Source organism: Bactrocera neohumeralis, chromosome 3 (assembly GCF_024586455.1).
Source record: "Bactrocera neohumeralis isolate Rockhampton chromosome 3, APGP_CSIRO_Bneo_wtdbg2-racon-allhic-juicebox.fasta_v2, whole genome shotgun sequence".
NCBI classification, from domain to species: domain Eukaryota; kingdom Metazoa; phylum Arthropoda; class Insecta; order Diptera; family Tephritidae; genus Bactrocera; species Bactrocera neohumeralis.
The window spans coordinates 36,072,111-36,144,199 of NC_065920.1; the positions used below are offsets into that span (position 1 = coordinate 36,072,111).

Below are 72,089 nucleotides of genomic sequence, written 5' to 3' on the forward strand. Positions count from 1 at the left end.
CAGACGACATAACCTTCCGGATCTCTCCACTAATTTCTTGTTCTCAGCACGGTTTTCGAAAGGGAAATCTACCGTAACTAATTTGCTTGAATTTGTATCACATGTATCAACGGGCTTTAGGGAGAATAAGAATACTGATGTTATATACACAGATTTTAGTAAAGCTTTTGATAAAGTAAACCATTCAATTCTTTGGAATAAACTTGATCTTCTTGGTTTTCAACCAATATTTCTAAAATGGGTTGTTTCTTATCTTAGTAATAGAATTCAACAAGCCATATTTAAAGATACTTTTTCTGATAATCAATGTTCCTTCAGGCGTTCCTCAAGGTGGCCATCTTGGTCCAATTCTGTTCTTGTTATTTATTAACGACATATCATCTGTTGTTAAGTCTTCAAAAGTTTTATTATATGCTGACGATGTAAAACTTTTTAAAACGTATACTTCAAACAGCGAAAGATGTCAGTTGCAAACAGACTTAAACAACCTAGTTTCTTGGTGTGATAGAAATGACATGCCATTGAACCTTAAAAAATGTAAAACGATGTGCTTTTCACGTAGAGCTGTAGACCCTACCTCATACGCAATACAAAACTTTAGGTTGGAGCAAGTATGCAGTTTTGTTGATCTGGGAGTAACTATGAACCCCAAACTCAATTTTAATCTTCACGTAACTTCCACGGTTTTTAAAGCTAAAGGCGCTCTTAGTTTTGTTAAACGTTGGTCTAAAGAATTTAGAGATCCGCTTACCACAAAAATTCTTTTTACATCTCTGGTGAGGCCTATATTGGAGTATGCTTCTGTGGTTTGGAACCCTAGTTACCAAGTCCATTCTGATAAGTTAGAGTCCGTTCAAAAACAATTTTTACTTTTTGCCTTAAATCATTTGCATTGGGATTCCAGTTTAAATCTTCCCCCTTACATTAACCGTTTAAAACTTATAAATCTCCCGACACTCGCTAGTCGTAGGAATATGCTTGGTATAATATTTCTTGTAAAACTCATGAATGGGTCAGTCTGTAGCCCATCTCTCTTATCTGATATTAATTTTAACGTTCCCGCTCGCCCTACCAGGCAGTTTAGACCCTTACTTTTAAAATTTTCTAGAACAAATTTTGAGTTAAATGAACCGTTCCGCCGTATATGTCATGATTTCAATTTTCATTCCAGCACATTTGATCTAACAGACTCACTCTTTACCATTAAAAAAATTATTTTATCTGCTCTTAACAAGTAACTTTTAAAAATTATATACTTTAATCTAATTCTTAATTTCGGCTGTTGAAATTCTTGTTTCTGTAGCTGAGCAGCTTAAGATCGCAACGTTTAAAACTCTCTTGCCTTTTATGACTCGGCTAATTCCGCTCGTTCGCGGATTGCGCCCCTCGCGCCGGTTGGGTGGGAAGAGGGTAATCGTTGGGAATTATTATTATTAAATGACGATCCATTCGTGCCACATATTGTGAAATAAACTCCGAATGATATAAATCTATAATCACTTACTCTTCTTCCACACAGGGCAATATGGATGCTGATATGCCGGTTGCACCAACGCCAACTATACGTTCGGCTGTCACTGTGCCACGCACTGGGGCTGCCCCCGTAGCTGCGCCCGAACAACCACTGAAACCACTGCGCCAACCGTTGCACGAAGTGCCGCCCGACAAACACCGACCGCGGCTTCGCAGCCGCCCCGAACCCGATGACCGCTTTGTTGCTCCCCACACCGCTTACAGCACTGTCCTATCTTTAAGGGGATGACTCCCAATCAGCGTCAGCACTTGGCTCAGGCACAAGGACACTGCCTGAATTGTCTGGCTCAAATGCATATCACGCAGGAGTGCGTGTCTGACACCATGTGCCAGCACTGTGAGCGGGCACATCATACGTGTACTACACCAGCATACAACCCTCCATAGATGCGCAACACCGACACACCGCATTTATCATTTCACCACACACGTTCCGCATCACTTCCCCACACAACATCCACAATTTCACAGCTACAGCAGATCTAGCAGCTGACCGACACCCCACACCAAACGCTAAAACAGGAATAACGGGTAGCGGGCCGGCTTCTTTTCCGACCTCACGCTCTAGGAAGTAACAACGCGCGTTCGACCTCCCTTTTTTCATCTTTAACGATATTTTTAAGAATTAATTGGTTTCATTAAAATTGTGCTTTTCTTTAAAAGAAAGTTGTTTAAAGTGGCAATTTTTCCTCGTCTTAATAAACAATTATTGTAATTTCTTCATCGGAAACAAAAAAGGGTGGTTTATTGTGCAAGTTGGGGATATTTTCAATATAGTCAACAAAGCGAAAAGTTTGGAGGCTTAAAGTAGCCATACACGACACACAAGTGTGATCGATCTCTATGAAATCGTTTCACCATACACGACATACAAACCCATTTTGCGTTCGTTCTTCAAACAGTGAATATGGACGACAAGCAAGCGGAAGATTGTTCGTCCGCGATCTTTCCTATTCGGTGGTACGAGAAAAATGAGATTTTTTGTGCATACAGCGCCATACACGTGTACGATAGTAAAAAATCAAGCATTTTCGCTAAAATGGATTGGTATGCGTATGCCCATACACGAGAAAATCGGAATCGCACACACATATATTTATGCCGTGTATAGCCACTTTTAATGTTACGAAGCGTACAAAGGTAGGAATAGGGTTACCAGATCGCTCCAGCGAAAAATCAGTACGTCTCCATCAAAAAAGCAAAAAAAAAAGTAAAAATAAAAAGAGCAGGGTACAGATAGATCACAAATTCCAGCGTGTCAAATAGGTAGAATTTAATTATCTTCCAGCATCGTACAATTTACATTTCCTTTGGTCATATTTTTTGGCACTGCCGATTGCTTTTAGCATATCAACATTTTCAGTTTTCATTGTATACTTATGGAAATCGTTGCATGACATGTTTTTATAATTATATTTAGTGACAATCATGTTGCGAACATTTTCAACAAGGAGACGATTGCGTTCATCACTCCATTGGATATTGATGAGAGAGAAAATTCTTTCACAATTAGCATTATGTCCGGGAATAGAAAAAAAGTACTGCGCAATTTTCAAAATTTCAGAAAAGGAATCAATGTTTGAATTCGCTTTAAAAAATGCACAAATCTGGTCATTTGAAGTTTGTGAAAAAAGGCGTTTGCACCGAAAATCAGTACACTTCATTGAAAAATGAGTATATCAGTACGGGGGTCTAAAAATCAGTACGAGTACCGATAAAATCAGTACATCTGGTAACCCAAGGTTGGAAGATGGGCAAGATAAAAATTGTAATTCAAATGTGTTATTAAAATTCAATTTACTTTTAAAATTACTCCAAGGAGTTCTTACTTATAGATAGATTTTACAGCTAATAGCCGTCATTTCTTATTCTGGTTCGAAACTAACCAAGATACCTTCATTGGGTAAAGTTTACTAGAGCACAATTGATAAACAGTTGCTAACTTCTTCTTCTTCTTTACTGGAGTAGACACCGCTTACGCCAGTCGTTTCTTCTTTTCGCTACGTGGCGCCAATTGGATATTCCAGCTCCTTCTCCACTTGGTCCTTCCAACGGAGTGGAGGTCTTCCTCTTCCTCTGCTTCTCCCGGCGGGTACTGCGTCAAATACTTTCAGAGCTGGAGTGTTTTCGTCCATTTGGACAACATAAACTATACAGCGTAGGCGCTGTCGTTTAATTCGCTGAACTATGTCAATGTGGTCATATATATCATACAGCTCATCGTTCCATCGAATGTGATATTCGCCGTGGCCAACGCGCAAAGGACCATAAATCTTTCGCAGAACTTTTCTTTCGAAAACTCGCAACGTCGACTCATCAGTTGTTGTCATCGTCCAAGCCTCTGCACTATATAGCAGGACGGGAATTATGAGTGACTTATAGAGTTTGGTTTTTGTTCGTCGAGAGAGGACTTTGCTTCTCAATTGCCTACTCAGTCCGAAGTAGCAACTGATGGCAAGAGTTATCCTGCGTTGGATTTCCAGGCTGACATTGTTGGTGGTGTTTACGCTGGTTCCAAGATAGACGAAATTATCTACGACTTCAAAGTTATGACTATCAACAGTGACGTGAGAGCCAAGTCGCGAGTGCGACGACTATTTGTTTGCCGACAGGAGATTTTTCGTCTTGCCCTCGTTCACTGCCACACCCATTTGTTTTGCTTCCTTGTCCAGTCCGGAAACATACGCCAGCAGCTGTACACTCTTATAAAAGATTGTGCCTGCTCGATTAAATTTTGCAGCTCGAATTATTTTCTCCAGAAGCAGGTTGAAAAAGTCGAACGTAGGGAGTCGCCTTGTCTGAAACCTCCTTTGGTTTCGAACGGCTCAAAGAGGTCCTTTCCGATCCTGACGGAGCCTTTGGTGTTGCCCAACGTCATACACAGCCGTATTAGTTTTGCGGGGATACCAAATTCAGACATCGCGGCATAAAGGCAGGTCCTTTTCGTGCAGTTGAAAGCAGCTTTGAAATCGACGAAGAGGTAGTGTGTGCCGATTGTCCTTTCACGAGTGGTCTATAGCGACACTGATAAGGTCCAATCAGTTTGTTGACGGTGGACTTTAATCTTTTACATAATACGTTCGATAGAACCTTATATGCAATGTTGAGGAGGCTTATCCCATGGTAGTTGGCGCAGATTGTGGGGTCTCCTTTTTTATGGATTGGGCAGAGCACACTTAAATTCCAATCGTTGGGCATGCTTTCGTCCGACCATATTTTGCAACGAAGCTGATGCTTGCTCCTCATTAGTTCTTCGCCGCCGTGTTTGAACAGCTCGGCCGGGAATCCATCGGCCCCCGACGCTTTGTTGTTCTTCAGGCGGGTAATTGCTATTCGAACTTCTTCATGGTCGAGCAATGGAACGTCTGCTCCATCGTCATCGATTGGGGAATCGGGTTCGCCTTCTACTGGCGTTATGCGTTCATTGCCACTCAGCAGGTTGGAGAAGTGTTCCCTCCATAATTTAAGTATAGTATTTAATTTAAGGCATCGGTCATTAGATCACCTTTGGGGTTCTACAAGAGTAGAACCGGTTTTGAAACCTTCAGTTATCCTCCGCATTTTTTCATAGAATTTTCGGGCATTACCCCTATCCGCCAGCTTATCTCACTCTTTATGCTCACTCATTTCGGCCCTTTTTTTCTGTCTGCAAATGCGTTTGGCTTCCCTCTTCAACTTTCGGTATCTATCCCATCCCGCACGTGTTGTGGTCGATCGTAACGTTGCGAGGTAGGCAGCCTGTTTTCTCTCCGCTGCGACACGACACTCCTCATCGTACCAGCTGTTCTTTTGCACTTTCCGAAAACCAATGGTTTCGGTTGCAGCTGTACGTAAGGAGTTTGAAATGCCGTCCACAGTTCCCTTATACCGAGTTGTTGACGAGTGATCTCAGAGAGCAGGAGTGCAAGCCGAGTAGAAAATGGTTCGACGTCGAACCTTCCTTGTGTTTGTTGACGTGCGCTCTTTGCTGCACAGATGCGGGTGAGAATCTTGGCTGCAAAAAGATAGTGGTCCGAGTCAATGTTAGGACCTCGGAGCGCACGCACATCTAAAATACTGGAGACGTGCCTTCCATCTATCACAATATGATCGATCTGGTTGGTAGTTTTTCGATCCGGAGACAGCCAGGTAGCTTGATGAATCTTCTTATGCTGGAATCTAGTACTACAGATAACCATATTTCGTGCCCCGGCGAAGTCGATCAGCCTTTGGGGCTGTTTCGTCGTGAAGGCTGAATTTACCGACCGTAGTGCCAAAGATTCCTTCTTTGCCCACCCTGGCGTTAAAGTCGCCAAGCACGTTTTTGACATCGTAGCGGGGGCAGCTCTCATAGGCGCGCTCCAAGCGCTCATAGAAGGCATCTTTGGTCACATCGTCCTTCTTTTCCGTAGGGGCGTTGGCGCAGCGATATGTTGAAGAACTTCGCTTTGATGCGGATTGTGGCTAGACGTTCATTTACCAGAGTGAATGATAGTGCTCGGCGACAGAGTCTCTCTCCCACCACGAATCCCACACCAAACTTGCGCTCCTTTATATGGCCACTGTAGTAAATGTCACAAGGACCTACTCGTCTCTGTCCTTGTCCCGTCCATCGCATTTCTTGGACGGCGGTGATGTCAGCCTTTAGTTTCGCAAGGACATCAACCAGCTGGGCAGCGGCACCTTCCCAATTAAGAGACCGGACATTCCAGGTGCATGCCCCAAAATCGTAGTTTGCCATATTCGTCATCAAAAGGGGGTCTCTCATTTCATTGGTATAATTTTTTACGTGGCGGGTCCCAAACCCAGCGCACAACCCTATGCAGGGTATGTTTCGCCTTTTCACTTTAGCTCGCCTTCAAAAGGATGTTCTTAGGCTATCCAGAGGATACTTAGTCAAAGACCGGAAGTCGTGAGCTGCTTGAGTCATATGTAAAAGAATCGTTTCTGGCCACTCCCAAGTGAACGGCGACCAGAGAACTTTCCTCACTTGCGTGAACTTCTACACATGACTCCATCCTCCAACTATTGAAAAAAATAGTTGTTCTACATATAAGCTTAGGATACAGCTCTCAAGAAATGTAAAAACTTCATATAAAAAAGTAATTCATTATTTCTTGAGCTGTGGTCAAGTCATTTTGACAGCTTTTGTGAATAATCCACATTAGAAGAGCAAGAGCAAATAAACAAAGAAAATAAACTTATGTGTATAAGTATATAAATATTTTCATTGCGATTTAAGGAATGATGATTGGTAAGTTTTATACAAAATTTCAAAATCAACTATATATCGTTATAATGATTTTAACTAATTGTAGGATGAATTTAATGATTACTTTGAATTTCCCTCAAGAAACAATTGTTGATTTTATGTTTCTTCGCAAAACCAGTATTGCCATATTCGCATTTTATTGAAAAAAATTTATTAAAAATTACTACTAGATTTCTTCAGAGCTGCATAGCACAAGAAAATTTACCGTAGAAAATGTCAACAGAGCTAATTCTGCCGCTACAACAAAAACCACAACTGTACTTATATTGAATAAACGTCCCTAAGTAGTATAAGTAATACTATTAATAAATTTATATTTACTAATTTATGCTATTATATTTAATAAATGATATATTTTATTATTTTTACTAACTAATTCTCTGATTTCCAAGGAAATTATAATTTCTTTAGTTTTCTCTTTCTGTTAGTTTCCAATTATTTTTGTTTTCGTGTAGTGTTTGCTGCAGATCATGTTGATTCCCGAATTCATGTCTGTAATCACATTTAAGAGTATCGAAATTTTACCTTTATCACCTAGAAAAATATCAAGGTTACACTTTCATCTGTCAGATTTTTCAGGTTTCTACCGTTTGGCATACAGGCTATGTGTTGAAGTACTCATGGAAAACACGAGTGTGTTACGTTTGGCAGATTCACATTTAACTTTTTTGAATTATTTCATATGAGTTCGCTCACTTTGAGGCGAAGCAAGGAAATGCTAAATGCTGATGTACCCTCTGCCCTATTCGCTGCGTTGGTAAAGTATGAATTGTCAAGCATAGCAAAGAAAGTGGTATGTGAATCAACCATTGCGTACCGAACAAAGACACAAGAATGGGTAGATGCCACTTGATCGATTGATTTAAATTTAGCGAAACGGTATCACCATCAATAGAAAAAGTCAACAGGGTATGTTTAATGTATTCCATATTTGTTTAGACGTTGAAAATTTTTTTGAAGTCCACACTCTTTTCTTTGACACTTGGGAAATTATTTCGCTACTTAATTTTAGCCAAAGGTTATTTACATCAAATTGTTTTAGTTTTCTAACAATTTTATGGAGCAAATCATAACTTTAAATTGAATGTGATTGTTAAATAACTTTTGGAATATTACTTTTGTTTTAATATAGGCGACTGAAATCATTTGTAGCCCAAGGCAAAAATTGATTGCGAAACGACTAACTGAAGCCCTCATATTCACATCTAAACTTGCATAATGAAGATATGGACATCGGAGCACACTTTCAACCACCCATGGGAAACGGTTACACAGGCAGCATGGCGAAAATATCCCAATCCGATGACACCATCTATAATTGGGACAGATGTTGTAGAGCGTAGAGTGGTAGACGGAGTGTTGCACACACACCGCCTGGTTCAGTCGAAGTGGTATTTCCCAAAATGGACAAATTCACTAATTGGTACTGCCAAAACATGTTTTGCAAGTGAACGCTCTACTGTGGACCCACAACGTAAACAAATGGTTCTTAAAACCATTAACTTAACTTTCTGTCGGCACATTTCGGTTGATGAAGTCCTCTATTACGAACCACATCCAACAGATTCAAGTAAAACTTTACTTAAACAGGAAGCATCCGTCAGTGTGCAAGGCGTTCCATTGTGTCACTATATGGAAGATATGCTAACATCCACCATAAGCATGAATGCGGGCAAAGGTCGTCAAGGTCTTGAATGGGTAATTGGACGTATAAACGCAGAAGTCAAAGGTATTGCCGAGTCTGCCGATGATTTCTTAATGAAAACAAAACACTCATTAGATGATATGACTGAAAGTGCTCGTAAAAGCATGGATGAAATCAGTGTGCAAGCTGCCAAAGCAGCAAAACATATTCACATATAATAGATGTGATTAAAAACAAGAATTTCGTGAATATTGTATTTGGGGGTATCCCAACAAAACCGCTACTGTCACAAAATCGAGTACTTGGATTGAGACTACTATCGTACAAAACGAATTAACCAATAAAAAAAGTTATTTATAAAACACTGAGTTCTAAAAGAAAATTTACAACTTTATTAAAATCATAATTTTTAGGACTTGTTATATTTTGAAAAAGAACAAGCTTTTATTTTACATATTGATCCATACAATGACGTTCCATCATATACAAACAGGTGTTTTGATTAAAGCATGCGTTCAATGTATTAAATATTCATAGATTAAAGCAACATAAAATTAGGCGAACTAAATCACCGCGTTTGACTTCAATTTTTTTTTTTATAAGTATTCCTTATGCACATATGTTTAAAATATCTTCATGATATATTTAGTTCAGCCATGATTTAATTAGATACTTTCAATTAAAATGAGTGAAGCAATAATAGGAAGCAATCAGCTGTCAGATTGAACGTCGCTTTTCATTATCAAACAGAATTGTATATGTTCATCATCGTAAAGATGTTCATATTACCACCTAGGGAAAAAATTCGTATATAAAATATTGTGAAGTCGGATTGACATTTAATAAAAATCGGTTTATTCGTTTTTATAAGATTAGGTCGTATCAGATTTTTCAAACCCTTATTCATCTGTGTTACGAAACCAAAACATGGGATCAAACACTGATTTTATTCCGTCTTGTACACGAATGTATAATTCATAATACTAATAAGAGCGCTATTACACGAGGCAACTTCTGTTGCGGCAACTCTTGGTTTATAGGCGAGGGCGCGACGAGGAGAGGAGAATCGCGCCGAGTTTCCAGTGTTCAGCAACTCGCTTTGTGTTCTTATTCGTACCAGTTCGCTGCGACGTTTTTCGGCAGCCGTGTTCTTTCTTTCGTAGTACATAGTTGCATTTGCGTATCTTTTTTTGAAATTAATATTTTGGATATATTTAAAAAATTTAATTTCATCTTTTGGTAAGTAATTTGCAAATATGTATACAAATATACATAATATAATATAAATATTTTAGAAAATGGAGTATGACGAAAAAATCTAATTAATTAAAGATATTGTGAAATGTATGGAGGAAGCCATACAAATTGATTCAGACGATATATCTTTGTTTTAATAAATAAAATGTATTTCTTAATTGACAGAGCTGATTAATATATGTGATAGAGTGGCGCAAATACCTATAAGGAAAAAGAAACCACAATGGGTTAAAGTAAAGAGTAGACAATGGGTTAAAGTAAAGTGAAAGGGAATGAGAAAAACACCCGAACAGAATTGCGCAACACAAGTTGCCCGTGTGAAGGTAATGGGCGACAACAAAAGAGAATCGCCCGAGAATTAGCAACAAAAGTTGCCTCATGTAAACGCGCTCTAATAGTTTATGAATATAGATTTCTTTCATTCTTGCTTTATTCACCGCGTTAGTTTGCGATTACATGAAGCAACTTTAGTTGCTAATTCTCGGGCGATTCTCTTTTGCTGTCGCCCATTACCTTCACACGAGCAACTTGTGTTGCGCAACTCTGCTCGAGTTTTTTTTTTCTCTTTCACTTTCTAACCCATTGTCTACTCTTTACTTTAACCCATTGTCGTTTCTTTTTCCTTATAGGTATTTGGGCCACTCTATCACATATATTAATCAGCTCTGTCAATTAAGAAATACATTTTATTTATTAAAACAAAGATATATCACCCTTTTTACTATCGTCTGAATCAATTTGTATGGCTTCCTCCATACATTTCACAATATCTTTAATTAATTCGATTTTTTCGTCATACTCCATTTTCTAAAATATTTATATTATATTATGTATATTTGTATACATATTTGCAAATTACTTACCAAAAGATGAAATTAAATTTTTTAAATATATTCAAAATATTAATTTCAAAAAAATATACGCAAATGCAACTATGTACTACGAAAGAAAGAACACGAATGCCGAAAAACGTCGCAGCGAACTGCTACGAATAAGAACACAAAGCGAGTTGCTGAACACTGGAAACTCGGCGCGATTCCCCTCTCCTCGTCGCCCCCTCGCCTATAAACCAAGAGTTGCCGCAACAAAAGTTGCTTCGTGTGATAAGACTCTTAGCTACCAAAAATCAAGAATGATAGAACTCTTCTTCTTGTTACCAGCTGAATATTCATTAACCAGTATATAATGTAGATTCTGCTTATTTATGTCATAATCCTGAATTTAATTTATTTTGTATGCAATTGCCAAGTTATAATGAAAATATTTTCATTAATTTGTTATCAGCATTGATCTTTTAAATTAAATCGTATCATAAGCGAAATATGAAAATAAGGTATTGATAATCGCTGGACTGACATACAATTTTAGTCCTCTGTATTTGTTTTGCTTATTGCTGATAACCTCTGAAGAAAAATATTACAACCTAACCATACCATATGTGTATGTATATATGTATATACATATGTATAATAACATAGTTTAATATTGCGAAGTGCAGACCACGGTAGAGGAGGTGCAGACATAAATTTATATTTAATTGCCAGTTGCTGTTAAACAACGCTGCATAAGGGTATCGTTCTATTCACTTAAGTTACCGCTTGATTCGTTTATTCCACACGTGTCATTAAGAAAAATATTGACTGGGTGATTATCGCCATGCCGATTTTACGCTATTTCTCCTCGAACACATGGAGCGACTCGCATAAGTCGAGATTACTGAAACAACTGCAACAAGTAAGTATAATAAGACAATTGTAATGATATTACATTTTTTCATGTTAATTAATTAAGGGGGTATTTCCTCAGTTGAAGTTGGGCTGGGATTTCGGAATTAAAATGGGTATGTACGGATAGAGGAAGTCCTCCCGATCTAGAAAATATATAGTACATACATACATTTGTGCTCATATAATAAAGTCACGCCACTATTATATGAAAGTATCTCCCAAGCAACTTTTTTAGTACAGAAATTAAACTTGTTTTTACAAAAAATATAAGAAATTTTAATTAAGTTCTAATCAGAATACATATATGTATATATGTACATACATATGTATGTACATACATATTTAACGGGTAAAATTTAGAATAGCATCCCCGGATTTCGGGGATAAAATGGGTATCACTTGAAAGGTGACGTTCTCCAGATCACGAATATATATATATATATATATAGTTGCCGCTGACTTATAGTTTTAAAGATATTTGCATTTAAATTTGAAAAATTGATAACTTTTACATTGATAATTTGTATATTGTGAATAACTTTTTCACTTATATTATGCACTTTTCACTTACTAACACTTCACTATAACGTTTCTGTATATTAATTTTTTTTTAATATTGGTTGTAAATAAAGCTTTATTTTAATTATTTTATTTTAGTTACAATTCTCTGCATTTGCACAATAAGAAACGGGTTGCCATGGTTATTTCTTTTGAAGCACGGCGCGGAAAAAACTACTATATATATATATTTTCGTGATCTGGAGAACGTCACCCTTCCAGTGATACCCATTTTATCCCCGAAATCCGGGGATGCTATTCTAAATCTTAGCCTATTTAACTTTTAGCATAAAAAGCAGAGATAAAGAGATGTCCAACTCCTCTCTCACTGGAAGTGAGAGAACAATTGCTAAACGTCAAAACCACCTAAACTTTGACAGTTGACTGGATTGGGGGAGGTTTTGACGTTTAGCAATTATAAACGAGCGATGGCCAGATTGAAATCTTACCAAAAAAATATGTAAACGGAGGGATTTGTTGCATCGTTCAAGACCATTATAAAAAATGTAAAACAATGAAAATTAAATACATTTGTGAAATTTAAAGATATTTGATGAAACGTTTTGTAATTTGAAGCATCATAGTTTTATTTTCAATGGAAAATTATTAAAAACATTTAATGATTGAGAGCTAACAAGCTTAAATCCTATTATTGGGCATTGAAAGGACAAAAGTCAGTTGTTATAATATTCTTTAAAAAGATTTAAATAGTTTCTCCATATAATAAATAACCACTATATAGTAATTTTTATTCATACTAAATGTTGGGTGTTTTAATTTAAATGCCCAAAAATTGTAATTTTGTTCAATCTGGCCATAATGGAAAATGTTATAAAAAACGCTAATTTTGAGGCGCTCTCACACTGGAATAAGTTTAACAACCCTTTATTCCTGGTACGGATAGAGGAGGTCCTCCAGATCAATCATGTATACATATTTACATATATGTCAGTGGCGAACGCAGGAAAAAAATTTGGGGGGGGTTTTATGTAAAAAGGCAATGTTTCATTATTTTATTCACAAATTGAAGTCTAATCTTCCTTTATTTTGGGCCATAACATTTAAAATCATCTCTTCCTCAGTCACGTCTATATCTCTATGGATATTCAAGAGAGCCATTCCGTTCAGGCGTGCTTCTCCAGTTTTATTTCTTAAATGTGTTTTAAGCCTGCGAAGTGAGGAAAACGAGCGTTCACTTGAAGCGACAGATATAGGGATTGTTGCTCCAATCTTTAAAAAACGATGCACTAAAAAGTTTTGGATCTCTTTGTTTGATTTAACCAGTTCCTGAAAATATATTCAAAATTTTAGTTAGAAAATATAATCTGAAGAAAAGATTTTTAACCTTTTCTACATTCTAAATTCAGCAAATGAAAAACAAATAATAAGTAAAGTTGTGTATCTAATTCAGACCAGTTTTTTCTAGTTGTTTTTATTAAAAATATAGACATTTTAATTAAGACACTCAAGTATTTTTTTGCAAATAGCATAATTTTTTTAAATTTAAATTTATTTCACAACAGTTTGCTCATGGAACGAAAACTGAAAGTCATAATAAATGAGTTTTTATTTTTCCTGTATTATGATTAACAATAAACTGTAAAAAAATAATAGAAACCTTATTGGTGACTTTTCAGTTCAGAACTAGTTTTCAAAAGAAGTCAATTTTCGACTCACAATTCCCCTTAAATCTAAAAAAATCCAGTTCAGCAGCCACAGAGTTATAAGGCAAGCTCATTACTTTGAAGCAAATTAAAAAAAAAATGTCTCTGTCCAGTTTATATTTTTCTGGGTTTTTTAATTGGCCTACATTCCTACAACTTTTTAATACTATCCAGATACAATAGGTTTGTTTTTAGTTTAACATTTTCATAGTTTCAAAAAATTAAATTCTATCAGCAGAAAAGTATCAAAATAGGCCGTTTGTGAACAAAAAAGTATCAAATCACAAAATTTAGAAAAAAAAAGTATCAAAAAAGATACAATTGTATCAAAACGGCAACGCTGTTAGTGACTAATGTATTCATTTATTTTACATATTCATACATCGTCGGCAGAAATATTGCTTTGAAAACAACAAATTACAATTTTTCAAATGACTATGTAGAATTAAATTCTATTATTTAAAAATTCTATTATTTAAAAATTCAATTACTTTGGGGGGGTTTTAACACAACACAACAAAACAAAAAATAACCCTGGCCGAGCGAATACCCGTGGTGACTGAAGTACTTTCGGTAGTACTCCTTTAATTGGCGGCCTTCGGCCGCGCTCTAAAAATAACCCTGGCCGAGCGAATAACTGAAGTACTTTCGCGTAGTAATATTTTCAATTAAAAAAATAACCCTGGCCGAGCGAATACCCGGGGTGACTGAAGTACTTTCGCGTAGTACTCCTTTATGCATTGGCGGCCTTCGGCCGCGCTTTAAAAAAAATAACCCTGGTCGAGCGAATACCCGGGGTGACGTGAAGTACTTTCGCGTAGTACTGCTTTCTGCGTTAAAATAAAAAATATATTGTGTTTCGTTAAAAAGTGGTTATAGTTTTTGGTTATCTTGCACTGATTTTGAAACAAAATTTGAGTTTTGGTTATAAAATGGTCAGCGCTTACCATTTATTTTTAATAATACGTTGTTTTGTATATTAGGTGACAATAATAATATTATTAATATTATTATATAATATTACTTATTTGTTTATTAAATTAAATAAAGAACATATCCACATGAATGGATAGAGGAATTTTTGGGAAAAATGACATTTCAGCGAATTTCCTTATTATCACATGGCAGCGCTCCATTTCGTCGTAATTTTTAGCACACACTTGGTGTTCACTACGAGTGTAAAATGTAATTTTTAAAATAAAGATTTCTTCGGTAAAAAAACTGTTAAAAGTGTAAAATATGGATTTATTTAATAGTTTATAGTTTAATTTAATTAATTTGAAGTGAAACATGTGAGTAAAGTGTGTTTAATGTGGTAAATTAGCTTGTTGAAATGTTCGAGTTTTGGGAATTTTTGAACTTTAAGGTCGAATATCTCGTAAACGTTTGCGGTACCTATAACCCTGTATTTTTTTTAATCAGGAGGACTTCCTCTTTCCAACGATACCTTCAAATCGCGGCGCCAAAGAAATCGGAATTGTGCCGAACTGAGCACTACCAGGTGTTTGTCCGACAGTTAGTTATTAGTTAGAATGCAACCCTTTTTGTTATTTTGAACAAAAATAATTGAACGGCACTATATAATATAAAAAAAGAAACAAATTAGTGAAGTGTTAGTGGATATAAAAGTTAAAAATTTAAGTGCAAAAGTCATTATAAATCGGAGAAACACTCGTTTTAAATAGTTGAATTTTTGAACTTTAAATGCAAATATCTCAAAAACCATAAGTCAGCGACAACTATATATGTATATATAAATCCTTGATCTGGAGGACCTCCTCTATCCGTACATACCAATTTTAACCCCAAAATCGGGGGATGATGTTCTAAAATTTACCGGAAAAAAGTTAGTTATTCGAAATATACGAAATTTTTTTGAAATTCTACCTTACCAAAAGCTAATATTTAGTTGCATATGCTTTATTTTGTAGAACTTCAGTACATCGCTTCGACATTGTTTGGACTAAAGTAGCACAATGGGCGAGACTTATTTTGTTCCACTCTCCCTGTGTTATTTGTCATAAAGAGTATTGTTGCGAGGTTTTCCCCAGATATTTTCTATGGGGTTTAGGTCCGGCCTTTGAGCTGGCCAATCCAGAATCTTAATATTTTTAATACCTAATCAAGTTTTAACGACCCATGAGCAGTGCTTGGGGTCGTTGTCGTATTAGAAAATCCAAGCCTTGTTCATTTCTCCGGTAATTTTCCCGTACATTTAAACAATCGGACCAACGTCTGAAGACGTGAAGCAACACACATCACCACCCCCCATGTTTCACATGATTTTTTATTGTACTTGGTGTTAAGTTCTTGCAAAGGTGGTCGTCTTACATATGGTTTTCCATCATTGCCGAATACGTTGCATTTGGATTTGTCACACCAAACTATCAAATTCAAGCATTTAGAGTCCTTTCAAAGATGGTCTTTAGCAAACGCTTTTCGGTTTTCAATATTTTTTTTCGAAACTTTAGGTTTTCGTCTTGTTAAGCGACAATTCAATGAATTTTCTTACAGTCGTCTTCGTACAGTTTTCGCCGATATTTGTACGTCATAGTGCTCCTCTAATTGAGCCCTTATTTCTGCGGAAATTAAAAATGGATCCGATTTACTTAGTCTAACCAGGGTCTTGTCGTCAGAACGGGTGGTATTTTTTGGTTTTCTACCCGGCAAATTATTTTATAAAATTTAATACCGCTAAATAATTTGTTGGAAGGCAACCCTGTCAACTCACATATTCATGCAGCCCTGCGTTTTTTCATTTTTACTTTGAATGTACTTTTTCTAACTTCACTTGCGTTTTGACTTTGAACCAATAAACTTCATTTTGAACTTTAATAGAAAAGCAATAATATAGAACCGTTTTATTTGCACCGGGAATATTCCACAAGGTACGACCTTCCAACAGGTTATGGGCCCAGGTGCAAATTCCTGGGAGCCGAGTAAAATGAGTGCGTCATTTTTTAATATTGAGAAATTAGATGAATCTAATTACGATTCGTGGAGTCTACAGCTGCAAAGTGTTCTAGTGCATCAAGAATTATGGTCCGTTACGTGCGGAGAGACTTCTTGTCCAGTCGAGGGTGCAGATGAGAAAAGCGTGTTACTTTGGAAAGCAAAGGATGAAAAAGCAAAGGCCACAATTATCCTTAGCATAACACCTATGCAAATAAGCCATATTAAAACCTGCAACACAGCGAATGATGCATGGAAGCGATTAAAAGAGGTGCACATACCAGAAGGTCCGGTAAGAAAAGTGACATTGTTTAAGCAGCTAATTGCTACTCGAATGGCTGATGAAGAGTGTATTCAGCAATATGTTTGCAAGTTTACAACACTCGCAGAAAAGCTAAAAGAAATTGAAGTTGACCTGAAAGAGGAATTGATTGTTATTATGCTACTGGCAAGTCTTCCAAAAAGCTTTGAAAATCTGGTGGTTGCTTTGGAATCGCGTGATACGCTACCATCCCTTAATGCAGTTAAAATCAAGCTGATAGAAGAAGGCGAACGAAGAAAAATAAGCAATTCTGTATATACCGAAAGTAGGGCGCAGGCGTTCATGGCACAAGAAAGCACATACGCTGAAAAAAGGTGTTTGGTTAACGCAAAGTCAAATGACACAGCAAGTTCAAATAGCAAAAGCAATGGCAAAAGCACACGATCGAACCTCAAATGCTATTTCTGTGGAAAAAAAGGCCATTTCGCGGCACAATGCAAAGAGAAACAACGAGAACATTCTATGCAACAAAATGTAAAGAAAAATGGTCTGTTCATCGCAAGCAATGACCGATTTTTACATAGCGATGCTTGGTGCGTCGACAGCGGCGCTTCGTCACACTTATGTTGCAACCGCAACATGTTCGATAAGTTTGAGACACGTGAAGAATCAATCATGCTGGCGGGCGACAATAAGATGATAGCAACAGGCAAAGGGGTTGTTAGATTAAAAACAAGGAAGTTTGACGTCACACTTGTTGATGTTCTCTTCGTACCCGGTTTGCAGTGCAACTTCATATCAGTTTCGAAAGCAGTAAGCAGCGGCTACATTGTGGAGTTCAGGCAAAATACAGCGAAAATTATGGACAAGCACGGGGCAATTATATTGAGTGCTAGCAAGGTCAGTGATTTGTATTTACTTGAAACAAATAAAAACAAATTGTATTTTTCGAGGAAAACTATCGATGATGCGATGAAGTGGCATAAGCGTTTAGGTCACTTAAATTTTGAAAGTCTACGGGAGCTGAATAACAAGAACATGGTGCTTGGTTTAAAACTAAAATTATCAGCAGATGTGAAATGTACTTTGTGTATGTCTAGCAAATGCAGTCAACGGCCGTATCGAAGTGCACAAAATTCAGCAGCAGAAGTGCTGGGAGTGGTACATACCGATGTGTGCGGCCCTATCAACAAAACGTCTATTGGCGGTGCGAGATATTTTTTGACATTCACCGACGATAAAACTCGCTACATTTTTGTTTATTTTTTGCGACACAAAGACGAGGTGTTTGAGAAATTCAAAGAGTTTAAGGCGATGGCAGAGTGTCAAACAGGCAAAAAATTAAAAGTATTAAGAAGCGACAACGGAAAAGAGTTTGTCAACAACGCTTTTGATGAGTTTTTGAAATCAAATGGGATATTACGTCAGCTGACGGTCCCCTATACACCACAACAAAATGGGTTAGCGGAGAGGCTAAACCGTACGCTTATCGAAATGGCAAGATGTATGATGCTCGACGCTGGCGTTGAAGAATCATTATGGGCCGAGGCAGTGCATACGGCAGCATACTTGAGGAACCGATCACCAACTAAAGCGTTAGGCACGGTGACGCCATACGAAGCATGGCATGGTCGCAAACCGACAGTGGCGCATTTACGGGCATTTGGGTCATATGCGGTGGCTCTTGATAAACGTCAACATGATAAATTCAAACCAAAGGGGAAGGAATATACAATGGTTGGCTACGCAGATACAGCGAAGGCATACAGATTGTATGATCGAAAATCAAAATGCCTAATTGTAAGCAGAGATGTATACTTTATAGAAAGGGCAGAACGTACGCAACATTCAGACACAGCATTGATTGAGGGTATTGTTACAAATGCTGATGCAAGAGCGAATGATATCAGTGTTGAGATTTATGATACGCAGTCAAATAAAAATGTTGACCTTGTTGAAGTGGGTTCCGATGATTCACAATCAGAAGGAAGTAACGATGATTTTGAATCAGCACAAGAAGAGTTAGTTGCAGCGAAAAGGTTGCCAGGCAGGCCAAAGTTTATTCGTACTGGAAAATGTGGTAGGCCAAGAAAGGTATACAATTATTTAAGTTTAATGACTACAGACGAAATTAAGATACCAAACACAGTCGATGAAGCGTTATCTAGTGAACATTCAGAACAGTGGTTTAACGCGATGAAAGACGAATATGATGCGATGCTCAAGAATAAAACATGGGAGCTCATAGAACTGCCTAAAGGGCAAAAGGTTGTGAGAAATAAATGGGTATTCTCTATTAAGAGGGATAAAGAAGGCAATATTCAGCGTTTTAAAGCTAGGCTGGTAGCGAAAGGGTGTTCGCAAATTTATGGCGTTAATTATACAGAAACATTCTCTCCTGTTGTTCGCTATAGTACCATTAGGTTGATATTTGCTATTGCAGCAGAATACGGATTACATTTACACCAAATGGATGTCTCTACTGCTTATCTAAATAGCGAATTGAGTGATGAAATTTTCATGTATCAACCAGAAATGTTTGTAGACCAGCGTTACCCAAACCATTGTTTAAAGCTAAAGAAAGCTATTTACGGGCTTAAACAGTCAGGTCGGCAGTGGAATATAAAATTAAATTCCATATTAAAAGAAATTGGCTTCAAGCAATGTGAAAGTGAGCCATGTGTATACATTAACCATCATAAAGACCAGATTAACATAATCGCAGTATATGTGGATGATCTGTTAATTGCCTGTTCCGATATCAGTTACATGCAGCATATTAAGCGTTTGATTGCGGAAAAGGTGAAAGTAGTAGACAAGGGCCAAGTTCAACATTTTTTAAGCATGGAGATCGAAAGAGATGGCGAAACTGGGGCAATAACTATATGCCAAAAGGGGCACATTAAAAGATTACTACGCGAACAAGGCATGGAAGATTGTAGATCTACATCCATCCCATTAGACCCTGGACATAAGGTTAGTTGCGAGGACAAAACGTGCAAAATGGCTGACCAGTCACAATACCAATCAATTATCGGTTCGCTTATGTATATAGCTGTGTGCACGAGACCGGATATCTTGCACTCAGTGTGTAAGCTTGCACAGCGTAATACAAAGCCACATGCGGAGCATTTAGCAGCGGCGAAGCGTATATTAAGGTATTTATGTTCAACGCAAGACAAAAAACTGAAATACTCTAGGACCGGTAAACCAATCGAATGTTTTGTGGACGCAGATTGGGGCGGCGACGTAGGTGATCGCAAGTCGTATACAGGATATGCCATCATCATGGCAGGTGGAGTTTTTTCGTATGAATCTAAAAAGCAGTCAACAGTAGCCCTCAGTAGCACCGAGGCCGAGTATATGGCTTTGACATGTGTTGTTAAAGAAGCCGTTAATTTAAAGCAGTTACTTCGAGAATTATATATACCGTATTCTGAAGCGATGATCGTGAATTGTGACAACTTGAGTGCGATGAATTTGGTAAAGAATCCCGTCTATCATTCACGCAGCAAACACATCGATATCAGATATCACTATATCAGAGACATCTATAGAGCAGGCGAAATTGAACTAAAATATTGTAGCAGCAGTAATATGATTGCTGATATTCTTACTAAGAATTTAGCAAGACCAACCCATGAGAAACTTACTGAATTATTGGGGTTGAAATAAATATCACAGATTAATGTTGCACGAATATGCTCATTGAGGAGGCGTGTTGGAAGGCAACCCTGTCAACTCACATATTCATGCAGCCCTGCGTTTTTTCATTTTTACTTTGAATGTACTTTTTCTAACTTCACTTGCGTTTTGACTTTGAACCAATAAACTTCATTTTGAACTTTAATAGAAAAGCAATAATATAGAACCGTTTTATTTGCACCGGGAATATTCCACAAGGTACGACCTTCCAACATAATTATTTGAGCACACTTTTCTTTTTCTTCCTAATTGGCGTAGACACCGCTTACGCGATTATAGCCGAGTTAACAACAGCGCGCCAGTCGTTTCTTCTTTTCGCTACGTGGCGCCAATTGGATATTCCAAGCAAAGCCAGGTCCTTCTCCACTTGGTCCTTCCAACGGAGTGGAGGTCTTCCTCTTCCTCTGCTTCCCCCGGCGGGTACTGCATCGAATACTTTCAGGACTGGAGTGTTTTCGTCCATCCGAACAACATGACCTAGCCAGGGTAGCCGCTGTGTTGTTGTTGTTTTAACGGAAATCCAATCCCCGCTGTCTTTTAATTCGCTGACCTATGTCAATGTGGTCGTATATCTCATACAGCTCATCGTTCTATCGAATGCGATATTCGCCGTGGCCAATGCGCAAAGGACCATACGTGGCGAGTCCCAAACCCAGCGCACAACCCTATGTAAGGGATGTTTCGCCTTCGAACGGATGTTCTTAGGCAACACAGAGGATACTAGGTCAAAGACCGGAAGTTGTGAGCTGCTTGAGCCATGTGTAAAAGAATCGTTTCTGGCCACTCCCAAGTGAATGGCGATCAGAGCACTTTCCTCACTTGCGTGAACTCCTACACATGACTCCATCCTCCAAAACGCACAGCACAGTTTTACTGGAAGAAATGTAAAATTGATAAAAACTCTCCGAAATGAAAATACTTAAGTGAGATGTAAATCGCCATCATTTCCACGATAACGGAACTTTTTCCTCATGCGATATACATACATACATATAAAGGTTATAGCATACAAAAAATATAATTGTTTTTAAATATTGTAAAAAAGTACTGAATGACTATATGCAAGTGTATATAGTTGCCGTTGACTTTTGGTCTTTGAGGTATATAATTTTTAATGAATTTTACACTTGTATTTTTAACTTTTTTTTATATTAAATAGTGCATAAATAACTTTAATTCCATATTTAACTTTCGTTGAAATCCATTTCTTCATACAATAGGAAAATGGTTGCAAGCAACCAAAAAATTAGTGTTATAATATTTTGTAATCGAATAGAAATAAGTAAAAAAGGAAGATTATGCCACCAATACAAATTCATTATCGTGTGATGAGTAATGTAAAATGTTTCAGAGTTTTTATTATCCGAAGGCCGCCAACCCAGAAAGGAGTTCAAAGCGAAAGTACTGAATACGCCCGTCCAAGCTTTTTTTTTTGAAGCGCAGACGAAGGCCGCCAATTCAGAAAGGGTATTATTTGTTTTCTTTATTTCTTTTGGTTCTTTTGTAAAATATGTACATATGTACATAAGGTAACACTGAATACAACCCTTTTGTTATTGCATGAATAAAAAGAATTGTACAAAAGTTGCATATTGAATGAAAGTTATTTTTGCACTATTTAATATAAAACAAATTGGTGGAAACGAATTAGTGAAGTGTTAGTGGATATAAAAGCTAAAAATATAAGTGTAAAATACATTATAAATCGGAGAAACACGCATTTTAAATAATCAAATTTTTGAATTTTGAATGCAAATATCTCAAAAACCATAAGTCAGCGGCAACTATATATATATATTTTCTTGGTCTGAACCCAAAATCGGGGGTTGCTATTACAAATAGTTGTTGTATGGGTGATCATATCACACTTGTATGTACATATACAGTGGAACTTCCTTATAGTGAATTCGCAGGGGACCTGAAAATCGCTTCACTATATGGAGACTTCATTATATAGAAATTCATTTTTTTCTTTTGTAATTTTATTTAAAATAATCAGTAAGTTTGGTTTGAATTACATTCTTCCATTTTTCATTTTCAACAAAAGTTTCCAAATCAGTTAATGGAAGAAGAAACTTGTCCTAATGTAGGTAATGCCTCATCAGTATCTGCCATTTCTTCTTCAGTGTCCAAATCGTCTTCATCGATATCTAAAAAGGAAAAAAAAAGAAATTATGTTTATTACATAAATATTTGTTTGGTTACAACAAAAATAAATATTCACCAGGTATAGCTGGAACTCCGCGACTTTCTAGAACGCTGCTGAGGATATCTTCCTCGGACGGGTTTTCCGAGGTCGGCACATCAATATCAACATTGACATAGTCCTCAAATGATACCTCGATAATTGTCACTTTTTTAAATGAAGACTCCAAATCCGCCATTGAAAGGTCTTCTTCATCCCACTGCTCAGATGGATTCTGCATGGCATCTTTTGAAAATCCTGCCTTTCTAAAACAGTTGTCAATTGTTTCTGGTTTAACATAGACATCCCATACAGTGCTTAAATTTCGAATAGCGTGGAGTAAGTCTATGGTAAAAACAGAAGTTCCCCCATCCAGCTGAGCCAATATATTCGTTAAATTACGTTTCCTGTAATGTTGTTTCATGTTGTAGATAATGCCTTGGTCCATTGGTTGCAGTAACGAAGTCATGTTGGGAGGAAAATAAGCAAGTTGAATGTTTTTTAGTTCGTCTTTTACATCACTAGGGTGCGCAGTGCAGTTATCAACAAAAAGTAAGACCTTCCTGTGTTGTTTACCAAATTTTTTGTCCAGATTCTAATCCATTTGGTAAAAATCTCACTGGTCATCCATGCTTTTTTGTTAAACTCATAATCGACATCTAACGATTTTACTCCCTTAGAGCACCTCGGATTCTTCGCCTTTCCACAATTTAAGTTTTTCCGATCCAGTCATATTGCTTCCCACCATGACAGTTATTCTCTCCTTGCTTTGTTTTCCCCCAAAGCATTGCTCATTTTTGAATGTCAGTGTTTTATTTGGCAGGCATTTGAAAAACAATCGAGTCTCATCGGCATTAAAGATGTCGTTTGCGTTTGTAATTTTCAATCAATCTTGGTAAAACGTTCATTACCCATTCTTCGCGATTTTGTAGGTTGGCGTCAGCACTTTCTCCACATAAAGTTTTTTGAACAATATCATGGCGTCTTTTGAACTTATTTAACCAACCTGTACTTGCCTCAAATTCATGTTGTCCTAGTGCTTCAGCAAAATCTTTGTCCTTTTGCTTCAATATTGTTCCAGATAAAGGAAGATTCTTACCACGTGCAACGACTATCCATTTCAGCACTGCTTCATCAATATCCTCAAACTGGCAAGTTCGAAGCCTTTTGCGTTGTACGCTAATTGCCGCATCTTCCACATTTTTCAAAATCATTTCCTTATTTTTTAGAATATTTGATAAAGTGCTGGGAAGTATTTCAAACTGATTAGCAATATCTTTTTTTCGTACCTTTCCTTCTTTAACTTTGTTAATAATTAATAACTTTTTTTCAAGTGAAATGCTGCTTCGATGCGTCATTTTTACTTCAATTTCTTAACACAACTGAACTCCTACTACAATGTACATACATATGTATGTATTTTCATTTTGGGATTCCCCGTATTACATTTCGTTTATTTCTGAGAATACGCAGTTACAAATAATTGAGTGTAACCGAAAACATATTTGAAAAAATTAACTATACGGAGACAAAAATGCACCGAAAGTAGAACTAAAAAGCTGTGTATTCAAAATGACTTCATTATAGGGAGAGCTTCATTGTAGGGAAGTTCACTATAAAGAAGTTCCACTGTATATATAAAAGAAAGTTGTGTTAGTTACACCATTTATAACTGAAGAACGGCTGAACCGATTTGGCTGAAAATTGGTGGGGAGGTAGCATAGAACCAGGGTAAAGACATATATCTTTATGTCAAAATTTAATCAAATCATAAGCATTTGTTCATAACTCATTCATCATTTGAATATATGAATTTTAAATAGATTCTTCCTCAAAAATAATACAATTGCTAAGTATTTGGAATAGTAGAAAAGAACTGCAACCAAATACGCAGTGAAATAGATTATAACTGGCCCAGTAATCAGTTGGTGAGTATGTATTACACCACGTCCATCCCAAAGGACTGATGTCATAACCTTTCCAGCCGACTTTTTCGCCTTTCCACACCTGAGAACCGGTTCATCATGTGCGGTCCACTAGAATGACTGTGGATTGGACCCCAGTGGGAAATGATGGAGCTATGTTTCTATTGTCACACACCGACGCAAACATTCGGTTTTATTATAGTTAAAGAGCACTCGAAACACTTTTAAGAATCAGTTATTCGTTGCTTTTGTTGGATTATGAACTTGCGAGGCACTTTGCACAGAGCTTTCGCCTCTTTAGAGCATCATTGTCCTCGGTGCTCATTTCGCCTGTTTCCAGCTTAGCAAATATCTTTTAAACGGTGGATTTCCCTGAGCCCAAATTCAACAGTATTTTCCCCAAAAGAAAAATGCTTTTTAACACACGAAATGCTTAATGATCCATTTTTTTGTAAAGTAACACAAGTTACTTCACAAAAATGCTATATCTCATTAACTAATAGTATTATCTATTTATCAGCCGCAGTGAAGCGTGGACGGGTCCTCTAGTGGTATATAAAATAGTTGCAAAAAAGGTTGAAAATACTGTCAAAAAGTCATTTATTCCGATAGTTTCACACACCAGAGTTGTACAAATGCTCACCACATACCATAAGAAATTTCTGACTCTTTTTAAGAAACCCAATAGGTTTGAGCTCTAAAAGAGACGACTTTGTCTCTTCTGCCGGAAAATTATTTGACATCGCTGCTTGTAAATGCATTTATTTTTCTTCTTGCACTTGTCCAAAGAAAAGGAAAATTCCTATCAATGAACAACCATTTCTCTTTGACCAAAGAACCAGAAGAATTGGTCGCATTGGAAGTGTTGATCTACCTGAAACAAAAAAGATTACAAAGAAAAATGAACGTAAAGAAAAGCTTTCAAAACGTCATTCAACATCAACACTTACCAGAAAAGTATCAGCTAGAATACGTGACCATTCAGATCAGCCAGACTCTCATACAGACGACAACAATGTAGGTGCGTCGCACATGGATTCTTCCAAAAACGATGCTGATGATGAATTTTCTCTTCCATCCTCTAAAACCAAACAAAACACACTAGTATTAGAACACACTGCTTTAGCTGCCAAAAGATTTGGAGTAAGTGATAGAGCAGCGGCCTTGATTGTTTCATCTGCTTTTCTGGATGCCAAAAAAACAGGTTTGATAACAGAGGATCAGGCTAGCTTTGTCACTGACAAATGCAAGATTAGTCGGGCAAAATAAAGTGTTGGAGTTAAGCTCCAAAACACCGAAAGTATTGACTCTGTATATGGGCTGTATTTTGACGGCCGCAAACACAATACACTTACATAAGTCAGCGAAGGTAAAAAGTACTACCGCGACACTGTCAAAGAGGAACATATTTCTCTTATAGCGGAACCTGGATGTACTTACTTTGGCCACGTCACCTCTCCTTCCGGGTCAGCTGAGGATAAGACGCAAGCTATTTGGCAACATTTACAAGACAATTCAGTTGATGTGGAACATCTAGAAGTTGTCGGTGCTGATGGCACCAACACGAACACAGGTTGGAAAGATGGAATCATTCGGAAACTAGAAGAAAGAATAGGTAGGCCATTACAGTGGGTTGTTTGTCTTCTACATTTCAACGAACTTCCATTTCGGGCTCTTTTCGAACAAATAGATGGTGTCTCAAAGAGTCCAAATACGTTCTCTGGCGACATAGGTAAACTGCTCCCTGATTGTGAGAAGTTGCCTGTTGTCAAATTTGAAAGTTTTCCATCCTGCCAATTACCTTCTGAGATTATTAATCCGACCCAACTTAGCACAGACCAATCTTATCTCTATAAAATATCAGAAGCTGTTATTTCCGGTCAATGTTCCTCAGATTTAGCGTCGATGCATCCAGGTAACACGTGCAAATCTCGCTGGCTCATCTGTGCAAATAGAATTCTGAGATTATACATTTCTACTGACAAACCAACAAAGGAAATAAAGATTTTTGTCAAGTACATACTTACAGTTTACTCACCTTTGTGGTCTTTGTGGTTCTCAATAAGATTCAACAGTTCAATCAAAGATGGCTTGCGCCATCTCTATGCTGCTATTCAAAGGTCGAGATACTTACCTGCTAAACTGCGCAAGGTTGTCGATTCATCCATTCAACAGAATGCTTTCTTTGCTCTTCCAGAAAACATTCTCCTTAGTATGATGACTGACGAACGGATAGAAGTCAGAAAGTTGGCCCTTGACCGTCTTCTGGCAGCCAGAGAAGCAGAGTCTGACACTGTAAATGGAAGGGTTAGATGTAATAAAGTGCCAGAGCTGAATTTCAAAGCTAATAATTATTACGATATGATGAACTGGAAGACTATTACCTTGACTGTTCCACCAGTTCTTTGTTCAGTTTCTAACGAAGAACCCATAAAAGGGCTGTCGGGAGACACTGCAGAGGAATGGAAATTTAGTGAATTCCCCTCTCACACCGTGGCAGTCGAGAGAACCGTCAAACTGGTGACAGAGGCATCTTCTAAAGTTATTGGCCCCCAATCTCGTGATCGTTTTATACGCTCTACACTGAAATCTAGGCAACAAGTGCCAAAGTCCAAATAATGTTGATCAATCCAAACCCTAGCTTCAACAGTATTTTTCCCCCAAAAAGCAATACTTTATAAACACACGAAATTACTTTTGATCTCTTTGTTGTAAACTAACACAAGTTGCTTCACTCAAATTCCTATACTCATAAACTAATAGTTCGATAGCTGTCCAATTTGTACACGTATCTTCTAAAGGTAGGGGCTGACTAAAAATCATTTGATTCATTATTAGTTGTACCATCTATGTATTTATCAGCCTACAAAATTTTCAGCCTAATTATGCAATACGAAATAAGAAAGATTTATTATACCATGAACAGGGGCTTGGTATTAAGAGTATCAGGAATTTTGAATAATTAGGAAGGAAATGTCGGAGATCCATGTCCGTTCGTCTGTTTGAGTATACGCGAACTAGTTCTTTTTCTAACCGTCATTTTCTATCTTTTTTTATGTATATTTAAAACCATTAGCTACAGCGTCTTTATAAAAGTTAAGGTTATTGCATCATATTATGTATAAATCAATATTAAGTTTAGAATATAACTTTCTTTTTAAAATCATACATTAATAACATTTACTTATTTTTAATAGATATCTGGCAATATTTCATCATTAGAAGTTGAAAAATGTTATCATGTGGAATATACTTCTCATATTGGGATTGATACAAAAAATATATATTTATTACGCTGGTTACTTAAAGATCCACAGGCTAATATATCTTCGTTGAATGACAAAAGCCTTTTGGTAACCCCTCCTCAGGCGTTTCTCATTGAAATTGGCCCGCGCTTTAATTTTTCTACTGCATTCTCAACCAATTGTGTGAATATATGTCAAAATGTTGGCTTAAAAAATATAGTACGCATAGAGATGTCAACGCGCTATCTTATTGGATTTAATTCAACTCAATTTATGACACAAACAATAAAATCAGAACTTATTGATTTCCTTGGGGATCGCATGACCGAATGTGAATATACTAAAAAAAATTTACCATTAAATAGTTTTAGTGAACAGCTTCCGAAATGTCATGAGCCTTGGTATCAGGTACCTCTTTTAACAGTTGGGCGACCAGCTCTGGAGAAAGTGAATTTTCAATTAGGCCTTGCGTTTAGCGACTGGGATATGGATTACTACACGTATCTTTTTCAAAAGGTTCTAAAACGGGATCCGTCTACTGTGGAACTCTTTGATTGTGCTCAAAGCAACAGCGAACATTCCCGCCACTGGTTTTTTCGAGGCAAGATGTTAGTAGACGGACAACAAAAGCCCGAGTCCTTAATAAAAATGATAATGAATACTCAAAAATATAGTAATACTAATAACACTATAAAATTCAGCGACAACAGTAGTGCAATGCATGGCTTTAAGCATAAATCAATACGACCACAAAAATGTTATGAGCCCAGCTGTGTTAAATTGGTAAAAACTGAGTCAGACTTAATTTTCACAGCAGAAACGCACAATATGCCGACAGCAGTTGCTCCTTTTAGTGGAGCTACCACAGGTACAGGTGGTAGATTGAGGTGAGTACTAAAAATAGTACTACATACATATGTATACTAGATGAGCGCAGTGCAATCATATGTTATGTGCTAGGGTTATAATAGCCCAAAAATTATATTATTTAATTCTCTTGTGTTCGTGTGCAAAGCGGATACAAGAAAAAATATTTACTCTAACTTCACTGAAGCTATAATATCCTTCACAGCCGCATTTATGATAGTATACAAGGGTATAAAAAGATCGATATCTTGACTTTATTGATCAGTTTGTATGGCAGCTATACGCTATAGTTGTCTACTTTGTCCGAAGATTGTAGTGCTGTCCTGGACAACAATCTGTGCAAAATTTTTTGAAGGTATTGACAGATAAAAAAGTTTTCCATATAAGGACTTAAGTTTGATTGATCCGTTTATATGGCAGCTATATGCTACAGTTGTCCAATCTGAACAATTTATTTAGAGATTGAACTTATGTACCTAATAGTGCCCATACACGAGCACACAAGTGCTTTCGATCGGTATGAATTCGTTTGCCCATACACGACACACAAATCCATTTTGCGTTCGTTCTTCACAGAGTTAACATGTGCGACAGGCAAGCGGAACATTTCTTGGAATTTATTTCTAATGTAGCATTTTTATCTATTTCATTGTATTTCGTTAATAAGTTATTCCAACTTTTATTTTTCTTACACTATGTATATGTATGAGCGCTTGGGCAAAAAGCGAAAACTTTGAAGCGTGATTTCTCGGTTTTTCATTTTTACGATTATTCTTAATTGGCGGGCAGGATAGAAAAAAAACTAAACGTCGTCTGGATTTAGGGCAAAGTTTATTATCATTGACATAAAATTATCTTCTATTTAAACTAAAAAAAAAATATTAAGAAAAATCAAGTTTTAACATATTTTTAAACAGCATGAAGTAAAATTCTTTTGATCAGAAGCCACTATTTATTCAATTTTTAATAAAATTTTAAATTTTACACTTTTTTTGGAATTTTCTTAATTTAACTAGAAGATAAATTAATAAAAAATATGAATCTCTTTGAATTTTTTGTTTCCGATAGAAATTGCGACCTGCATCCTGCCCGCCGTAAGAAAAATGTACATGCGAGATGCATCGGGTAATTGCTTCCCAAAGGCAGAATATCAAAGATTTCGTATCCAAAAAATTTGTGAAAGATGTTCATATATAAAAAATCGATTTTTTGAAGCCTCGAAAGCAGGCTCCCCCCTTAACACTTACCATTGTCCGCGATCTTCACTGTTCGACGGCACGAGAGAAATGAGATTTTGTGCGCCGACAACGCCATACACGATAAACATGTTCGCGCACCGATCGTAAAAAATCAAACATTTTCGCGAACATGGATCGGTACGCGAACAAGCCCATACACGATAAACCGCAAGCGCACACATACCGATCGAACGCACTTGTGTGCTCGTGTATGGGCGCTTTAAGGCATGTGTGCGAAAAAATTCCGAAAGCCGTTAAGGATAATATTTTTATTTATTACGGAAATTCTCGTTCTGTAAAGAATGTGTTTCGGCCGCTTCACTCAACTCATGGTCAACATAATCGGCCTACTGAGCGTACTATTCGCAACACCATTACCCATCTTGATTATTAGATAATATTCGACCGAATAGATCACGTCCAGCTCGCAGTGAATATAATATTGCAGTAGTAGCTGAGAGGTACACGAAAACCGTGGAGAGTCGGTTTGACACCGTCGGCAGCAACTCGGACTGACGTATGAAACGACTTGGAGCATTTTACGTCGATATCTTAAATTGAAAGCGTACCAAATACAGCTTGTGCATGAACTGAAGCCGCTCGACCTTCCCAAGGGACATTGCTTCGCTCTATGGGTTCTTGAACAGTTTCAAGAAGATCCGACGTTTACGAGCCAAATTTTGTTCGGCGAGAGGCTCATTTCTGGCTCAAATGGGTTTGTAAATAAGCAAAATTTCCGCATTTGGGATGAAGGGCAACTTGAAGAGGTTCAAGAGATGTCATTTCATCTAGAATAAACAACGATTTGGTGTGGTTTGTAAGCTGGTGGAATCATCGGTCCACGTTTCTTCAAAAATGATGCCGGTGAGAACGTAACCATTATCGCGCCATGCTTACCGACTATTTATTGCCTGAAATTGAAACTCTTGTTCTTGTCGACATTTGGTTTCAACAAGACGGCGCCACTTCCCACACATCGCTTCATTCAATAGATTTATTGGGAGAACACTGCGGTGAGCAGATAACTTTACTATTTGGGCCGGTCTATTGACCACCAAGATTGTTTGATATCACAGCGTTTTTTCCCGCTCGATTAAGGTTTGAAAGAGATAATCATCAAAAAATAAATGCCATATAATGTTCTTTCGAATGGTAATAAGCATTCCCCATTAAATTTGATATTTATGCGTTTTTTATTTAAAGTAGAGAACCTCGAAATAAATCTCGCTTTCATGGAAATGTTTTAGTTTTTAGTTCACTATGGTGTATCATAAAAATTTCCAAATCCTTCCAGCACTATGTAATATGGCCAAACCAACACGTTACCATTATGTGTTTGATGATGCCTTTAGTTACAAATGGTTCTGGTTTTTTGCACCACATGAGCAAATCTCTTGTCAAGCCATAAATTTCGATGCACATTTTTCCATTCTCACTTCCTGAAATTTTCCCTTTACTTCACCTTTTCCAATTGCGACATAAAATTGTTTACTTGAAAGCTGTTTTAAATCTGTTATGGCTTACGCTTCATCGTCCATAAAAAAAACATTTAAAATTTGGTAAACATTTTGTGTACAGCTTTTTCCCTCGATTTGTTTATGTAATTCTCTGCCTGAAGCATTTCAACTCGCATTAAGGGGGGGTTAGGGGTAGTCAGAGGGACGAGAGCTTTCCGCTAGCTCGGCCTCGTTTGAAACCTACAACCAGGTGGCGAGGCTCAGAAAACTATTATCCAAAATCTCGGCATCGGTATAATTTGCAAAACTAGCGGAGAGTGAACGCACAACTGTGAGGACTCATTAGAGAATCACAGAGAACTGTAGGGTGGAGTGCTGTCTCCGCTCCCATGGACATTAGTGGTAAATAAATAAATAAGGAACTTCGAATGCAAAGCCCCAAAGATAATGGCACATGCAGACAACATTGGCATCTTAATAAAGGGAGGTTGTCTAAACACCAGTAGCAGTATTAAGACCACCACTCTCAACAATGTACAGAATTTTGGTCTGGGGTTGAATTCGGAAGAAAATGGACCTCTTTGTATTCACAAGAAAATACGATATCCGTCTATGGCATAGCTCGGTTGGCGGTGGCAAGCACCGACTACATGCTCCCACTTTTCAATTGGGAACGAACGTTGAGAGTAAACATAAAAAAATTTGATTGGTATGTTAGCTGCGCGCAACACATTAAACATCATCCTCGAAAATGGAGGACGGAGTTGGAGCGGGAATATACTGTCCTTGCTGCCAAACCACTGCAGTATATTTCAAGCAGAGGAAAAGCCACGGAGATAGCCTCTAAGCAGACAATTCCACAGTTAACATCTACGTAGACAGCCAAACGGCAATCAAGGCAGTTACGTATGTTGGCAAATCGACCTGAATTGTCTTGGAAAGCAGGGCAGCCGTGGAGAGTGTTGACAGGGATAAGCGATTTCACGTCTACTGGCTGCCAGGTCACAAAGGCATCGATGGCAATGAGACAGTGGACGAGATTGCCAACAGTGGTGTACGGCTCTCATCCGATAACGTAACCGACATTGGTAAACCCATTCATTGTCTATACCACGAGCTAGACCGGAGCATGGTAAGAAAGGGTAAAGTTCGATGGAATGATCTATGGGAATGCAAAACTGCAAAAGCTATGTGTAAAACGGTAAATCAAAAATACACAAAGTTCGTACTCACTCTTAATAGAAGAGACTGAAGATACATGATTGGAACACTCGCTGGCCACAGACTGGTGGCGACACATGACTGCAGAATAAGGCTGACAGTTCGAGAAGATTGCAATAAATGTCAAGAGCAAGGCACCAGCGAAATAATGGAGCATATCTTTTGCACTTGTTCCACACTAGAAAAGTAACGCTAGACGAGGGAAAGGCTAGTCGTGCTCGGGTGGCAAGCTTTGTGTTGGGATGAACATGCCCACAATACTTTTTGGTGGAATTGTTAATTGGATTTTAAGAAACTCATAACAACTTTAGTTGAAATCTCTGATAGCGCTATTGTGTAATTAACTAGTGAATTAATCGATAGGTGGCTTTTTGGGTATGTACGAAGTTCGTCAGTATAACTCAATTTATATTCAAATTGTTCCCTATAATTTTTTGACAGCGCATAAAAGTTAATATCTAAATTCAATAGGTATGCTAAAAAAACAACTAAACCTTTTGTAAAATATTGATTTTGTCATTTCTATTTTTTGTGGTTAGGTTCGTGGTATTGATAATTTATTATATATCTTTATTTAGGGATGTTCAAGGTGTGGGACGTGGCGGTATACCTATAGCTGGCACTGCTGGTTATTGCGTTGGTTGTTTAAATATTCCAGGTTCGTAAGTATTTTGCAAGTCTTAAATTATATATATATGTATGTAAGTATATCATAAATTAATTAGAGGAATAGTTTTACTTATTAAATGAGAAGCGATGTATGTAAAACATTTTAAATAGAAATATGTATGTATAAACAATGCAATTTTTCAAGCTCTCACAAATACTTACTATACAGGATATACACAAACATACGAGAATAATGATTTTGAATATCCATCATCGTTCGCCAAGCCACTTAAAGTTTTAATTGAGGCAAGCAATGGTGCATCCGATTACGGCAATAAATTTGGCGAGCCTGTAATTGCTGGTTTCGCTATTTCTTATGGTCTTGAGAATCGAGTTGGTGAACGCCAAGAATATGTTAAGCCAATCATGTTTAGCGGTGGTATGGGCATAATGGACTCAACAATGCGTCAAAAAGTTGATCCAAAAAGAGGTAACTAGTTAAATCTTTTTGGACATTTTGAGTTATTTGACTTACTTGATGACTTGAAATTTGTAGGAATGTTACTAGTTAAAATAGGCGGACCAGTATATCGTATTGGTGTAGGAGGTGGTGCTGCGAGTTCTGTAGAAGTACAAGGATCCAGTAATTCCGATGTAGACTTCAATGCTGTTCAGCGTGGTGATGCCGAAATGGAAAATAAGCTTAATCGAGTTGTACGCGCCTGCATAGAAATGGGCGATAACAATCCAATATTAGCCATACATGACCAGGTAACTATACTATATTATAAATAAATACGTTGAAATTATGGTATTAGACATTATAATATTTATATTAGATATCTTCCTTAGTAGAAGATTGAACATGTTTCCCAAATGATACTAATAGGCAGTCTCGGGGGCGAAGGGGGCCGTCGCCCCGGGCGCAACGTCTTGGCGGCGGCAAAACGATATTCGCTGTTTTTTAATATTCAGAAAAATACTTCAACAAATTTTTTTACAAAATTTATTATAAAAGATAAAGAGTTGTACACTCACAATATATGATGCAAAATATTAATTTTTACTCGAATACTCTTCATAGTTTCTTTTACCGAACATATTTTTTTAGAAACCAACGGATATGTCACAGTTGAAGCATAGGGCAAACTGTGAGAAAAAAACAGTATCTTTATTTTTACTCTGTCGTCGCGAAGTGGCACTCTCACAGTTACCCTATGCTTTGAATGTAACAAATACTTTTATTTCTCCAAATTTTCAAAAATGGTATTTAAAAACTCCAATTCGTGCAAAAATTCCTGCAAATTGTGTCAAAAGATATAGAGCGAAAATGGATTTTTTCTAAGGCTTTTAATAAGATGTCTTGTAAATTTACTATCAATTTCCTCAAAAACCGTATTGTGAGAATTTTGGAACTTCAGAATTTGCGTGGCTTCTAGTTCCTAAATTTTATATATGTATGTACTTAATATCGTAGACTTTTTGTAAGAAATCACTTTTGTTCGAATCACCTCATGATATTTGTAGGTAGGTAGATAAAGGAGGACGGCAGAACATCCTTGGCCCCGGGCTGCCGAAGTTGTAGCTACGCCACTGCTAATAGGATATTTTTTGTTTTTAGTTAGTACTAATTTAAAGTGTAGTATAGTTTAAAATTGTTATAAATGTTTGCTCAAAATTAACAAATAAAGAGGAATGAAGATATTAATACTGCCTAGCTTTTCACGCGGCGTTGATCGCATTGGATCCCTTAAGTATATAAATAAATAAAGGGTGATCTATTTCGAGGTTTCCTGCAATAAATGATACTCATGATGTTTTGCTCCAAGGCCTGAATCGAAGCGGGGTTGTTCGCAAAGACTTGAAACTTTACACATCCTCACAGGAAAAAGTCGAACAGTGTGATATCGCACGATTTAGGTGGACAATCGATCGGCCCAAAATTTTAAATTTTCACCTCACTGAAGGTTCTTTCAATAAATCCATTGATTGATGCGATATGTGGAAAGTGGCACCGTCTTGCTACAACCAAATGTCGCCGAGATCACGAGCTTCAATTTTAGGCATCAAATCGTCGTGATTCTATTGGCACACCAAACCGTTGCTTTTTCTGAATGAAATTGCTACTATTGAATATATTTAAGTTCCTCTCTGTCCCAAAGGTGGAAATTTTGCTTCTTTACATACCCATTAAGCCAGAAATGGGCATAATCGCTAAACTAAATTTGGGTCGAAAATGTCGGATCTTTTTGGAACTTTTCAAGAACTCATAAAGCGAAACAATATCTTCAGTTCCGCTTTTAATTTAAGATCTCGATGTAATGCGCCAAGTCGTTCCATACTTCTTCTTCTTCTTTACTGGCGAAATGATCACGAATAATCAATGTATGTACTATGAGATGGTGCATTATCGCACTTCTTTGTTCAATAAATTCAGACATAGTAAAAATCGAAGAATTCACTTTTAGAGCCTTACAAAACGATGCGTATCTCAAATACTATTGAAATAACAGTACTACCAACTTACGAAAAAAAAATTACTTATTCGAAAACACGCCAAGTATAAATTAAAAATTCACCTCTCAATCTGATCACAGTAGTACGTCAGTCCGAGTTGCTGCGAACGGCGCCAAATCGACTCTCCACGGTCTTCGTGTATACTCTCAGCTACGGCTGCTAATTTTTCTTCTTCACTGCGTGCTGGTCGAATATTATCCAATAATGAATGCTGTGTCTCAAGATGGGTGATGATGTTGCGAATAGTACGCTCAGTATACCGATTATGTTGAGCGAAGCGCGCGAAACACATTCTTTACAGAACGTGAATTTTCGTAAGAAAGTTGAACGATTTGTAGACGTTCACGTTGATGAAATGCCAACAATACTAAATAAAAATAACACGAAAGCTTCACACGACTCCCGCATGATCTGTCAAAAAAGGCTATTGAAAAAAGTACCTCTACGTGGTAGACATCGTGTACATAACACGAATACTATACAGTGTTGGTTTTCTTCGTGGTGGTAGTGGTAAGCAGAAAACCCCAAACTATTCGGATTTATAAACATACTAGCCTAAACCCGCGGCTCCGCTCGCTTCTTGTTGTCAAAGATATCATTAATCATGATAACAATATAATAGAATAGTTAAATTGGCAATCTACATTTTTAATTCAGTTCGTAAATCACTTAAGTAATACTAAATATTAAATACCTGTAATGTAACATCATTTTCACAAATATCTTATCACTTGAAATAAATAATACGTAAAATATATCAAAGTCTCTGCAGTATACTGCATCGTATATCGTACACTTTCAGGAAATAGCAATTCGTACGATTTTGTTTTAGGTAATTCGTTCGATTGTGCAGCACAAAGCGCACGTCAACAAACACAAGGAAGGTTCGACGTCGGGAAGCTGCAATCACAACAGACAGCCGAACTTCTCAGCTTGCACAATTGCTGTCTGAGAGCACTCGTCAACAACTCGGTATAAGGGAACCGAACCGAACCATTGGTTTTCGGAAAAAGCAAAAGAACAGCAGGTACGACGAGGAGTACCGTGTTGCAGCGGAGAGAAAACAGGCTGCCTACCTCGCAACGGTACGATTGACCACAACACGTGCGGGATGGGATAGATACCAAGAGTTGAAACGGGAAGCGAGACGCATTTGCAGACAGAAAAAGAAAGAGGCCGAAGAGGCAAAAAGGATAATAAGTCGTCGCCGTGTACTGACTCAAAAGTGTGAGTATGGATTATCTTGCTCCCGCTACTTCGAAAACACTCTCGGCTGCTACGTCTGCTGCTTGCTCCACTCGCTCTATTGCTACTGACAATAATAATGCCAATACATACGCTGACGCTGTTGGTAGGAACATCAACACTCACTCGAAAGCCAATAACAATCCAACAGTTGCTGCTAAACCAGTTCGCCCCCCCTGTCGCTGCCAATGCTGCTCAATCTGTCTCCGTTGATGATTCTGTTAACTTGAACTCTTCTACTTCAATTACTGCTAACAGAAATTTGAAGTTAAAAGTGAGTACCAGGAACAAAAAATCCCCAACCACTTCAACTGTTGTTGGTGTTAATGCCAATGCCGATCTTGATGTCATCATACCCAAGAAATGGATTCATTTATCTGCCTTTAAGAGCTCAGTCACTAAGGAAGATATTATATCTTTTGTTGTTAAACATGCTAATGTTGATAGAGAGCATCTTCTATGCTATAAACTAATTAAGAAAGATACCGATATTAATAGTCTTAAGAGGATAAACTTTAAGCTAGGTGTGTCCCCATCTTTTTTTAATGCCGTTTTCTCCTCTTCAGTGTGGCCTTCTGGCATTAAGTTGCGTCCCTTTAAGTTTTTTCCAAAGGGAGGGGAAAACAGCGCTGCAGATTAGTTGATGCGCCTGTTAATCGCGATTCTTTTCATGCATTTTCTGCACCTTCCTCAACTGGCTCCTGTCTTAAGGTCTACTACCAAAATTTATCGGGTATTAGGTGTAAATCAAATATTATTCGCAATTTTTCTTCACGTTTGGATTTCGATATTATCGTTATTGTTGAGACTTGGCTGAATTCTAGTTATTTTGATAGCGAATACTTTGACTCAAATCTCTATTATGTCTTCCGCAAGGTCAGAGATCACGAAAAAACTGGCTGTCAAAGAGGGGGTGGAGTTCTCTTAGCAGTTCATCGCAAATATCGTCCTCTTTCTTTACTTAGTCTTTCTCAGTGATAATTTAAAATTTAGGTTTCTTGATGGATTCTCTTCAATTACTCCAGCCACCATCCATCATTCTCCGCTAGCGTTTGAGATGGATACTTATCTTTTCGCTCCTGTTAAACCTATTGATGGGCTTGGTTTTAATTTTGCATTTTGTGAGCTACAGCTAATAGTTTCTCCATTTTTAAGAAATCAATTCAGGAATTTTGTCATTATAATATCCCGCTCAAACACATACAACCATATAAGCTGCTTTGGTACACTAAGGACCTTAAACGTCTAAAAAATCTTAGAAATAAATATATAGAATATATAAATATAGAAAATTCTCTTCACCTAAATCTCATGTTTCCTTTGTTCAATATCAGCACTACACAAAACTGTTTAATGAATTGGATAAGTTCCTCTATAAAAGGTTTATTAATAACACGGAGTCTACAATTAAGTCGAACCCTAAGTTCTTTCGGAACTTTGTAAAATCTAAAAGAGCGTGTTCGGCTATTCCCTCTGCTTTACGTTAGGGTGATAAGTGTCGGCATGCATGCCGGTCGAAATCTCCGATTTGTTCGCTGAATTTTTCAAATCGAACTATGTTCAAGATGATCCTGGTACTAGTTCCACTTTTTCAGCTGATAACTTCCCATCCATAAATTTTGGCTTACTGTGTCTTTCACAGGACGATATTGCCAAGGCTATTTGTGATATTAAGTCTTCGTCCAAATTGGATTTGGACGGGCTTCCGCCCGTACTTATAAAAAATTGTACTGCCTTAGTATATCCTCTCATGCTTATCTTGAATAAGTCTCTCGCCACCGGGGATTTTATTTCTGATTGGAAATTGACTTGCATTATTTCGAAAATTTTTGAGTGTTCTGTTAAAAATAAATTATTTTTTGCAGTAAAATCAATAATTAATGTCAATCAGCATGGGTTTGTCTCTGGGCGCTCCACTGTGTCAAACTTAGCAGTTTTTAGCGATTATTGTATGTCTGCATTCTCCGCTGGATTTCAGTTAGATTGTGTCTACACAGATTTCTCTAAAGCCTTTGATAAAGTATCACACAATATTCTTATTATCATCTCTAGGGTTTCACTCGGTCTTCTTGAAGTGGATTAAATCATATCTGCAAAACAGACGATGCGTTGTCATTGTCGATGGAGTGTCATCTGATTCATTAATTGCGTCTTCGGGAGTCCCACAAGGGAGCGTCTTGGGTCCACTTCTCTTTGTGCTGTTTATCAATGGTATCTCCTGTTGCTTCTCTTTCGCCAACTTTCTGTTATATGCAGATGACTTAAAAATTTTTGCATTAATCAAAAACACACAAGATGTACTCAATCTTCAATGTGATATTAATACTTTTCATAATTGGTGCCTGAAATCGAAGCTTTTTCTGAATCTAGATAAATGCTCACAGATTTCTTATGGTAGGGGACGCAACATCTTATCTTCTAGCTTCTAGATCTTGGGGTAATCTTTGACAACAGATTTTCTTTCAGTAATCACTTAACTATATCTCTTCAAAATCTTTTTCTGTACTTGGCTTTGTCCGTCGAAATTCTACAAATTTTTCCGACCCCTACACGTTAAAATTACTGTACACATGTTTTGTGCGGTCCATTTTGGAGTATGCAGTGTTTATTTGGAGACCATATTGCATATCGTCAATTAACAGGATCGAGCGTGTTCAAAAGATCTTTCTTAAATATGCTCTCCGCTCCTTAAAGTTTGTTGACCCAACACCATCGTATACATCGCGTTTATTGCTTTTACATCTTAAATCACTGGAAAATCGAAGGTCCGTTTTCTCCCTTTCATTTGTCTACAATGCCATTAACGGTGATATTGACTGTTCCTACTTATTAAAGAAACTTAACTTCAATACTCCCCCGCGTTGTCTCAGATACATTTCCCAATTTTATTACAAAAAGGAAAGTACTAAGTCAAAGCTAGCTAAAGGAGTTTAACTCGATTTCCGAGAAAGTTCATCTTGATTTTTCTCACTCTATGGTATCCTTTATTAATACCCTCAATTCTGTTTTTTGGTTTAAGTTATCTACTCATGTTATTGTAATTTAATTATTTTAGAATTCTAATATGCATCCTAGTTTTTCATTAGTCTGTAAGAATCAATGTTCATAGACTTTACTAAATAAATAAAAGCGAATAGCTGTAATAAACGAAATGTGTGAGTTTAAAGAGCTTGATAAGCTGGGCGACAGCGGTAATGCTCGAAAATTCTATGAAAAAATGCGGCGGCTTACAGAAGGTTTCAAGACCGGAGCATACTCTTGTAGAACCCCCAAAGGTGATCTAGTCACCGATGCCCAGAGCATACTTAAATTATGGAGGGAACACTTCTCCAGCCTGCTGAACGCACAACACCAGGAGAAGGCGAACCCGATTCCCCAATCGATGACGATGGAGCAGACGTTCCATTGGCCGACCATGAAGAAGTTCGAATAGCAATTACCCGCCTGAAGAACAACAAAACGGCGGGGGCTGATGGATTGCCGGCCGAACTATTCAAACACGGCGGCAAAGAGCTGATAAGGAGCATGCATCAGCTTCTTTGTAAAATATGATCGGACGAAAGCATGACCAACGATTGGAATTTAAGTGTGCTATGCCCAATCCATAAAAAGGAAGGCCCTACAATATGCGCCAACTACCGTGAGATAAGCCTCCTCAACATCGCGTATAAGGTTCTATCGAGCGTATTGTGTGAAAGATTAAAGCCCACCGTCAACAAACTGATTGGACCTTATCAGTGTAGCTTTAGACCTGGCAAATCAACAACCGACCAGATATTCACCATACGCCAAATCTTGGAAAAGACCCGTGAAAGGAGAATCGACACACACCGCCTCTTCGTCGATTTCAAAGCTGCTTTCGACAGCACGAAGAGGAGCTGCCTTTATGCCGCGATGTCTGAATTTGGTAACCCCGCAAAACTAATACGGCTGTGTAAACTGACGTTGACCAACACGAAAAGCTCCGTTTAGGATCGGGAAGGACCTCTCCGAGCCGTTCGATACTAAATGAGGTTTCAGACAAGGCGACTCCCTATCGTGCAACTTCTTCAACCTGCTGCTGGAGAAAATAATTCGAGCTGCAGAACTTAATCGTGCAAGTAAAATCTTTTATAAGAGTGTACAGCTGCTGGCGTATGCCGATGATATTGATATCATCGGCCTCAACACCCGCGCCGTTAGTTCTGCTTTCTCCAGACTGGACAAGGAAGCAATGCAAATGGGACTGGCAGTGAACGAGGGGCGAGACGAAATATCTCCTGTCATCAAACAAACAGTCGTCGTACTCGCGACTTGGCTCTCACGTCAATGTTTACAGTCATAACTTTGAAGTCGTAGATAATTTCGTCTATCTTGGAACCAGCGTAAACACCACCAACAATGTCAGCCTAGAAATACAAAGCAGGATAACTCTTGCCAACAGGTGCTACTTCGGACTGAGTAGGCAATTGAGAAGCAAAGTCCTCTCTCGACGAACAAAAACCAAATTCTATAAGTCACTCATAATTCCCGTGCTGCTATATGGTACAGAGGCCTGGACGATGACAACAACTGATGAGTCAACGTTGCGAGTTTTCGAGAGAAAAGTTCTGCGAAAGATTTATGGTCCTTTGCGCGTTGGCCACGGCGAATATCACATTCGATGGAACGATGAGCTGTACGAAATATACGATGACATTGGCATAGTTTAGCGAATTAAAAGACAGCGGCTACGCTGGCTAGGTCATGTTGTCCGGATGGACGAAAACACTCTAGCTCTGAAAGTATTCGACGCAGTACCCGCCGGGGGAAGCAGAGGAAGAGGAAGACCTCAACTCCTTTGGAAGGACCTGGCTTCTCTTGGAATCTCCAATTGGCGCCACTTAGCGGAAAGAAGAAACGACTGGCGCACTGTTGTTAACTCGGCTATAATCGCTTAAGCGGTGACTACGCCAATTAAGAAGAAAAAGTGTTAAATAGTGGAATTGTCTGCGAGCGAATCCCCGACATATACAGTCAAACCTGGATAAGCGAGAGTTCAAGGGAGCACAATCTCATTCTCGCTTATAGAGGTTTTTCGCTAACCCGAGTGCGATAAAATAACAATGTTATTTAGTTCCACGCAATAGAATAGGCGCAATATTGACAAGAAAACAATACAAAAACAATTGTAGGAAGTTCCATGAAAGTTAAGAATGAGCCATAAAATAGCAGATGTTAAATTTTGTAATTTGTTTTGTCATTTATTACTTTATGTGTGTATCTTTTATGTATGTATGTATGTATGTATTCTTATTGTAACTATAATTCCTCCTAAATAATATACATAAATAAATAAAGCTTGACTGTCGCTTATAGAGGTATAGATAAGTAGCATTCTCACTACGGAGGTCCATGAGGGAAAAACGACTCTCTCTTACAGAGGATTCTGTTTCTCGCTAATAGAGGTTTTGGGAGCTTAAAATGACGGTTCCTGGCTATAACTCTCACTTATAGAGTTTTCTTACTAATCCAGTTCTCACTTACCCAGGTTTGACTGTATATACATTTTTTAAAATTTTCAAATGTTCCTTTAGGAGGAAATAGTTTTCATATGTAAAAATTTAATCTTGTCTAATGGTTGCACCATTTTTTTAGTTTATTATCGATATATACAAATGTACTGTATTTAGACTTATTTTTTTATATTCGTTGCAAATAGCATGTTACAGTATACCACAGTCTGGAACTTGCTGTTGGCCTACAGTTTGAACTAGGTATAATTTACAATCCAGAAATTTAATAATTTCAGTTGGGAATTTTCTCCAGTATCCTCGATATAAAAAATATGACACAAACTATCTCATGCTTTTCTCATAATAATGCAAGTCTTTTTCGTTCAATATTAATGCCAATTTATATAAATAATTATTTTTCTCCTTTTAGTTTGAAATGCTTCAAAGCATATTTTTTAACTATATTTATTTTTGACTTTTTTAAATGTTCTATAAAAACATGTACTTTTAGTATTTTATGTAAACCAGATTTATTATTTCGCCACACTTGGTGGATTCACCTTCTTTGAGACTGTGTTTGTTATTCAAACTACGGCATGGAAAGTTGATGGCAGAGAACGTATATCATAGAGAAGGTTGACAGGGCGGAGAACGTAAAAATATTTTTGGCTAACAAAATGCGATGAGCGTTTTTCACCACAGCAAGCTCAGAAGGAGAAATTTTGGCATTCAGTGAAAATTATACTCAGAAATATACATACATTGCTATTACAGACTTACATATGCATTTATTTTGGGCCTTTGCATATAATTTTATACTTTTACATGCAATCATATTAATTGATATGATTTGCGTATTTTTATGAATATATTGAAAATTGATAACATTATAATACATATGTGAATTTATAATATATTATCAAACATATGAAATATTTAAAAAGTAACTCTTATGTGTACATTAACTACAAATATTACTTTGAAAATAGCATAATTTAATTATAATGTTATTAATTTTGAATGACTATAATGGTCCTCACAGGTATCAGATCCGTCAAAATCGGAACTTACTTCTTTTGGCATATAATTTAGCTTTTGAGCCTATGAATACGGTGTTTGGAAAGAACCAGACTGATCACGAGAGCGTTTAAATACGTGGTGAGGTTGTGTGTGTTGTTGGTGTGGCAACATAATGTTAGGTTGAGATTGGTCGTTGTTTGGTTTATGAAATGAAACATTATTTTCATGCGCTGTGTGATTTCGATAAACGAAAGAACCGGGATCTACTTCCATTGCAGTTGGTCTATTATGCATATTTGGTGAGAGGTTCTTCCGATAGGGCTGAGAAAATGTGTACCGAAGTACTGCTGGCTTGGACATATTTGGTTTTACTAAATTACCCATAGCAAATGTTTGCGCAAATTTGTATCGCTTATGGTTAGTCTCAAGCTCCTGGGCAGCAGCTAATGCGGAAGGTAAGTCCTTTGGACCTGAGGAAAACAAAATATCGCAAAGAGGGCGACGAAGGCTCGAAATAAAAATGCGTAATGCATTCTCCCTTCGTTAAGAGCCATAATGACCTCGGCGTTCCCGCTGTGTCTCATTATTTGCTTATTTATGATAAGTGTTAAATGCCTATCTACCGTATCGTAGTATTCTGAAATACATAAATTCCCTTGCCTTAAAATACTCAATTCATTTTCCAAGACATGAATTGGCCTTTTATCTGCGTAGGTTTGATCAAGCCTAGCAATTATTGCCTTGAAATTTAAAACAGTGTTAAAGGACGATAAAGTCGTGTTAGCTGACCCAGTAATTTTATTTCTAAAAATACCCATTGCCACATAGTACCGTTCCGAACCTTTGGAGCAATAATTAATTGCAAAATTTGCCGCGGTGCGCCAAGCTGAATAGGAGGAATTTTCCCCGTTAAATTCAGGCAAAGATTTTATTAAATCAAGACTGAAATTTCCCGAGTCTATTGTTGGGTTAATCGAAACTGGTAAGTAAGCCTCGACACGCGGTGGCTCAAGCCGCCTCAGAGCAGAAGTAAGGTTATTAATTTGTGCCGTTAATTCCAGCCTAGTTTCTTGATTAGCTGATTTTATTGCCTGTCGCACTTGATCCATAGTAACCTCCATTTTGTATTTTATGTAAACCTTTTAATTGCACGTTTTTTAACTAGGTTAACTTCCACCCTCACTGCCAATGCCGTTTACACGGAAATTCTTAAATTACTGTATTTCTAGGAAAATCTAAACTTACACCTTCACTAATTTTTATGATAAATTTTTTTAATTGTATGTGAGTTTAAGAAACAATTTTATTTAAACCTTTCACCATGACAAATACAATATAGTTTCAATTAGTATATCTAATTTCGCTATGAAAAGGGTATTTTCGTGTTCACAATTTGGGAATGATTTTAAATAATAAATTCTGATCATCAATATTTTAATTTTTTAATTTATTTAATTTTATTCCTTTTAAAATTTTTTTATTTTAATTTTTTTCTTTTTATTTTATTTAGCAAAATTTCACTAATTTTAACCCATGAAATGAAATCAAAAACCTAAGTTCACACAGTTCAATATAAACTTTTAATATTCAACACTTTATCACTTTTGATTTTTTACTTACAAATTAGCTGTAACTTAAATTTTCCTCGATGTCACGGGTGTTAATATCTTAGGATATAAATATATGGAGGATATTCCATCGATGTCACGGATTTTTTGAAGTCCTGTCCACTTGTGCCTTTATATGGCAGTTCTGCTTGCCGAGTTCTTCTGATTGAAATTAAAGTTGATTGCTAAGTGACAGGCCCCACGTTGGGCGCTAGTTAAAGATGACCTAGTCGTTTTAATGCAGATTTTATTCTGAGCTTTAATAAATTACTCCACGATCAACCAACCCAATATTTTACCAGATGCACCGATTGCCACATTGCGGCTTGAGTGTTATTCGCAAGGCTATGCAACAACTATTTCCCACTTCCCTTAGTGCTGTATTACGGTTTGAGTCTTTACCGATTGTCGCATTGTGTCTTGAGCGTAATTAGTAGAGTTTGGCAATAATTATTCCTCGTTTTCCTAAGTGCCGCATTTCGGTTTGAGCTCTTAATCCATTATCCGCTAGTGGAGCGCAATGTATTGGTACTTCATTGGAGCACGACATCGTTGTTGATATGCTCGAGTATGAAATGGCGCAGCGCACACCCGAGAAGCTGTGCTTGTTGTTGTTGTTGTGATAACGCATGCGCTGAGTGATAATGATGCTCTTTATTGAGTAAAAGATCAAGCCGCGCACTGCAGCCAAAGAAATTGTAGATCAGTGGTCGGCATTTTATAGCAAAATTTTGCAAACTAACTTCACACGTACGCTTACGCTCTATCATTCAGTTGTTGTCGAGCCATCAACGAATTAACATCACGCAAGACTATAGCGCAAAACCAAATATGCCCTGCGAGAAATATTTTATGATTCTAAATGGCTTTGGTGCCATGCAATGCCTTTTATGTTCCAAGTATTTTAAAGATAATAGGGAATATATCCTTAAAAGACAGTTTGTTAATTTTTATTATACTATTAATTATTTAGATTAGATGCTTAATTTTAATTCCAATTTCTCACTGGGCTACTTTTTTTTCGTGCTCACCAACACAGTGACAGATCTCTCATGCCGACCACTGTTTTAATTTCTAAGTTGTTGGAGCGATGTCCAACCAACTTAATGAACAGCCGAATTAAAAGTGAAACTTAAATCTAAGCTTATGCTATCACCAACTTAATATTCTAAGCGCCGGCAGAGCGAGACGTCGGCAGCGACGCATATTGTTAGTGGCGTGCTAGTAGCGTCATTAAAATCCGTAATTTTAGTTTGGCGTTCTCTTAGTGGGTAGCGGTAAAGTGACGTGATGCGTTTGCCAAATTTCGTACCTGCATTCCTTAGCATTCTTAAGCTTACATGGTGCACTACACTGTATAACAAAATATTTATTTTGGTAACTCCTCCCTTCTCAATTTCGAACATCCGCATTTCACAGCCAAGTGATTGTAAAGTTTTATTTGGACAACTGGGAGACTTCAATGTAAGGAGTATTATGGCTGAGCTCTATAGTCCTCTTTCGTACCGTAAGCTTTTATTTACAAAATGTTTCATTGAGCGACATACGTATGTATGTAGTGTCATCTTTGGCACTGGTATCATATTCATTGACGATTGGCTTGATTCCTTAGAATGATAGGTGCTGTTTATTCGCCTTTGCGCAATTAAGTGGTGTATTTCTTAACTATGTACATACATACATACATATTTTACATGATTTATTGCTTAAAATATTTAAATATTAAAAAAAAGTTTACAATTCATTTTCGTTCTTACAAGTTATTCTTACACTAAATGTTTCTTAATTTTTTAATTTACATGAAGTTATAATATTGGCCTTGGCTCAGTTAATAACATAAGTATATGTAGTAATTTTTTTCTTTTTACAATTTCAATTTTAAATATTTTTATTTTTACTTTTTAGTTCTATTTTTGATAGCAAAGTTATATTCTATTTACTTTAACGTTTTTTCGTTAAGTTATAATTTTAACTTTTTATTTAAAGCAGTTTTTAATTAAATTTTTATGAACAGTTTTACCTGATTTGGTGAGGACAGTACTGTTAACGTTTTTAGCGACTATTTCCTCTTTATCCTTTTATTTATATTTACATAAATTGTGTCACCTATGTTGTAATTCTTCATGGGCATTTTGTTTTTATTATGATGGCTTAAGTCAGCTTCTTGTTTTTCTCGGAGCCTCTTAACGTTTTCTTGCCTATTTATTTCTATTTGTTTGGGATCAATTATTGTTCTATGGCCAAAGAAAAGCTCGAGAGGTTTTTTTACCGGTTGTTGAATGAATTGAGTTGTTGTATTCAAAAATTGATTTGTCTAGCAGTTCCTCAAATGATTCATGCGTATTTTCTGATTTGAGGCAACGTATTATTTCGGTAAGAGTAAGGTGAAATCTCTCAACTTGACCGTTCGAACAGCTTTTGTAGGGTGGAGCTTTGTGAATCTCTATATTGAATTGATTAGTCAGCATGAATGTGATTGGACTGGAATTAAATGATTTTTCATTGTCGAATAAAATAACTTTTGGTATTCGTAATGAAATTATGATGTCTCTAAGACGTTGCTTCAGATCAGAAAAGCATATTTCGTAAATTTATCTATGGCGGTAAGAATGAGCTGTTTGTTTGTATGGTATATATCGATATGGACAATATGTATGTCCGGGGTACTCAGGTATTGGTGTGCTTTGAATAGCGTGTTTATGAGGGTGGCGGTCGTATTTATTAAACTTACATGTTCTGCATTGTTTCACGATTTTTTTTTAATCTTGGCTTTAATTTGTGGAAAATAAAACTTTTCTAGAATTTGCAACTTGTTTTCTTCGCGATTTCGGTGGGCACGATTGTGCTCATTAATAATTTCTTTATTTTGATAGGCTGAATTTGTTAAATCTCTTACTAACTTTCTAGTGAACTGTATTTTGTATCTGTTGAAACGATGGGCAAAAATCTTTCGTATTATACCTAGTGTTCGTTCGTCTGTCATGAGGCCATTAGTCACCGATGGGTTCAAATATGATTTAAGGATGTTGGCTAATTTTCCGTAGTTGAAAGTTACGTCAGTTACTGTGTGACGATGATAGGTGGGAAATGGAATTTCAAACTTATAGTCAGTATTATTTCCTACATTGAGAATGATTTGGTTTTTGAATACGTTAATACGGTATTAAATTCTGTGAGGAGCTTTCGTCGCTGTTCTGAGTCAACCTCATAGAGTTGATTTGTGAATTGCGAGGGGGACGAGATAAAGCATCAGCAACTTTATTCATAGTTCCGGGCTTGTACTGTAGTTCGTAATGGTATTCTTCTAAAATTGTTTTCCATCGCTTCATTTTAGAATTAGAATTTTTGTTAGATAGGGCGTATGTTAGTGGCTGATGGTCTGTAAAGATTTTTACTTTGGCAGTCCCGTACAGGTAGTTTCGAAGGCATTTCAGAGCCCAAATAATAGCTAGGATTTCTCTCTCGTTAGTGGCATATGCTTCCTCTGTTTTACTAAGGGTTCTCGAAATGAATATAATGGGTCTATTTTTCTGTGTTAATACTGCGCCAATAGCGTATTTTGATGCGTCCGTCGTTAAGTGAAATTCCTTATTATAATCGGGATAAGATAGCATAACGTCTTCTGACAATAGAGCATTTTTTACCTTTTGGAATGCATCGATGGCTTCTTCAGAAAGGTTAATGTATTTTTTACTAAAAAGTCTTTTGGATATATGTCCTTCCTCCCCCCTTAAAAGGGATGTCAAGGGTTTCGTCAATTTGGCGTAATCTTTTATGAAGCGACGATAGAAACCGGACAGTCCTAGAAATGACCTGAGGTCTTTTATAGTTCTTGGACAGCGAAAGTTTTTAATTGCCTCTACTTTTTTTGGGTTGGTTCGTATACCATTTTGGGATACAATAAAACCAAGGAATTCGACTACTGTTTTCAAGAATTTACATTTGTCGATTTGCACCTTCAAATTAGCGTTTTGTAACGTTCGAAATATGGTTTCGATATTTTGGAAATGGGATTAGGTATGTTCACTAAATACGATTATGTCGTCAATGTATACGTAGCATATTTTCCCTATGTGCTCATGTAAAATATCGTCGAGTGCACGTTGAAAAATTGATGGTGCATTTTTGAGACCGAATGGTAGTCTCGTGAATTCGTATTTTCCGTGTCTTACTGAGAAAGTAAAACGGCTTTTAGAAGTATTTGATGAAATCCACTTTTAAGGTCGATCACGGGGATCTGAAAGTACGTTACTGATGTAGGGTATGGGATAACGATCAGGAATGGTGACGGTATAGAGTATCCTATAATCAATAACGAGTCAATATTTTATCTTTCCTGAAGCGTCAATTTTCTTTGGTACTATCCATATCGGGGAGTTATAAGGAGACCGTGAAGGTCGAATTATGTTATTATCAAGAAGTTCCTGTATTTGTTTCTCGACTTCATCTTTCAGGGAAATAGGATATGGGTAATATGCCGAATATATTGGCCTTTCAGTTGTAGTTCTAATTTCACCTTCTACGATAGTTGTGAATGGAAGCTTTTCGTTTGGTTCAGCAAATAAAGTTAGTATTGTCTTATTAAATTTTCGATATGAAGTTTTTCTTGTTCAGTCATGTGTTCTGTTCTGATGCCAATATTATTTAAGGAATTTGCAGATTGTTGCTTTATTTTGATTTTATAGTTATTGCAAATACTCATATAGTTTTCTTTCGTATGAATGATGGCGGATAGTTCTTTTAGGCTATCATTCCCTAATATTCCGTCGAAGGATTTTAAAGGTGGCAATAAAAAGAATTTTACATTGAAATCATTTTGTTTAAATAAATTTGCCGTTGTATGGTGAGTTTCCTTAACATTACCTGTTATTGAATTTACAAAGAATTTATTTTTTTAGGAATGGGGTTTTGAACATGTTTTGGTTGTATGTAATTTCTGTTCGAGCCAGTATCGATAAGGAATTTGAGCAATTCACCGCTAGTTGTTTTGCACTCGAAATATGGTAGTGATGAATTGCTTAGTCTAAAAAAATGTATGTCTGTAAAATCTTCAGATTCATTAGGAAATTTCTCGTTTATAAATATTGTTTTGTTCGTATATTCAATTAATTTTTGTTCATAATTATCTTGTTCGTTTTCGATTTCTGAATTATTGATGTGAAAATTTCTTTGTAGTTTTGGTGGATTTTGATTATTGAAAAATCCACTTGTTGGTCTTTTCCCTGCGTATTTAGGAGCAAAAGGTCTGTTCACATAGTTAACATTAGCTGTTTTTATATTCTCGCAACAAAGTTGCTAAGGAGAGTATTATAGTTTTGTTCACATAACGGTTGTTTGTAAGTCCTAAAACTAAAAGAGTTAGATATAGGGTTATATATATATACCAAAGTGATCAGGGTGACGAGTAGAGTTGAAATCCGAATGTCTGTCTGTCCGTCCGTCCGTCCGTCCGTGCAAGCTGTAACTTGAGTAAAAATTGAGATATATATTTAATTGATGAAACTTGGTACACGTATTTCTTGGCTCCATAAGAAGGTTAAGTTCGAAGAAGGGCAAAATCGGCCAACTGCCACGCCCACAAAATGGCGATAACCGAAAACCTATAAAGTGTCATAACTAAGCCATAAATAAAGATATTAAAATGAAATTTGGCACAAAGGATCGCATTAGAGAGGGGCATATTTGGACGTAATTTTTTTGGAAAAGTGGGTGTGGCCCCACCCCCTACTAAGTTTTTTGTACATATCTCGGAAACTACTATAGTTATGTAAACCAAACTCTATAGAGTCGTTTTCTTCAGGCATTTCCTTATACAGTTCAAAAATTGAAGAAATCGGATAATAACCACGCCCACCTCCCATACAAAGGTTATGTTGAAAAAAATCACTAAAAGTCCGTTAACCGACTAACAAAAAACGTCAGAAACACTAATTTTTACGGAAGAAATGGCAGAAGGAAGCTGCATCCAGGCTTTTTTTTTAATTTGAAAATGGGCGTGGCGTCGCCCACTTATGGACCAAAAACCATGTCTCAGGAACTACTATACCGATTTCAATGAAATTCGGTATATAATATTTTCTTAACACCCTGATGACATGTACGAAATATGGGTGAAATCGGTTCACAACCACGCCTTCTTCCAATATAACGCTATTTTGAATTCCATCTGATGCCTTCTCTGTATAATATATACATTAGGAACCAATGATGATAGCGGAATAAAACTTTACACAAATACGGTATTTGAAAAATTTGGAAATGACGGATAATGAAATCTCGATTATCACTTTATCATGCGAGAGTGTAAAATGTTCGGTGACCCCGAACTTAGCCCTTCCTTACTTGTTTTGATTTCGAATTATATCCGATCTCTGGAGGGTCCCCCTGAAGGTGGTGAATCGCAGAGACGTTTTAAGTCAAAAAGTGTTTAATATTATGTTTGATCTCTGGAGGGTCCCCCCGAAGGTGGTGAATCGCAGAGATATTTAGTTTGAATTTTGTTGTAAGGACTAGAAGTTCATTTTTTGTGTGGTGATTTTCAACATAATATTTTAATTTTAATTTATATTTGTCTTTTATTTTATTATTATTTATTTTGAATATATATTTTTAAATAATATTTTACTTTATATTGAATTTAAATACATATTTCTTAATAAATCTAAATAAGTAGTAGGATAGGAACTTTTTTTTATTTTTACTAATAACTTTTTACTAATAAGTATTCATATATACATATGTAATATACAGTGGACCAATAAAGTTTACATACACCTAGTTCTATTAAATTACGACACGTTTATTTGTTATAAAATGAATAAATTTTGTGGTTTTTTTCTATCCTCAATACATATGTATTGTAAATATTCATTTGAAACTTAAGCACAATTTCAATCATGGAAAGAATTTAATAGAAAAAGAACTATTATAAACCGAATCTTATATTTATATTCCATCCGATATTTAAAAGTATAAATAAAGTAAAGGTGTTACAAAATCAATTCACAAATTTGCCTGATACGAATTCTCCTATTCTCACACCACATGATTTTACATTTATAGTAACAATTTGAAAATACTTCTCCACATACACACACATATAAAATAAGTAATTGCAATGCAAGGGTTTAATTATATTGCGTCAGTTATAATTATAATGGTTTGTCAAAAAAGTCTTGCGAGATTTTTATTGAATTTTTTTTTTATTGAAATTGAAATGAATTTTTGATGACCCATGCCCAGCTCTTGACCGATGCTACGGCTGCTACTATGCCGGTCTCTTTCGACCAATTCAGCGATTTTATCGCAATTTTCGACGACAGGCCTTCCGGAGCGTGGCGCATCTTCGACCACCTCTACACCAGAACGAAAACGTTGAAACCATCGTTGTGCGGTGGAAATGGAAACTGTATCGGGTCCATAAACTGCACAAATTTTATTGGCGGCTTGAGATGCATTTTTGCCTTTATCGTAGTAGTACTGTAAAATATGCCGTATTTTCTCTTTAATTTGCTCCATGTTTGCGACGCTATAACTCACGAACGACTTAAAAGAAACGACAATCAATAAAACACGTGTTAGTGCGTGAAATGAGCTTTCCAAAAAGGTATAGCATGACCAGATGCGACGAACAAAACTAGAACTACGCGCTTTCAGCGCCAACTAGCGAAAATACCGCAAGAGTTTTTTGACAACCTATTATGTCCGAATTAACAAGAATTATAACATAATGTTTTTTTATAGGGTGCTGGCGGTAATGGCAATGTTTTAAAGGAGCTAGTAGAGCCTGGTTTCGCGGGAGCAGTAATATTTTCGAAAGAATTTCAATTGGGTGATCCCACCATAAATGCTCTAGAGTTGTGGGGTGCAGAATATCAAGAAAACAATGCACTAATTTGCAAGCCTGAACATCGTAAGATCTTGGAAGATATTTGTTCACGGGAGCGTTGCCCAATCAGTTTTGTTGGTGTTGTTACCGGAAATGGAAAAGTGACATTAGTTGAAAGTCAGGCTGATTTTGAACGCGCTTTGGAGTTGGAGGAGAATTTAAATTTATTGGGTGCTATACCCTTTGATCTTGAACTGAAACATGTACTTGGCGATATGCCGCAAAGGGAATACAAATTGGACCGTATTTCAGAAAAACTAAAACCATTATCACTAAACTCAGATTTCAATAATTCCGAATGCTTGAAAACCGTGCTAAGTCAATTATCTGTAGGAAGTAAAAGATTCCTTACCAATAAGGTTGATCGATGCGTTACCGGTCTAGTCGCGCAGCAGCAGTGTGTAGGGCCGTTACACACTCCTTTAGCCGACTACGGCTTAACTGCAATTTCTTATTTTGGAAAAAAAGGCATAGCTACGTCCATCGGTACTCAACCTATAAAAGGTATCCTTAGCTCTTCTGCAATGGCACGTATGTGCGTAGCCGAAGCAATATCCAATTTAGTTTTTGTAAAAATCACGGAATTAGCAGATGTTAAGTGCTCTGGAAACTGGATGTGGCCTGCGAAATTACCTGGAGAAGGTGCCCGTTTATATGACGCTTGCAAAGAAATGTGTCAGATGATGAAGGAACTGCATATTGCAGTTGATGGCGGAAAGGATTCACTATCTATGGCTGCAAAAGTTAACGACGAAACTGTAAAATCTCCAGGCACACTTGTAATTTCTACTTACGTACCGTGTCCAGACATTACCGTGAAGATAACTCCAGATCTTAAGGGCCCTTCTTTAGGAGAGCAAACAGCCCTTGTATGGATAAACATCGAAGGGAAGTTTCGATTGGGTGGATCCGCATTAGCCCTTGCGTTTTCACAGCAAGGCGACGAGTGCCCGACAGTTTTGCAAAGTGACATTCTTGTTAAAGCTTTCACCACTACACAAAATTTAATACAGCAGGGAAAACTTTTAGCTGGGCACGATATTAGTGATGGTGGGCTCATTACATGTCTATTGGAAATGGCATTCGGAGGATTATGTGGATTTCAAATTGACTTAACCAATGTAATGAAGATATTAAATACTGCTCATATTGATAAAGCAGCAAAATTAATTGGTAAACCAGAAGTGGCTGTTTTGTATGCTGAAGAATGTGGTTGGGTTATTGAGGTGCCAATGAAATTACTGTCGGAAGTTCAAAATATCTACACGAATAATGGGGTTCCAAACTATTATTTAGGTTTAACAAGTGGTCTTGGTCTCAATTCGACCTTAATTATAAAAAATCATTCCGAAACCATTCTTCATAACGATGTTAAAACTCTTTTTAAACAATGGGAAAGAACAAGTTTTGAAATAGAAAAACTGCAATCCAATCCAGATTGCGCTTTGGAAGAATATAATTCTTTGAATTATCGCTCTGCTCCTAAATATTATTGTAGTCTCGACTTAAATGCTGAAATAAGTGCACTTCGGGCCACAAAAGTTGTAAGCGTTGCCGTTATTCGCGAGGAGGGCATCAATAGCGATAGAGAAATTATGGCATCCCTAATCAAAGCCAATTTTGAAGTTCATGACGTTACCATGTCCGATCTGTTGTGCGGTAAGTGTGTTCTAATACATTTTGAGACTATTAAATTCGATTTTACTATAATAATTTCTTTTTTTTTATTGGAAAAAGAAATGGAGATATTTATTTCATTACATGATAAATTTGTGTAATTCTTGTGGGTTGAAAACACTAAATTTCTTTACTTGCATTTGATTATGTTCAAATTTTCAAACATATATTCTATATAAAAAATAGTTGTGTAAACTTATATCCTAAATTTTTATGACTATACTAAGCATCGGCTAGCCCTGACAGACGAGCAAAATTAATGCGCATTAGGACACTCTAATGCGCATTGAAATTTAAGGGTGACAGACAACAGAGTTATGCATTTAGACAGCTGATTTTGATATTTATTTATTCATTAAAAAAAGTGAAATAAAATTGGATAACAGGAAATTATGAATGGCAATTTTGGTATTTTTGGAAAATCAATATGAATTTAACGAAAAAACTCGTTTATTATTAAATACGTTAAAAGATAATAAAGTGCAATTAAAAGCAATACTTGATTGTTACTCGAAAAAAGTATGCGAAAAAATTAAAAATATTGGAAAAATGGTTAGCAAACTGTGTGTTGTTTATTTTCTGCCATCTAAAAATATTCAAATTTGTTTTTGTTAAAAAAAGGAGGCGGCAGACTTCAAGCGACATCTGTCAAACAATTTTAACTAGTGTTATATTTACATATGTATATATATTTATGTATAAAGATTGCAAAATCGACGGTGATTTTGCAAAAAAGACCTCCGTTAGAACCTTCTGCAAGAATAAACGAATACTTGTGCAAATTTTCCCGCCTTTCCGTGCTGTAGTTCGCACGTGGCGTTTCATTTTTATGTATACTTGTAAGATAATAGTTTAAAAAAAAAATCGCAAAAATAAAAAAGTAACATAATTAATGATTTTTTTTTCAAATCGTCCCACTGTAAGTATGACGATGTTGGTTCTATGACGAATTGAATTCTGTGAACGTTGAGCACGAATGTTATGGATATGAGAGTAATGAAACTGAAGTGACACAACACAATGTCTTTAAGTTTACAATAGAATCATATTCTAGTCCGTTAGTTTAAGTTCAGCAAAATACGCTCAATTTCTATTGAGGAAAACAGCAGTTAACAAACCTCCGTTATTCTACTTTTTTATATATCATCTCTGTCTTTGCAGGAAGAACTTATTTGGATCGATACCGTGGCATCATATTCCCTGGAGGCTTTAGTTATGCCGATACTTTGGGTTCTGCCAAAGGTTGGGCCGCCAATATTATGTTTAGCGACTTACTTTCTCCGCAGTTTGAAGCATTCAAACGACGCCAGGATGTCTTTTCGTTGGGAGTGTGTAATGGCTGTCAACTCATGGCCTTAATCGGGTGGGTTGGCAATGTTAGCATGCTTAATGGACACGTAATTGACGTGCCGGAAGTTGCGGTTCTTCACAATAAATCGGAACGCTTTGAATGTCGGTGGACAACAATACGGGTTGAAGATAGTAATTCAATAATGTTGAATAAATTAAAAGGTTCCATTTTGGGTTGTTGGATATCACATGGTGAAGGCAGATTTTCGTTCCGTACTACAGAAATTTTGAATTCATTAAAATCAAATCGATGTGTTGCCATAAAATATGCGGATGACAAAGGGAACGCTACTGAAGCATATCCAATGAATCCCAATGGAAGTGTTGATGGAATTGCAGGCCTATGTTCAGAGGACGGGCGTCATTTAGCCCTCATGCCACATCCCGAACGATGTACCGCCATGTTTCAATGGCCTTATGTTCCAGCTGACTTTAAAATTAATTCCTTAGAAAGCCCATGGCAAATCATGTTTAACTCAGCCTATGAATGGTGCACTAAATAACCAATGGTTTATATTCGTTCCAATTTGGTTTTTTTTAATATCTATATTATACTTGTATTACAAATAAAAGCGATTTTTATTCCAATTCCGATGAAGCCCTTAAACATAATCCTGGCTATGAAATTGAACATGTGTACGAAGTTTCATAAAGATATCCAAATTTTTACTCAAGTTATCGCATACACGGACGGGTTGACGGATAAACAAAAAGGAACATAAATCATCTAAAATCTTGGATTATTGAAATAATTTGGCTTAAAATGAATTTATTAACATTAGCAATTTAAAAGAACCTGAAAAATTACGCATTAAATTTTACTTTAATCATATTAATACATCAATGGATAATGTAAATTCTTTAAAAATGCTGCACTACAAGAGCAAATATTACTTGAAAAATTCATAAAATTTTGAAAGGACAATTTTCTTGTACCTCCAATATCCACGTATTAGTATGAGTACTGCCTATTCGGGCTCAATTAGCGCTAGAAGCGCTAATCGTAAGATTTCATATCTTGATATCAAGCTGTGTTCAAAACGTTTATTGTCCTCAAAGAAACTACTTATCTCCATTATACTTTTTTAGATATACCGACAAGGTTTGGTAACTGATGAATTCTAAAAGTTTCTGATAGCGCTGGGCACTCACAGAGGAAGTATAGAACGTTTTCTTGATCCCTTCGAGTTTGCAGCTACGACAAGTGCTATTATAGCGCTTACCTATTTTTAACACATGTGATTGCTGCAAATCTATGTATAGTTTTCATGAACCTGTGTAGTAAGTCCTTAGTTTTGTTTTGTGATAATTTCATCATATGTATATGTTTCGCTATCTTGCATTCAATTGTTGATTTCCTTGTGTTTTGTGTCTCTGCCTCGGATTCGTCTAGAGAGGCTTCTGACTTTCTGATTTAGTGGGAGAGAGTGTTAAGTTCCGTGCAGCGAGGAAGCGAGAAAGGTCGGAGAGATAGCCGTTTACATTTGAGCACATGTCGTCGATTCCATTACCCGACATCATTATTGAGCATTCATCAGCGTTCGAGGTGATAGAAATTCCCTCTGGTGGTTACGGGAGTTTCGAGATGTAGAAGTTAAATAATAACGGGGAGAGGACACCACCTTGCGGAACCCCTTGTTTAATTCTTCACAGCATTGAATTTTTACCTTGAAATAGTTCGGATGATTGGCGACCGCTCAGGTAGTTCAAAGTCCATCTCTTCAGTTCTGGAGAGAGCGTAGATTTTTCGATATCCTCAAGTTGCGTTGTGTGATTGACTGTGTCAAAAGTTTTTGACAAGTCGAACGCTACGTGGGCTATCTGGGCGCTTATGACGCTAAGTGCTGTGGTGGTACTGTGTACTTTTTCGATTTTCCACACATCGGTTATTTGAAGAGTGGTCAGCGACACCTAGATAGTTGAGCATCAGGGTCAATAGATTTGACGATTTTGCCTTGTTGATGACACTCTCAACCTCCTCATCGGTGAAAGTAAGTGGTGCGCAGTTTTTGGACATTTTGCGCAGCCGTCGGGTAACACATCGTTTGGCTTTGTCTACTGAAGAGTACAGTGTAAATTGCCGGATAAAATAGCTCGCGCACTTCTTCCGAAGAGGCAAGGCCATTGAATTGAATTTCAACTCGGTCATCATGTCTCTTCGGATTAGACCAAGTCTTGACAGTAGATCAAAGCTTAGTCACACCGGTGGAGAGGTTACAGGACTTCAAGTACTCTTTCCATTTTGTCCGTATGTGTTGGTTTACCATTTGACGAATCTCCAAATTGAGATCATTTATTCGGGGATCACAGGAGTCTGCATGGCGTAAGGTGTCACGTTCATTAGTTAAAACAGCTGCTTCGGCTTGAAAATTAGAACGGAGTTCCACGATTCTTCCAGCCGGGTTGAAGCTAGCGGTAGCTAATGCCATCACCTTACGAAATTAACGCACGCCAACGATTACGTCCGTAGGAATGGATAAAGCGGTAAAAGTACTCTCGGTAAATTTTGTGAAGTCGACCCAGTTAAATTTGTTAAAGTTAACGAAGGTGCGGTTATCTACAGAAATAAACTCGGTATTCTCGATTGTGATAATTATAACCAGATCTTGCAGCATCGGACAACATACGGCACACTACACTCACGTGTGGTGCGCAGTCTGGAACACGTCGGAAAGTGACACCAGCCAGTGCAAGAACTGCAATTGACTGATGTAACGTTACGGCGTACGACGGTCTTACACACGGAATAGACTGTGCGAGGAACCAGGAGCTGCTGAGTGGTTCTCGCACGAGATTTGGAGCGGGATGAGATTTGGAGGGGGAGACTCATCAGAATATTAGTCATGCTGCCTATTTAAGCTCCTATGGACCGTGGACGTCCTCTGTTGCCCACTCTGATGGAGTGGGGCCGAAGTGCGCGAACTAGGTGCAGATTGCGCAGCCGTAGAGGCTAAGGTTGCCATAGTGTGTTGGGAGCATAGGACCATACAACTCGTGGTCCACTCCGCGTGAGTCTTATAGCCTGATCAGGTGTTAAGATGACTCCATTCATTGCATGTATTATATCTAACCGAGGTGGATTTTGGATGGAGCCTTTTGGCGCTGTCATAGCAGAAAAATTCCTCCGGGCCCAGGTTGGACTCAATGCCAGAATAGAACACGGATGGAGGAGGCTCTCCAGACACTGGCGGTCATAAAAAGCGCATCAGTGGCAACACTATCATTCATCTTCGAAATGTGGGGAATTCACCGGTTAATTTGTAAAGCAATAAAGGGGATATTTTGTGTTGACAGAAAACGTAAGTCATTCGCGAGAGATACATATTTTATTACAATTGAGTTGTGTTTATAAAAAAAAAGAAAATGGGTGCAAATTACAAGCCTTTGAGACGTGATAAAAAAGGTACTATTGATGCGTTGGTGAAGGAAGGTTTTTCTTAGAGGACCATTGCTAAAAGGTGGGATGTTCACATTCAACTGTGGTGCGTTTCTTGCAAATAAGGATACTTTAAAGAACCTGAGGCGAAAAAAAGGATCTGGTCCCAAACGTACGAAGGATTGATAATAAAAATAATAAGTGTTAAGGATCGGTTCAAAGGTGCTGTTTCTATACGGGCATAGTTGGAAACAGATTATGAAGTGAAAATAAGTGTGGAAACAGTACGAAGAAGGATGCGAGAAACCGGTTTGTTCAGAAGACGTCCTGCAAAAACGCCAATTCTGATACAAAAAATGAACCTCGGCGCTGATATCAGCTTCAGCTCGCGCCTACCACAATATGTACCTGTACGGTTGAGTGTCTATGCAGCACAGGCGAATACCATCGGTTTACGTGCAGTTCTATTATACGTTTGAATTCTGTCCACCATAAAAACCATTTATGATGGAGGTTGTCCGGTATTTTTTCATTCCAATCAGTAAAACTTTTTCAAATTTTCGCAAATAATATATAATAATAGTTTTGTTAACCTAACGGTTGTACGTATCACCTAAAACTAAGCGGGATGGATATAGGGTTTTATATATATAAATGATCAGGATGACGAGAAAAGTTGCAATCCAAGTTTTTTGTTAACCTAACGGTTGTACGTATCACCTAAAACTAAGCGGAATAGATATAGGGTTTTATATATATAAATGATCAGGATGACGTGAAAAGTTGCAATCCAAGTGACTGTCTGTATGTCCGTCCGTCCGTACAAGCTGTAACTTGCGTAAAAATTGAGATATCTTGATGAAACTTGGTATGCGGGATTCTAAGTACAAAAAAAATACAAGTTCGTGGATGGGCGTAATCAGACCACTGCCACGCCCATTATACGTCATTAACCGAAAAACTTAAAAATGCCATAACTAAGCTCTAAATTATGATATCAAACTCCAATTTAACACAGGGGATCGCAGGACAAATATTATAAGAAGTCTTACTGACAGTGTGAAAATGGATGAAATCGGAAGATAATCTCCGCTTACTCCACATACAACGGTACTGTTAAAAACTACTAAAAGCACAATAAATCAATAACTAAATACGCCAGAGAAAAATTTTACCTCCGGGATGGCATAAGAGGGATAAATTGAACGAGGGGCATGGCAAAGCTTACTTTTAGGTGAACTCCATTATCTCAGGAGCCGACCTACCGATTTCGACTAAATTAAGTACGTGCCATTCTCACAGTGCGAAAATAGGTGAAATCGAAAAAACAACCACGCCTACTTTTAACAAGCACAATCAAATTTTGTACTTATAATCTCTTTAAATTATGCCATCTTATGCCAAAAATTGCACAAATCCAATCTAAACCGTGCAAGCCCTAAATATGTGAACCCCAGTACCTAAAGTTGACTTTTGACCGAAAATACCGGTCAATGTATGGGATAAGAAGTTGAAGGTCAATTTAAACTACAGTTTCTTGTATTTATTATCAATATTTTTTAAATTTTATTTAGCTTATTGTTACATTACGTTTTCGGTCCTTATCAATTGTCCTCTGACGTTTGATGAATGCCGAAACAATATCAATAATGTTTAGGTCGGGACTCAGCGGGGGCCTTGGAAGCACAACTTGCTTTGTTTCATTTAAAAGTTTCGTAGGTATTCATCCTTTGTGACATGAAGCGTTGTCGTGCTATAAAATCCAGTCGACAGTTGGAAAAAGCCCGATTGCCCAGACTGATTTAAATTGTGCCCTCAATTAGTACCAAATCTCCAAAAACGTAGTAAGATAAACATCCCCAAAACATCACTGTTCCTCCTCCGAATCTGTTTAGCGGCCGAACTGCATCCTTCTTCTCAAGTGGTAAATGCATATATTGTTTACTAAATGATCCCTGTACCTAAACTGTGTAGGCTTTTGGATGTACTCTAAAGCAAATGACAGGCGTCTTGGATAATTAATTTCAGAAATGTCGACCACTTTTCGTACAGCGTAAGTGTTTATATTAATTTCTTTTAATCTCCGGCGAAGTGTAGCATCAAGGACTTTTTCCAATAAGTTGTTTTGATGCTTCTGCAATCCTAACGGGACTTATTGTAGGATTTTGTAAAACTTTCCCTATTAATTTTCGAAATACTCTTTGAGTCATCACCGGTTTGCTCCCTGTCCTTTTTAAATTATCCAAGCAATTATTATTCTCCTTTTTTTTAACTAAATTGTAAACAGTTTTCCTTTAAATTTTGTAGCAATTTACTAACTCCGAAGCTGAAACGCCACCTTTAAACCTTGTAACAATCTCCGAACGAGTTTCAATTCCTTTGCTTTCGGCATTTTATTTTTTTCCTTAAATTTTGTAGCACTTTGAGTTTATTACGAACACAATAGATATGAACCACAGCTCTGACTCAAACCAAACTCAAAAATAAATGATAATTCGCAATGTGTAAATGTTTTTGACGCACTACCGTTAATCTTCAGCTCACTTGCTCTGTTTTCAGTCATATCTCCCGTTATTTTTTACCAAATTGACTTCAGGCGCTAGCGCATAAATCAAGGTTAAACATCATATTATCAACACACCCACACACAGCAACAACAAGGGCAACAAGAGTACACGATTTCTGTGGAATGTGCAAAAAAAGTTCGTTGTGTAAATACTCTTGACCACCTTTGTATATCGACCAATATTTGAGTCAATTCTCAAGTTAGCCGGTTCTACGCACCGGAATTGACCCGGATTTTATCCGGCCAGGGTCTGTTTTTTCGGTGACCTAACCCCGTTTGGATCGGTGAGTATGACCTGCCCAGGCCTTAAGACACATCGAGAGTAGACCACGAGTTACGACTGCAACACTAGCATCTACGGCTGTGCAATCTGCACACAGTTCGCGCACTGCGTCGTCACCCACCCCGAGTGGCCAACAGAGAACCTCCACGGTCCCCAGGAGCTCAAACAGGCAACATAGCTCCCACTCTGACTTCTACAACACTCACCCCACCCCCCAACCTTCGTCCCGCTCCAATCCTTGTCATGGCGTGTTCTGGGCTGCGCACCACTCGTGAGTGGAGTGAGTCCCATGCTGCAGTAGTCTGGCCTCGCAACACTCGACAGTGGCGTCGCCAAACAATACCACAGTGCGACAACCGCCCTTGCGGGTTCTGCAGCTGCAACAAACACCATCTACACGCGACTCCCTTACCCCCAGGATCACCCACGGACACCCGCGACAAACCCGATTACTACAGTTCAAATGCAACGGACTCAAGAGTAAGATCAAGGAGATAGTTGCACTCATGAACCTGGCACGCGCATGGATAGCTGCGGTCCAAGGAACCAAACTGAACAGCCGATCAGATCTTCTGAGTTGTGCCGGTTTCAACGTTTTACGTAAAGATCGCGAACGAGATAATGGTGGTGACCTAGCCTTCATATTGCACAACACCGAGTAATAGTGTCTAATTCATGAAGACATCGATATGGAATTAAAGTTATTTTTGCACTATATAATATAAAATAAATGGTTAGAAATCAATTAGTGAAGTGTTAGTGGATACAAAAGTTAAAAATATAACTATAAAATTCATTATAAATGGGAGAAACACACATTTTAAATAGTTGAATTTTTGAACTTTAAATGCAAATATCTCAAAAACCATAAATCAGCGGCAACTATGTATATATACATATATATTTTCTTAATCTGAAGGACCTGCTCTACCCATACATACCGATTTTAACGCCGAAATCGGGGGATGCTATTCTAAAATTTACCCCAACCGTACCTTAGTTAACTTAAACAAAGCTAACTTTGTCGACTTCACAGAATTCACTGAGAACACCGTCAACGCTCTCCCCATTTTTACGGACGTATCCGTTGGCGAATGTCGATTCCGCAAGGTGATCGCAGCAGCTACCGGTCACTTCCTTCCAGCAGGAAGAATAGCGGAACTTCGCCCAAATTTCCCAGCCGAAACACCGTTTTAGCTAATGAGCGCTAGACAAAACCAAGCGATGTGTTACCCGACGGCCACTTACTTTCACCGATGATAAGGTTAAGCTACCTCACCAAGGTCCTCAACATGTCGTTGACCACTCTTCAAATATCCGATATGTGGTGGCTAACCACCAGCATGGATTCCGAAAAGTGCGTAGCATTTAGCGTCATAAACGCTCAGATAGTTCATGGCCTGAAGCAGAAACCATCCTGGGAGGAACGATCCTCGTAGCGTTGGACCTGCTTTTGACACAGTCAATCACACAACGCTACTGCAGGACATCGAACAAACTACGCTCCCTCCAGGACTGAAGAAGTGGACCATGAACTACCTGAGCGGTAGTCAATAATCCGTACTGTTTCGAGGAGAAAAATCTAATCTGAGAAAAATTAAACAGGAGGTTCCGCTCTCCGCTACTGTTTAACTTCTACATCTCGAAATTCCACAGCCACCAAAGGGAGTTTCCATAACCATAAGATAAACAGCTATCTCTCCGACCTTTCTTGCTTCTTCTCTGCACAAAACCTAACACTTTCCCCACCAAATCCACAGCGACCATATTCATGAACTGGACGAAGGAGTATAGACTTGAGCTTAATATTGCAGTCGATGGCGTCAAGATTCCGACTGTCAATAACCATAAGATTTGAGGTGTAACATTTGATAGCCTATGCTGCTTCACTTTTCATGCGATCGCGATTATCGCCAAGGTATAGAGCCTCAACAAAATCCTCAAGTTGCTAGCCGGCTGCAAATGTGGAAAAGATAAAGAAATGTATTGGTAACTTACCAGGTAATCGGCCGGACGGATGAAGAAGCTACAGATCTGCCATAACACTGCACTCCGGATCATGACAGGATACCTCTTGATGTCTCCCATCGAACATAGTGAGACCGTTATGCTCCCAAGCTGTTCCTGCTGAAATATTTTCGCAGAAATGCGCCAACCGGATTTCGGACGCAACTAACTTCCGACAGGTACTGACCATCATTCACTGTGGAGCTATTCACTCCTTCACCGACTCCCTTCCAATGAATGACGTTCTTAGAGTCAAATCACAACCCATTGCAGACGAAGAGCTCAAGTTGCTGCGAGAAACGAGAGTGACCCTTACGTAGATTCGTTCTGAATATTGTAGCAGGTTAAACTCCTACTTGCCCAGAATAGACCCCGACATATCCAACATATGTATGTCCTGCGTGCAATGAGTCTCCGAATGACACTGGCCACCTCTTTGCATGCCCCGCCAACCCCACTCATCTGACACCCTTTTCCCTTTCTGACCCCGTCGAAACAGCACGTTTCTTGGGACTCGCGTTAGACCGTCGACGACAACTTAGATAATCCTTACCATCCTAACGGGGACTAGATAACCGTTAAGACAACAACCAATATTTGAGTTATTTAAATAAAAATTATAGAACGTGTTTTACTCATAACAATGTATCTTTGCGTCTAAAATAAATAAAATTGAGCGAAAGCTTGACCTAGCCCCCATATAACTAATCCGGCTAACTTTACTCTATATTATTCGTGATTGTACCTGTATGTGAAGTACCTTAATGACACCAAGGGAACAGTTTTTTGGTATCTGGCATGATAATAGTTAATAGATAAAATCGGATCGATACTACGCCAACTCCCATATACATACAATACACTTATTTCTTCTTGCAATAACTGTCGGTATAATCCCTATGTAAGTATTTGGCGATTTCTTCTGACTTTCTTTCTGATTTTAAACTCTGGATCTGTTTCATTTTATCGATTGTTTGTAGTTGCTGGTGGCATTAGACGCATTATTTTCGTGAGGCCGCTTAACGACTGTGAAAAATTCATGGCCATTGCGTAAGGTCACGGTGTGTCATGGGAGACCACTGATGAAAAGCGAATAAAGCATTGGCCGCAACACGCTTCCCTGGAGAACACACGCTTCTATCGGTTGCAAGTTTGAGTATGTATTCTCTTGTTTAATGGGGAAATGTCTATCGTTTAAGTAGGAAGCAATTATTTCGCGATATTGTTTGGGTAGCATGTATTTCAATTTGAGCAGCAGATCCAAGTGCCAAACTTTGTCAAAAAACGTTCTTTTTACCCATTATATTTTCAACTAAATTAACAATTCGGTGCATCTGGTTGAATGGTAGCCAAATTGATGAGTTGGTATGAGGTGTTTACGATCGATTATTGGTTTGAGCCTAGTTATGATTACGTTCTTAAATTTTAGATAAAGCTGGCAGCAGCGATATTGGTCTATATGATGTAACATCGTGAGCTGCTTTACCCGACTTCAGATACTTTCCAAAGCGATGGAAAGTATGTTAGGCATAATGCACTGTTTATAATGGTTAACATTTTTTTTATGCAATATTTTGGTAAATTGTAAACACAGTCCAAGTCAGCCCCTGTCGATATGTACTTAAGCTTTGGGTCGACTTTATTCAGTATACTTTTATGCCCCTATTGCGGTTTTCAATCCGACTTGGTCGAATTGAAGTTAAGGCAACTCAACTTCAGATCAACCAAACTCTTTTTCGGTATTGCGAACTTCAACTAAGTTCAGTCGAAGTATGATTGGCGTTGCCAACCTAAGAAAGGGAAATTTGACAGATAGTGGAACAGCTAAAATTTTGTAAACGACATATTTACCGTGCGATTCTGTAACTTGAGACAGTCTCAAGTCTCTAAATTTGAGATTTTAAGTTAGAGACAATTTTTGAGACTTGAGATGATATTGCTATTCTGTAAGTGACAGTCACAAAATCTATTACATTTCATTATTCAGAGATGTTTTGCTATTCTGTAAGTGACAAATTTTTCTTGAGATGATATTGCTATTCTGTAATTTCTATTACATTTCATTATTCAGAGATGTTTTTACACTTGAATGAAAATAAATATGTCGATAACAAATATTAAATTTTCTATAACATAGTCAAAAAACATAATTATCAATGAAAATAAAAATATATGTTGACTTTGTTTCATAATATTTACGAAATTTATGTAAAATTGATTTATTTTTAACCTTTTCGTGTTTGAGTTGCTTACAAAATATAAAGAAACGACAATCGATTAATATCTATGATGATCTCTATTCAGTATATTCAAAATGGCAGACAAGAGTTCTTTTTAGTTTTGTGACCTGCTAACTACCAGGTCTCAATATTTTGAGACTAACGCTAGAGACTGTTTAGTGAATAGTAACTAGTCTCAAATTGAGACTTTGCCTCAAAATGTCTCAAATAGAGACTAGAGACTGGTTACAGAATCCCGCTATTAAACAATTGAATTCAGTTGTCGCTCGAGTTAATACTTTAACCTTTAACCACAACCTTATCTTTCAGTAAACATTAAAGAAAAATCATCAAAACAACTTTATCTTAGAACAATAGAAGCGCACTATCAGTACAACAAACAATAACAACCCAAATAGTTATTTACTAGTAAACAACTAGCATCTCAATAGTATGAGCAGCGATAAGCATAGCCTATATAAGCAACTGGAACAATAGCCTCGAGGTCATTTTATCATTATCGACTGCCGAGTAACAAGTTCTGTATACCACTTGTAAAGGTACAGTTTAAGTTTAATATATTCAATACTTAAGTACATGTGTATACTGTGAATTATTAAACGAATAAAGGATCAGTCAGTACCAATCTCATTGGCTGACTTAAAATTATATTTATTTTATTCATAACGAGTAAATAAATTAACTGGCGCCCAACGTGGGGCAGCAACCAAAAAAGGATCATCAATAATATCCTTAGTCAGTCTGCCTGAAAGGGAAGAACCTAGCCCCTGGAAACAAAAAAAGGATTCATTTAAACCATCCAAGAAGTTTACCAGTGCATCATCCCACACAACGTCAATCAAAAGGGATTCACATAAAAATCTTAATACGACAACAAATTGAAAGTAAAGGATCAATATACCATCCTTAGCAAACAACACGCTTTCATAGAAAGAATACCATATCAAGCAGCGCTCCAAGAATACAACTGGAGACCGATTTTTAGTAAAATAAATCAACAAATAAACCAGCAAGATGACAGAACAAGCAAATTTAATTGCATTAACCCACGTAGTCGCCGATCTGCAACGACAGTTATCCGAACTACAATTAGGAAGAAGTGCAACCATTCCACAACGAACAGAACAAATATGTTCTTACACCAGACCAGAAGAAGTGGATCTGAATATGTTTAAAACACTAACACAATTTAATGGTGATTACAACGAATACAGGAATTGGAGGAAAGTAGCAACCACATTAATGGAAGACATACGACAATTCGAAGGACATAATATATATGCCCAAGCATTAATAATGATCAGAGGAAAAATTACTGGCAAAGCAGCACAGATCCTGATCAACCACAACGTAAAGAGGAACTTCCAAGACATCGTCGATAGGCTAGACGATTCCTATGCCGACAAACGACCAATATACGTTCTGGAGGAAGATATGATGAAAATACAACAAAAAGAACTACCACTGCATGTATATTATGACAATCTGAACCAAGCATTTAATGTAGTGCTACCCAAGATTGAGATGACACACAAGGAAGAACGAATAATCCAAGTATTGACACAAGAAATCCAAGCTAAAGCAATCAGAACATTCGTCACTGGACTGAGAAGTGTAGCTATCAAGAATGCCATCTATGCACGAGCCTGCACAACATTAGCAGATGCCTACAGTATCGCCCGTACAATGCAACATGATTCACGCCATCAGAACCTCGAGTACATTCCACGATACAACCATCATCAGAATCATAATTTCAGCAATCATCATCAGAATAATTATTCTTATCAACAACAACCCCCAGTTGAACCAATGGATATCGATTCATCTACCATATTCCGTAGACCAACGAGACAAGGTTACAACAAGAATCAGCAACAACCACCACGAAATCCGCAGCCTCGACAGAATTATCAAAATCCATTTAAGAAGGTAGCAGGTGCATTGGGATACAAACGAGTACGAGATAATACAAGTCATGCTAATATACAACCGAAGAATCAACGGATCAACCAAATTACACACGATCAACAATCAAATACAGAATACGAACAGGAAGAATATTTTTTATTCTAAGGCATGGGTTACCAACGCTTGTAAGGACCACAGAAGAAGGTAACTCAGTGTATATTTTAATTGATAGTGGTGCAGAAGAAAATTATGTTAATCCAAAATTCCCTCACGCAAAAAGGATAGAAGTAGAAGGTAAAAAACAAGCCGCTACTTTACACGGTAAATCATTAATTAAATATAAAAAGAAAGTGAATATAATAGGATTCAGTATGGAATTTTTAGAACTCGATACCTTACAAGATTTCGATTTCTTGATAGGAATTAAAGGTTTAAAGCAAATGAAAGCAATGATAGATACCGAAAGAAATGTATTAATTGTGAAAAAGAATAAATTAACAAGAATAAATTATATGATAGGAGAAGAAATGTATAAAAAAGAAATAACTGAATTAATGAAAAGAAATGACCAGAGTAAAACATTACCCTACGTAACTACAGTAGAGGCAGAAATCAGAACAGAAACCAATAATCCTATTTGGGTCAGACAGTATCCATACCCCCAAGCGGATAGAGCATTTGTAGAAACTGAAATAAAAAAATTATTAGATAATGAAATAATACAGCCAAGCAAAAGCCCGTACAATTCACCCATATGGACAGTTTCTAAAAAAGGGAATGACGAGCAAGGCAACCCAAAAAGACGCATGGTTATTGACTTCCAGAAGTTAAATGCGCAAACAATCGCTGATAGATATCCCATTCCGGACATCACCATGATGCTCCAAAACCTAGGAGAAGCACAATACTTCACGACGCTAGATTTAGAATCAGGATTTCATCAAATTAAAATAAAAAAAGAAGACAGGGAAAAAACAGCATTTTCAATAAATAATGCCAAATATGAATTTCTACGACTACCATTTGGACTGAAAAACGCACCGTCGATCTTTCAAAGATGCGTTGACGACATCCTCAGACCATTCATAGGAGTATGCGCATACGTGTATATAGATGATGTCCTAATATATTCAGCTAACCCTGAACAACATATGAAAGATATCACCAATATAATACTTTACACGCAGCCAATATGAAAATCTCGGATGAAAAGTCAAAATTTTTTCAAAGACAGACAGAATTTTTAGGACATATAATTAAAAACGGTAGAATTACAGTAGATCCAGGAAAAATAGAAGCTATAGATAGTTACAAAACCCCTACAAATTTGAAAGACTTAAGATCTTTCTTGGGAATGACCTCATATTATAGAAAATTTATAAAAGGATTTGCATCCATAACGAAACCATTAACACTCTACCTACGAGGAGAGAATGGTAATATTTCAAAAAATAAAAGTAGCTCAGTACATGTAAAATTAGATGACGAAGCACTTAAAGCAGTTGAAACACTAAAAAATAAACTAAAAGAACAAATAGAATTATTCCAACCAGATTTTGGAAAAGGATTTGATTTGACTACAGACGCAAGCAATCATGCGATTGGAGCTGTATTGTCACAAGGCAAGAAACCTATAGCATTCATTTCACGTACATTAACGCGAACTGAACAGAATTACTCAACAAACGAAAAAGAAATGTTGGCAATCGTTTGGGCACTGAAGAAACTTAGGAATTATCTGTATGGTCTCACTAGTAATACTACTATTTACACCGATCATCAATCCCTAATTTTTTCAATATCAGAGGACAACCCAAATTCAAAACTAAAACGATGGAAAAATTGTATAGAAGAATACGGAGCAAAAATTACATATATTAAAGGAGATTTAAATGTAGTAGCCGACGCACTCAGCCGTCAAGTAAACGTAACAACGAACGACTCAATACACTCGCAGGAATCATCCTCGTCAATCAGAATTAAAGATGTCAGCGCTCCACTGAACCAATTTAAAACACAAATTGTGATAAAAAAATGTGAACAAAATGCATTAGAAAGAGCAACAATTTTTGCAAACCACGAGAGATTTTATGTTAATTACATCACATCACAAGACTTGATAGATACACTAACGAAAATTATCAAACCCAATATCACGACCGCATTTCACACTACACTAGAAACCTGGTATGAAATTCATGATATTATAAACTCTTCATTTAATATAGAGAAAAAGGTTTTTTGTCAAAATCTATTAAAGGACATTACGAGTGAAGAGGATAGAGAAAATATAATTAAACATACGCATGAAAGAGCACATAGAAACGCAAAAAATAATACATTAGAGATACTAGAAACTTGCTATTGGCCAAATATAAAAAATGATGTAATCCGACTAACTAGAAATTGTAGCATTTGTAAAGAGAACAAATACGAACGCCACCCGACAAAACAAGTTTATGCAAAAACACCCATACCTGAAGGTATAGGCACACAAATACAAATGGACATATTTGAAATCGATAAAACAATGTATCTCTCATGTATAGATAGATTCTCAAAATACGCATATTTGAGAAAATTAAACGACAAAAGAGAATTCTACAAAATATTAGAGGAAGTACTCATACAAATATTCCCATTTTGTAATAAACTAATGACTGATAACGAGACTATATTTAATAGCATAGCAGCAAAAGCTCTATTCCAACGGCTATATATTGAACATTCAATGACCGCAGCAAACCATTCAACATCGAACGCTCAAGTTGAACGGCTGCATACAACCATTCTGGAAATTACTAGAATGCGCATTAAACAAAATAAATCAACTGCGACTGAAGAACTATTCAACGCAATCAAGGAATACAATACGACAATACATTCCGTCACAAAAAGGAAACCTATCGAATTATTTTTTGAAAGGAGCAAGACTGAAGGAATAAAAGAACTGATCGAAAATAAGCAGGAGTATATGCTATCATACCACAATAAAAAACGAACACAAAAGGAATATAAAACAGGACAAACAGTTTATGTGAAACAAAACCAACGAAATAAAACAAATCCACGCTATTTGAAGAAAACCGTACAAGAGAATCGTGAGGACACAATTTTAACAACGGAGGGGAAGATCGTACACAAGGACAACCTCAGAAACAATGATGATGATAACGCTAACATTAATCCTAGCAATATCCTTAGCTCAGGAAATAACCGACTTACAAGATCGCAAGTACGTGTTAACCGAGACTGACCCATCATTTTTGTATCAAGAACATGAGTACCTATTCCATATGACGAACTTAAACAAAATACTTAATCCATACTACAAAATCGCCGAACATAAAGGAGATGCCTAGTGAAGACGCAACAGAAACAGCATTGTTCAACAGAATAGAAATCCTCAGAAAACAACTACTGAATAATGGACGAGCCAGACGCTCAAGATCTCTTGATTTCTTAGGATCGATTTTGAAATTTATCACAGGAGTCCCAGACCACGTCGACCTGATTGAAATTAAAACAATACTCAACGACATAATTGAAAATAATAACAAACAAAGACAAATTAATTCCAACTTTGAAATAATGATGAAAACATTTAATATTAAGACAATTAAACAA

At 37.2% G+C, this 72,089-nt stretch overlaps 2 protein-coding genes across 5 annotated transcripts; both read left to right on the forward strand.

Moving 5' to 3' along the window:
* The first annotated feature begins 7,695 nt into the window (after window positions 1-7,695).
* On the forward strand, window positions 7,696-8,811 carry LOC126753475 (protein slowmo). The gene is made up of 2 exons (XM_050464991.1): window positions 7,696-7,802; window positions 7,917-8,811. Exon 2 carries the CDS (start codon window positions 8,003-8,005, stop codon window positions 8,645-8,647), a length of 645 nt encoding a protein of 214 aa, XP_050320948.1. The 5' UTR covers window positions 7,696-7,802; window positions 7,917-8,002; the 3' UTR covers window positions 8,648-8,811.
* Window positions 8,812-10,900: 2,089 nt separating this feature from the next.
* Window positions 10,901-56,691, forward strand: LOC126753421 (phosphoribosylformylglycinamidine synthase). 4 transcript variants are annotated; one of them, XM_050464832.1, is made up of 7 exons: window positions 10,901-11,420; window positions 27,862-28,796; window positions 33,271-33,350; window positions 33,531-33,791; window positions 33,858-34,072; window positions 52,908-54,711; window positions 55,891-56,691. In XM_050464832.1, the coding sequence occupies exons 1-7, from the start codon at window positions 11,343-11,345 to the stop codon at window positions 56,580-56,582; spliced, it is 4,065 nt and encodes a 1,354-aa protein (XP_050320789.1). In that variant the 5' UTR covers window positions 10,901-11,342; the 3' UTR covers window positions 56,583-56,691. The 4 variants fall into 4 exon arrangements, with proteins under 4 accessions (XP_050320789.1, XP_050320791.1, XP_050320790.1 ...); XM_050464835.1 differs by lacking the exon at window positions 27,862-28,796 and having other exon boundaries at window positions 11,411-11,420; XM_050464834.1 differs by lacking the exons at window positions 27,862-28,796; window positions 33,271-33,350; window positions 33,531-33,791; ... (1 more) ...; window positions 52,908-54,711; window positions 55,891-56,691 and adding an exon at window positions 16,474-20,696 and having other exon boundaries at window positions 11,330-11,420.
* The last annotated feature ends 15,398 nt before the right edge of the window (window positions 56,692-72,089 follow it).

Excerpts from the sequence above, each read along its gene's own strand:
- LOC126753475 (XM_050464991.1), top strand. The coding sequence starts at position 8,003 with ATGAAGATATGGACATCGGAGCACACTTTCAACCACCCATGGGAAACG.
- LOC126753421 (XM_050464832.1), top strand. The coding sequence starts at position 11,343 with ATGCCGATTTTACGCTATTTCTCCTCGAACACATGGAGCGACTCGCAT. Across the intron at positions 33,792-33,857 it reads AAAAGTTGATCCAAAAAGAG|GAATGTTACTAGTTAAAATA; the intron begins GTAACTAGTTAA and ends TGAAATTTGTAG. Across the intron at positions 54,712-55,890 it reads CATGTCCGATCTGTTGTGCG|GAAGAACTTATTTGGATCGA; the intron begins GTAAGTGTGTTC and ends CTGTCTTTGCAG.